Source organism: Falco rusticolus, chromosome 6 (assembly GCF_015220075.1).
Source record: "Falco rusticolus isolate bFalRus1 chromosome 6, bFalRus1.pri, whole genome shotgun sequence".
In the NCBI taxonomy this organism is placed as follows: Eukaryota; Metazoa; Chordata; class Aves; order Falconiformes; family Falconidae; genus Falco; species Falco rusticolus.
The window spans coordinates 56,698,380-56,759,327 of record NC_051192.1 but is presented as its reverse complement, the minus strand read 5'-3'; the positions used below and the strand labels follow the sequence as shown (position 1 = coordinate 56,759,327).

At 46.1% G+C, this 60,948-nt stretch overlaps 2 protein-coding genes across 2 annotated transcripts; both read left to right on the top strand.

Moving 5' to 3' along the window:
- Window positions 1-1,786: 1,786 nt before the first annotated feature.
- On the top strand, window positions 1,787-16,155 carry LOC119150448 (b(0,+)-type amino acid transporter 1-like). Its single transcript, XM_037392991.1, has 6 exons — window positions 1,787-4,334; window positions 5,835-5,968; window positions 8,789-8,918; window positions 10,861-10,985; window positions 11,406-11,493; window positions 13,287-16,155. The coding sequence occupies exons 1-6, from the start codon at window positions 3,522-3,524 to the stop codon at window positions 13,518-13,520; spliced, it is 1,524 nt and encodes a 507-aa protein (XP_037248888.1). The 5' UTR covers window positions 1,787-3,521; the 3' UTR covers window positions 13,521-16,155.
- Window positions 16,156-41,442: 25,287 nt separating this feature from the next.
- RHOB (ras homolog family member B) lies at window positions 41,443-43,856 on the top strand. Its single transcript, XM_037392762.1, has one exon. The coding sequence runs from the start codon at window positions 41,749-41,751 to the stop codon at window positions 42,337-42,339; it is 591 nt and encodes a 196-aa protein (XP_037248659.1). The 5' UTR covers window positions 41,443-41,748; the 3' UTR covers window positions 42,340-43,856.
- Window positions 43,857-60,948: the final 17,092 nt, after the last annotated feature.

Below are 60,948 nucleotides of genomic sequence, written 5' to 3'. Positions count from 1 at the left end.
TGTTAAATACCTCAGCCTTTTCCTCACCTTTGTGGCAATGTTCACACACACACGCTGCTCCTCCCCCCAAAATGAAAGATGCAGATTACCCTTGGCCCTCTTTTTGTTTCTAATTTATTTGGTAGAAAAAAATTTTTGTTATCTTTTATGACGGTGACCAGCCTGAGTTCTAGCTAGGCTTTGGTATCACTAATTTTTCCCCTGCATAACCTCGTGACACCCTTGTAGTCCTCCAGAGTTGCCTACCCCTTTGTCTAAAGTTGGTAAACTCTCCTCTTTGCCCTGAGTTCCAGCCAAAGTTCTCTGTTCAGCCAGGCTGGTTGTAAAGGAATGAAGCTGGGTTAACTAGCATTGATAATATACAGCTGTGGGCCGGCTTCAGGGGCGGTGGGTTGGCTGATGTAGATAAGGTGCAGCTGTGGCTGTTCTGTTAAGGGGTTGTGAGCCAGTGAAGAGAGAGCAGCCAAAGAAGAGAGAGGAGGAAGAAGCAGAGAGAAGGATGAGAGAGAATGCGCATGCCCTGGATGAGGAGAAGGCAGCAGAGGGACTGGTGTGAAGGGTATGTTGGTATGTGATGGTAAAAGATCTTGTTGCAGCTGGCTAGTCTGGAGAGTGCTGTGACAATTGGTGCTCTGTGTGAGGCCCTTCAGATGATGAGACTGAGTGTAATGAGTGGTGACAGCAATAATGGCTGTGCCGGGGGACATCTGAAGTTTTCAACAGTGACAGCGGTGCCCAGTGTAGCAGAGACAGGCGGGGATAGTCTGTGATCTAGATCACGTTGAGATAGGCAGGAGAGCCTGGGGACCTGGATCAGATACCAGTAAAGGTGAGCCGTTGGGATCAAAGAGAAGGAAGGCTGACTGCCATCGAGTTAAGAGGCTGAGGGTAATCGGCAATAGCAGCAGAGTACACAGCCAGATGTGGCAGCAGCCCACAGCGGTGGCGGGTCCAGAGCGTGTCCGGCCAGACAGCGGTGATGGCTGTGCTGGCGGAAGGCGCGGGAGCAGCGCGGTGCCGCGGGCGGCTTCTGCCGTTGCTGCTGCTGCTCGGCCTGGGGGTATTCTTGCTGGCGTTTATGTGCTCGTTGAAGGTGTCTCCACTTGTAGAAGAAATGGGCGACCACAAGGCTGTTAAGAAGTTTTTCAGGACACAGAATGATGTGTTAGCGTTGTATTCTAGATCTGCTGCTGCTGAAAGCTCACTCAGGTTACTGTCTAGTGTGACCCAAGAGGTGAAAGGACAAGGCACGACAAGTTCATCAGAACCCCCCTCTGAAGAAATCAAAATCCCAGATGCTAAGAAAGCAGATAAGAAGAAAGGTGATCAACCTGCAGAAGCTGAAAAGCCCAAGATAAAAGTGAAGAAGGAATTCAGGGACAAGTTGTCCGGACTGTATGAAAAGTTTATTTGTAAAAAGGTTGTGATGATTGTTAGATACCTAAGGTATGAAATGTTAGAAAGAAAAAACAAAAAGGGGGGGGGGGGGGGATTTGTAGAGGAGTCAAAGGACTGTATGAAAAATTTATTTGTAAAAAAGTTGTAACGATTGTTAAAAACACAAGGTATGAAATGTAAAAAAAAAAAGGGGGAATTGTAGTGGAATGGAGCTGGGTTAATTAGCATTGATAATATACAACTGTGGGCTGGCTTCAGGGGTGGTGGGTTGGCTGATGTAGATAAGGTGCAGCTGTGGCTGGGCAGCCAAGGAAGAGAGAGGAGGAAGAAGCAGAGAGAGAGCGTGCCCTGGATGAGGTGAGATGAGAAGGCAGCAGAGGGACCGGCATGAAGAGTATGTCAGTATGTGATGGTAAAAGACCTTGTTGCAGCTGGCTAGTCTGGAGAGTGCTGCGACAGCTGGTCATCTTCCCCGGCAGCTCATCTTTTGGCACACTTTGTTAAAGCTACAGTTTTACAGGAAGTCTGTGGTGAGCTTTACTGAGAAGGTTTGACTTCCCCTACTGTGAGTCCCAGTTACACACACAGACAGACAAAGTTTAAAGTACAATACTAACATTTTTTGGAATGGTAAGCAAGATTATGAACATCAAGACACAGCAAAGACTAGAAAGTAGTAAATAGGAAAACTGCTAGCAGCAATGCAAGATTATGGGGCTCCATACTTACAGTCCTTATGGAAAGCAAGAAGATGCCCCTGGGACAGATAGTAAGGCAGAGGCTTCTGCAGCAGCTTCTGCTGAGGTGTCTGACAAATTTTAGGGGTTTCACACTGAATATTTATACCATAAGGGGAGAGATCTGATAATCATCACAAAACTGTACAGCACCAAACTGCAACCTGATGGTATTATGTGCTTTGTGCACTTTCCCATTGTGTACTTGTCCTCTAGAGTGTAAGACAGCACTAGCTTTCTAGGTCTTAGCAGCTCTTGAGCTGTGCCTTTATAAGAGCAAAAGGTCACAGTCACGCTTTCACAGCAGTACTGTCAAGGTCTGAGCCCTTGTGCAGGCCGGAGCCCAAGTGTCATCCTGTATCAGGAGAACAGATAGTTTTAAAGATTCAAGGTCTGCTGTTTCCATGAAGATGTGATACTTATCACAGAAGAAGTCTGCAAGAGACCATGAAGGACAGTAACTCCCCTTTTACAGTTGCAGTCAGTACAGTTTAGTTTAAAGTTCAAAGGAATCCATATGGAGATTCCCTTCCGTTCAATACTTCATACGTTTCGGTAGCACAAAATACACTGGCATGCACTGTAAAAATACTCGGATTTTTAGCAGAACCCTTCCCACAGTCTGAAATCTTATGTGTTAGATATCTGAGTAGGGGTCAGTGGAATTCCCAAAAGATTATGCTACATTTCTCTTGGATGTGCACTGCAATGTGTATATAATGAGCTGCGCCAAAGTCTTCTGAAGATTGTGGTGTGATGAGAATATGCGTACCTCATGTACGTTGGTAAAAAGGCCCCATAAAAATGTCACTCCAGCCTTTTCACTCTTCTCCTCCTGCACTTTCTGAAATTTGAAAAAGCCAGAATTGCCCCTTACTATTGTGCAGAAAAAAACATCTCTGAACTGTTTTTAGCAGAACATTTCTGTGTCTTTGATGAAGACACTGGAAATGTTCCTCGTTGAGAAAAGCTGTAACATGTAGTGTGACAGGCATGTTTGTTTGGTCACTTTGTAGTGGGGAATGAAAATATGATTGAGCACTAAAGCAGGTGTTTGAGCGTTGACTTCTAAGCAAAGAATAAAGTACAGATTTGCATGGGGATTTTGCTTACTCGACCCTTATTTCAGATGCCATTTAAAGCATGATTTAAAGGAGGAGTAACCAGAGGGACAGTCCAGTAAAGTGCTGAGTGATTCTGAGGTGCCGAATGCTATCCGTTACCATTGCTTGCGATGAGATTTAAAGGTAATCAATGTTGGCAGGATCTGAACCATCATAAATTATGAAGATAAGATGGTTAATAAAAGAATGCAAATGCGGAAGGTAAGTTTGTGTTTCTTGACAGTGTTCAGCATGACTTTTGTAATTATTAACTTCATGCTAAATGCCTGAGATAGTCCTTGTTCAAATGCCTCAGTCTAGCTCCATATTATCTCCTAACAACATTTCCACAATGAGGAAAAGAAAGACAACAGATTCACCTCGTTCATCCACAGATTTGACTGAAGGGAAGGAGAAATTAAGATTGAAGAAAGAGGTTGGCCTCATTAGTGGAGTGTCATTAATTGCAGGTACCATGATAGGCTCGGGGATCTTTATGTCCCCCGAGGAGGTGCTATACCGTATGGGAAGCCCTGCCAGCAGCCTGCTTATCTGGGCAGCATGTGGTCTCCTCGCCATGTTCGGAGCCTTGTCGTACGCTGAGCTTGGAACCATAATTAAAGAGTCTGGAGGTGAATATATTTACATCTTGAGGATTTTTGGTTCTTTTCCTGCTTTCCTTTTTGCCTACACTTCTGTTATCCTAGTGAGACCAGCTGGTTTGGCAGCTGTCTGTCTGAGCTTTGCTGAATATGCTGTTGCACCGTTCTACCCAGGATGCTCATCTCCGCAGGTTGTCATCAAATGTACAGCTGCTGCCTGCATCCTGCTTTTAACTATCATCAACTGTCTCAATGTGAGGCTGGCGACGTCGATTATGAACATTCTTACAGCTGCCAAACTGTTGGCTTTGTTGGTGATTGTGGTAGGCGGATTGGTGCTGCTTGCCAAGGGACAAACTCAGAGTTTTCAAAATGCTTTTCAAAACACGACTGCAGGTATTGGGGCAGTTGGAGTGGCATTTTACCAGGGACTTTGGTCCTATGATGGCTGGAACAACTTGAACTATGTAACTGAGGAACTGAAGAAACCTGAGGTAAGTGAGCTGAGTTTTACTTACTTAATCCTGCTGCTAATATGATTGAATCTGTCTATGAAGGGTTTAAAGCATTGAGGAAAGACTACTGAGCTTTCCTCATGATTTGTTCTGTCTTCTTGGCAAGACACTTAAGGCTATGTCCAGAAAGGGTAAAACCGAGTCCCTACACAAAACTAACAGCCTACTGACAAGAAAGCACTAAAATACCCCTTTGACTGGCAACAAAGCTATTAGGCAGCACTTGGATGCTTTGGGATGAAGCTTTGTCTTAGTGTTCAGAGGATCTCACTATAGATACCTAGATATACGCAGAAAAGCACTCACAACTATAATCCATAAAGGTTTCTTAACGCCACATACTCCCTAAAAGACTTGATCTATAATGTATGTATCAAAAAACCACTTATCTCTCCTCATGGCATGGAGTGGGGACTTCAGAGCAAGCCAAGCCTCACTGGAGAGGGAATCTAGCTCTCTGAATGACCCCTGTCTTTCAACACCTACTTTTTTGGCATTGTTCCTTCCATGCTATAGGCACTGAAGCAGCTCGTGTGCATCTTACATCAGCCCTCTCTGTGCCATATTACCTATTTTCACAGATCAGACACTACAGCAGTGAACAACCCTTTTCTAGAAAGAGCTGTGTGAGTGCAGAGTGTACAGAGTGTGCTTTCTACCAGCCCTCCGCACAAGATTTTACAGATTAAATGAAAGCGCACAGTTAAATGTTAACCTAAATGGCAGCAAAGATCCTAGGGTCATGTGGTACTTGCGGGGGGGGAGGCAACAATGTAAGGAATTGCTATATCTTGTCCTACGGTGGGAATGAGGAATGCAAAAACTGGTATTTCAGGTTTTTAGATATATATGATTGCTATATGATCACTCCACTACTTTTTTTCCAGTGCTTTCAGCTGCATAAGGTAGTGCTTGTTGATTTTATTGGGCCTTAAAATGATCTGTGGTGTTCCAAGACAGCATACTGTCACTAGAAAGAAATATGTAATTCCTTCCTAGAGCAAATCTCCTTTGTGCTGCCCTGTTTTGATTTAATCTGTAGAGGAGTTAAATGTGATGCAACACACGTGGGTACTTCATCCATGTCAGTGCGATGTTCATGGGAAAATGCAGCACGCCAGGAGACAGAACATGCTAGTAACAAATCAATATTAAAGTAATCAAGAAGTATGCAACAGACATCTTGGGCAGCTATGAACCAAAATCTTTTAAAATAAATTTGGGTGGGTTTTTATGGTTTGAGACTGTTGTTTTTTTTTCAGGACTAACTTTTGAAATGTACAACCTTACTGTTTGCATGACATCTTTGGGACACTGGTACAAAAACTGCCATGTGAATCTGGATTGAAGTCTTGTTCTGTAGAAAAGCTTAATGAGCAAAGGAGTTTGAGAGATGTGGGTGGTGGCAAGGACAAAACAAGAAAAGCCCCGTGCAGGCATAAATGTGCTGCATCTAACATTCCTGTCATCCCTTTCCAGGTGACCCTTCCCAGAGCTGTGATGCTTGCCATTCCTTTGGTTACATGCCTGTATTTGCTGGTAAACGTGAGTTACTTAGCAGCCATGACTCCATCTGAACTGCTGTCTTCAGGAGCTGTGGCTGTCACTTGGGGGTGAGTTCTGCACGTGGCAACACAGCTGTTGCAGCCCAGTAAAATATGGGTTCTCCCCTGAGTTTCAGGGGATCTGCTATTCCCAGTGAGAATGGCAGGACTGCATTGGTCAGGCCAGGAAGACATGTCAGGCTGTGTCGCAGGGAAGTGTGCTGCCAGTCCCCTCTCTGTCACCTTCAGGACACTGTACAACCTGCCCCCACCGAAGGCCAAGGCTAAGAAGCCCCGTTCAGCCCATGGGGTCCAAAGTTCACCTAGGCTGCCAAGACGGGGTGCTCTGCAGCACATCTCTTCCCATTCACTCTCGAAACCTGTGGCTCCCTTCCAAATCATGTTTTTCCCCATGGAAAGTGGCCATAAAGAGGTAGTGAAGTGCGCACCAGGAGCATCTCAGGACAGAAACTGAGGATGCAGCAAGGGTGTATATCCAGACCTGGGGGCTGGGAGATGCCCCACATTTTAGATATTTCCAGAAACGTGGAAAGGACAATACGCCACTCACTAATGCAGAGGCAGTGGTTTGGGAGTGAGACAGGAGCCAACTGAGTGAATCCTGTCCACTCAGCACCTGGAATTAGATCAGACCAGAGTCTTTTGGTTCAGTTTCTCCATCTGTGGGGAAATGGAAAATGACGCTGATCTCTACACCACCTTTGAGAAGGAGTTGGGTGCCTTTGGTAATTGTATCTTCAAATTGGCATTTGTTTTTTCAGAGTTGCAAAGAAACTATTTGTACCTGTCGTCAGCCTGAAATGTTTGTGATATTAAACAACCTCTCCGCAAGACAAGGATTTTAGGAAGAGAAGGGAGAGACTGTCATAAGAGATGTAGGCATCATCAACTCCTAACCAGATGATCTTCCACCAGAGCATCCAGCCTTAGTCTAAATATTTCCAAAGACACAGAATCTGTGATAGCCCTAAATGAGTCATATGGCAGAAATGATGACACAATATATCCAGATTATGTTGCTGCTTATCCTCTTCCTAGAAAGTCATCAGTGACTTTGCTTCTGTGTGCATTTCACAAAATCTCCAGTTTGAAGGTCTGACTGAGCTCTTGCTGGATGCATTCTGTAACAGCTTTAATGTCATTATAAATAGGAGCTTTTAAAGGTCTAGTGCTTTGTTTGAGCAGGTTACAAAGCCTCACTAAGCTGCAGTGTCATGAACTTTCTCTGCACTTCCTTTCCCATCATTCCTGATTAACAAGTTATTTGTGAGCTTCCTCCTTTTTAACACATCTCCTTTTCCTGCCTGATTAATCTTTTCACCCTGAGAGTGCAATTCAGGAAGAAACATTGAACTAGCAGCCAGAAAGCTGGGCACTCAAAAGCCTGGAGGATAGGTGGATGGCCACAGGTTGAGGAGGGTGTAACGGCTGTGGTTCATGAGCAAGAGATGTAGCTATTCAGGTCAGTAAGTAAGGGTGGGAGGAATATAAAAAAGCCACAGAGGAAGACATATCACATTTAAATGTTTACTCCCCATATAAGAAAACTGCCAGAGAGAAACATTGTTCAGTGGTGAGAGGTACAGCCACAAAGGAGCTCATGAAACTCTCCCCAGCGTTTTGCTGATGTCTGTGATTTACCAACTGCAGATCTCAGTTTGCTTGGTAGAAGTGACTCACAGTAGTGCCCATAGTTCATTTTCAGGGTCCAAACAGCAAAGCACCAAACTCATAAAAGCAAAAATACACAATTGCTACAGATTTTACTATTACTTTTGTGATATATGTTGTTTTCCCTTGAGACCTTATGGTTGTGGAGTCACATGATTATAGGAGATACCCAGATTCCATCATTTTGAAAAAGGGAAAACATTTTTGTTCTGGTTATTGTAATTAGCTTAATAACTCAATGCCTGAAGGACCATAACCCAGGTATTAAGCTTCTAAACTACATTTTTTTTAAGTTGTTGTGATAGATAAGCTCCTGCCATGACTTTAGAAAGCCCAACTCTTGATTTTTGAATGTTTGGGATAGGTGATACTAAAAAAGAGTTCTTAGGGCATAAAGACATACAATTTAGATGGAAATATAAAGTGTTCTAAAAAACTTCTGAGTTTGGAATTTTTGCCAATTAGATTAATAGTGTATTTGTGTGTATATGTATACGTGTATGTGACAGTTATCCCCAAACACCAGCATTTATTACTCAATTAATAATCTTCATGCTGCTTCATTCCAGAAGACAAGCTTCACTTTCAGGTGCGAAGATTATCACATCTTGCAAATATTTACCTCAAACTCTATTTGTAACTCTGCTACTTCTTCTGTTATGGAGAAAGCAAACCATAAATGTCTGAATATGTTGTAGAACCAAACTCCTGGAATTTAAACAATTGCTTTGGCTTAAGCCTTAGTCACAGAGTAGCAGAAATGAGTGATTATGGGATTAAAGGGTTAAATTCTTATGCATATTAGGGAAGAGGTTATAGTGCAGGATATTTCTTCAGGTCTGGTGGAAACAGTTTTTCTGTGCTTTCCAAGTTAATATTATTTGCTGTAATAGCAGTATCCCCAGGATTCGTGCCATAGCATCTGTACACAAAAAATGGGGTCTTGCCTGTTGTGACAGATTTGTACACTATTGCAGTGTCAACAGATGTAGATATATATACACTGGGCAGGAAGAAAAGCTGCCTTCTCTGGATCAGTGACTAAATATGGGAACTGGAAGAAGGCTTTAAATCATTAGAAAGGCTTTGGAAAAAATTTCAGTGAGAATAATGGAGGGAAGAAACCTGTCTGGTTCTATGATGAGTATTTGATACATCTGTGAGCTGGATGTTATGGTGTGAACTCTTTCACCTCAGGGACAAAGTCCTGGGCAATTGGGCATGGCTCATCTCCCTGTCGGTGGCACTGTCTACATTTGGTTCATCGAATGGCACGTTCTTTAGTGGAGGCCGCGTGTGCTACATTGCTGCAAGGGAAGGCCATATGGTAAGGACAAAAAAATGGGGTCTGGCTTGTAGCATGATAGCTCTTTAGGGGGTTGTTTCTTGTTCAAAGAATTTCTTCCCCATCTTTTTTGAATGTAATGTGTATGTTGCCTCCTGGATTTCTTCTTCAGCCATGTAATTTCGGAAAGAGACATAATTACCTCTAACCTGAAGTTTAAGAACTGCTTTGAAATGAACAACTGAAATAACGCTTGCTGTATTGGAGCACCTGGCACAGGCTCTGTGGTGACCTAGCTAATACACCTGCCAGGGAGGGGAAACCTGGCCATGCTTGCATGCTGTAAGGCATCCTTGCTCACTCTGGGAAGGTAGCCCAGCACTGGCACACTGCCTTTGCAAGCAATACAGACTACGCAAGCTGGTCTCAGGGGTGTTCCGTCCTTCCCGTGGTGTAGTCCAGTTCAGATGTAGCATCGGATGTCTCTGCTCTTCAAGCTTCATAGCAATTACAAGGTGATGCCGAGCCTTCCACCTTCCCTAGCTGGGGTTTTTAATTAGTTTTGTCAGGTGGAGACAAATCTGGTAGCCCAGCAGAGGTCAGGCTGCTGCAGCTCCATACTCCCTGGTCCAGCCGGTAAATTCATCATATATTCCCAATAGGCGCACACATACAAACACAAGTATACAACATATATATACACACATACATACATGTATATTTGTATATATACATATACAGATAGCAGGGCACACAGATTTACATATAGACACGCTTAGTGCTCACACAAACACTAGCACATCCCACACCAAGGGCCTCATCTTGTTCCCGTCTTTGGCTGATCAGGGCTCTGTTAGTGGGAAATATAGATATATACAGATGTACAGTGTGGGTCCCTCCAGCAGCTGGGCTCAGACATTGTCTGCTCAGTATCTGCCCCTGAATCCCAGTCTCCCCAGTTGCTGGCACCTGGCCATACAAGCTCCTGAGGCTGCTGCTGCATTCCACCTGCTGGTATGGACCCCCTCACTCACAGGCACGCTTCTCCTTCTTAGTGCTTGAGCTGAGTTACATTTGTCCTCTGTTTTGAGCAGGCATGTTGTGTTCCTCTTGGACCTTTCTCCTTCTTTGGTCCTTCCTCCCCACGCCATCTGGCATTTCTGCTCTCAGGTGTGAAGGATATCGCTCCACTCCTTGTACATAGGAGGGAATCTTTGATGTATATGAGTTGCCAGGCTGGTGGAGATGACTGGGTTGGTGGTTACTGGTTCCACAGTTTCTGTTACTGATGACGGTGTCTGCTTTATCGTGGTCAACTCTGTGCTAAGCAGTTCACAGATGGCCTGAATTTGACCATATCGGATGAGTTGAACGTTTAATGCCATTTCTTAGACACTCAGCTCTAGAAGAAGTTCTTGCATGATATCTTGGTTGGAAATTAGGGGGGTGGGGGGAGGGAAAAAGAGAAGCCTTTCTCATTAAACTTTCCCAATGAACCAAGCAATAAAGAGGCTAATGATTCTCTCTGTGTTCTGGAACAAATCCTGTTTTTCTTTGTGGTTAGTTGCATAATTGTTTCAGGAGTACTCCTCGTCTCATTTTCCAGGCATCCCAAAAGAAGTAAAGTCCCAGAGGGACATGACAGAGAGCAGAATAGTGGGACCATGCACAAGGTCCTGATGATCACCAGGAAAGCTCTGATTTGACTTGGCCTTAGTCTGTCACACTAGTAGTTTGAAAACCTCATCTTGCCTGCCCAAACTGAGCATATTTGATATAAAATCAATTAGAAACAATAAAAATATTCTTGAGGGGGAGTTTCCATGTTTACACTCCTCAGAGCTGAACTGCTTTTATGTTATGTTTATTTGATGATCAAGAGTGGCTCTGGCTGCAGGCAGAGCTCCCACCAGCAGCTGAGGGGAATGAGTAAGTACGTTTGGGTGTGTGACATGATGGTATATTGTTTTGCTTTGGCTTTCAGCCAGACATTCTGTCTATGGCTCATGTGCGATGCCTCACGCCCTCCCCTGCTCTGCTGTTTACATCTGCTGTGTCTTTAATAATGGTAGTATCAGGAAGCTTCACCAGTATCGTGAACTTTTTCAGGTATGTATGTGTTACGTTTCTGTTTGCATCCCCTGTGCTCCTGGTTTTTTTATATTGTGGGGGTTTTTATGAGCTGGGGCTATTGCTTCCTAACCAATATTGTGGAGAGGAGGAAGGGAAGAAAGAAAAGAGCTTAGGAACCAGCATCTTTGCAATGCATGAATGCTTCTGTCACTACATACTTAACTGGATGTGATTCATCCTCATATTGAAATGAATCTATAATATTCAGATCATTCTGAAGTTCTCATTGTTTGTGCTGGAAAGGAAATGAACAGAAGAACTACTAAATTTATATCAATATTCTCCTTTTTAATTGGAAAGATGAACATCTGGGATCTGCAAGTCAGGCCTGACATTCCTGGATGATCTCACCCCAAATGTAATGCTGTCTTTTTTTTCTTTTTTTCTCTCTTCTAGTTTTATAGCATGGTTTTTCTATGGCATGACTATTTCTGGCCTCCTGTATTTAAAAATCAAGAAACCAGAACTGCCAAGATCTTACAAGGTGAAGTAATAACATAAAACCCTCAAACCCTTTTCCTACATTGCCCAAATGACTACAAGCATTATGAGGAAAGAGCGAGCACTGGGCTGGTTGCTTACAGATTTAGTGTGTTGGTTGTTTTTTAATTTCATGTTTTATCTCAGCAAAATCAACAAGGGGCAAGATAGTGTGAATATACAGGCATAAGTCAAGGCTGAATTCTGTCTTGATAAGCTAATAATGCTCTGCCCCCTGAGTGTGGAAAATATATCTACCATATCCTCTTTTTTTCCAAGAGATTTAAGAGGAAAATGAAGGATGATTCTGATAAAAAATGTAATCACCTGTTTATGGTCTCAGAGTTTGGTTACACTCCTCAGAGGGCAGCGCAGGTGTAAGAACCTTGCAGAGGACAAAATACTCAGCCAGAATGGCCCAAGTCTTTTGAGACGGCCAGGAGACAGGTTTGTTTCCAGTAAAACAGCTAATTGGAAAGAAATCAGGGGTTACCTGTTCTTTCCCTGGTGCCATGAGTTGAGCTGCAGCGCTTCCTCAGTAACAGAGGGAAATATTTTTACAGAAAAGAATGCGTGAACAGGAACAGCCTCGTTTTCATAGGGTTCCTCCAGGATATAGATGACAGGCTGACACTGCCAGGCTGTGCGAAACAATATCAAGTGTCCTATGGGGCTCAACATGAAGAAGAACAGTGTTCTATTAAGTTTTGCAGTCACTGGCTTCTGTGGCTCTGTCCTGAAATTAGGATGCTGGATGAGGATGTTCACCCAACTTGTGGCAGAATGGGCTTCAAGGAAAAGTTCTGTTTCTACAACAGTGTTTCATATATTGTATAACACTCCCATGTCCTTCAGGCCTGTGGATGGCATGTGAGGGTGTCAGCCTGCTGCAGCCTTTGGCTTGATGGCCTAACTCTTTCCTTAACTAGATGCAACTCACATCTAAAGGTTCCAGGTCAACTGACAGTCTGTGGCTGATGTCCTGCAGAATCAGTATGCGCATTGCAGGATTGTATTTAAGGGAAAGGTTGCCCTTGGTTTGAAAATAATTTTTATTAGCATTTTGCCAGAAGTGTTAGAACATGGTGTGGGGGGAGCAGAGCAGAGTAGAGCATCCCACTAAGACAGATGAAGCCAATGGCAGGTCTTCTCCCTGCCCCCACAGGTAACCATGAACAACATTTCCTTCGGTCTGTATCAGTGCCCTTGTGTTGGACAAGGGTTACAAAAGCAAAAAAAAGGAAAATCCCAGCTTGAATGTTCAGTTTTTCACCTTGTGAAATCATTTTCTCTTGTGCATTCACTAGCCTTTGAGGGAGGACGGCCTCAAATTTAAATTTAAATGTTTCCTGACCAGACTTACAGAAATACCCTCTGAAGTTGCCTGTCCACCTATTTGTCAACACATGAATAAACCTTTTTTGCCCAAGGGTGCTAAGGTTCAGTTATGTGATTTGTATGCGTTGCTGTGTGTTTGGTCTACAGCTCAGCTTTCGGATGCAAGGTAGTAGGGAGAGCAAGAACAGACCTGGCACTAAGAACAGTAGTTTGCAATTTCATGTCTAGGAGGGCAGGGAAGACCAGGGGTTAGGGTGTGTGGTGATGGTGTAGCTCTTGAAGGGATGTTCAGCCTTGGAGTGGGGGTGGGCTGAGAAACAGGATGCCTGGATTAATTGAGATCTCTAGGTAACACCTCAGGTTGCAGCATGTTTTCATCTGCAAAAGTTTCAGGGATGTCCAGACCCACAGTGGCCCATGATTACGTGATTCTTGACACCAGATTTTTTTCTTTCACAGGTCCCGATTCTCATCCCTGTAATCGTGCTGATAGCAGCTGTGTACCTGGTGTTAGCTCCCATCATTGATCAACCCCAGATTGAGATCCTCTACATTGTCCTGTTCATTTTCAGTGGCATCATTCTTTATTTCCCACTGGTTCGCTATAAGCGCCACTCTCACTTTTTACAAAGAGTCACTTTACATCTCCAGTTGTTCCTGGAAGTTGCTCCAACCACTAAGGATGCAAACTGAGATAACATCCTCCTGGCATATGGCTGCCTGCCCCTCATGGTTTATCCCAACACCTTGGTTTTCAAGGCTTAGAAAATATTCTGTAAGGGAGAATGAGTAGAAAGAAATCATCAGTAAAATGCCTAGCTGAGAGGGACTAGAGCCATGACTCCTCACATTTCCTTAAAATTTTGGGGACATGTTTTTCCCATTTTCAGCTCTGCCTTGGTAGATTACATACAGGTTCCAAACGAATACATGTTTTTGAATTTTCCATCCCAAGAAGAGGTGTTCACCAAACCCTTAGCTCTTCTATTTCAAGGCAACAGGCAAAAAAAGACTGAAAATGAAATATTATTCCTATAGCAGGCTGTGACCCTAAGCCATTCCTGGTAATGCCTTTAATTATTTCCACCTAGTTCTGCCCACTGTGACCACAGAGCTTCTCCAATAAATGAAGCATGGATACACTGTGTTCACAACAAAAAAACCTTTTTCACTCAGGTATTTGCTTTGGGAGCTTGCTTTTCCCTTGCTCCTTCAGTTCCAGGTGCACAGTCCAACAGTCCTTTCTCTGTCTCAGAAGTCATCCTGTATCTCTTGTAGAAAAACCTCTGATGAAGATGAGAAGTGCTTTGAAGCTCTGTAGTTTACTCAGTTGAGAAGGCACTTGTCATCAGGGATCCATCCAGTCATAGTGCAAACACAGGCAACATCACTCAAGTAGCAACAGTCACTCGATAACCTTCCTGTAATTCCCCCAAAGACAAATAATTTGTCTTTGTCACTTGTGACAAAGTGAGCAAAAAAAACCCAAACTACAGCAAATGAGCCAGAAAGATACTCTCATTGCAAATTAAAGAAACCACATACTAGGCTACGTTTGGAGAAGTGTGGCCAGCAGATCAAAGAAATGCTCTGTCCCTTTGGACTCAACACTGGAGAAGACACACCTGAAATGCTGCACCCAGCATTGGGTCCTGCTGTTCAAGAGGGAGTTGTGAAGACAAAGAGCCAGGCTCTTCTTGGTAGTGGTGGTGGTGGGCAACAGCCACAAGTTGTTGCTTGAGGTATTCAGGCCGGACTTCAGGAAAATTTCTTCACCATGAGGATGGTGTGCAGGAAGGTGGTGAGATCTCAGTTCTTGTACATTTCCCACCACAGCCATTTCCACCAGTTTCCAAGATTCTAAAGGCACAACACAAAAAAGTCAGGGGCTGTGCTCTCACCCACACCTAACACCCCTAACACACTGCAGTGGCTGTTTTCCCGTTACCCTGAGGCTGAATGCTTTTTCTTTTCTTCTAGGGGAGAAAGAGACAGTACACACTTTTCTTTCCACTTGTACAGATTGTTCCTGAATAGGACCTGTCCTGCCATAGGCTAAAAAGGTCTAGGTGTTAGTCCCTAAAATGTCTTGTTTTATCTCAAAGTACCGAGAATGTTACCCAGGTTAACTTTGTCAGCTTGGTCTTCTGCAGACCTGTACCTAACACCACATTCCTGGAACAGGGTGACTTGATCCTCCAGGCCTCTTCCAGCCCATCTCAGAGCTGTGTATCTGATAACAATCTCACTCTGCCACATCACCCACCCCTTCTGTTCCTCTGAGTGCTGATACCAGCAGCTACACAGATGCAACAGTAGTTTTTTCCAAGTGTTAGGTATCTAATGGGATTGGCCAGTTGCTGCTCATCTTCTAAATCCTTAGCTTAAACAGTGTTTAGGGGGATTTCCTTCCACTGCTTCTTACTGGAGTTGTCAACAAAGGCCAATGAAGGAACAGTTTTCCCTCCTGAATCCCATGACAATGCAAAATTCTTGGAATGCCACCTTGTCTTCCCTCCCTGATAGAGAGTGTGTACTTAAATGACTGATGAGCTCAGGAGCTCTAGGTTAACTTCCCACTACTGCCCTAGGCTCTTCATCTGATGTCAGGCAAGCTTCTCAAAGGAGCTATATCCCAGCTACTTATCTAAAAATTAGGATAATACTATTTCTATGATTATATATATTTTTTTAACAGTTGCTGTTTCCTACACATATTTATGGAACCAGCCACATGGGACTGTGCTCTTTTGAAGATCTACAGTCCATATCAAAAAAGTGGGAACTTAAAGGCTTAAAGACATGCACAATATTTGTGGCTTGAACCACCTATCCTTCTGTACCTAAATATAATCAGGGTTGATACTGTCTGCACGTAATTCTTGTGGAACAGGAGTTATTGCTGCTGTTTGACATTATGGGTATAGTATAGATGATGAGAAGATGAAGGGATTAAGTGGCTTGCACATGAAATGTGTGGAAAATGTGACTGTTTCTCCCAAGGTCTCATCAAGCATCTTACCATGTAACCCATCCTTTCTTTCTGTGCAGCTGTGACATATGAACAATGATAATGAACACAAAAAGACTTAACACTTTGAATAAGTAGCCTTTATATGGTATTGGTTGGTGTATGGATAAAGGGGAGCTGAAAAGCTGCAAGTATTATATTTTGCACCAATCTCATTTTCTATAGATATTATTGTAACAAGATGTTCTTTTTATGTTGCCTAGAGTTTGCAAGCACAGGTGTTTATAGTACCAAAACAAGATGCTGATAGCTCAGAGAATGGCAAGATAATTACAATAAAATGGACATTAAAATGAAGTGAGTTGATGTGGTGGTTTGCTTTCCATCCAAGAAAAACAATTCGATAGAAATTTTTACTGCATGAACATAAACAGTCAGCATCAGACTTATCTCTCATTGGATGGAAGGTTTAACTACACGTGTGGGTGCTTGGATGTGCATACTCTCATTTTTCAAAATGATTGCTTATCTTTTTCAAACCCAGCATATGCAAATCAGAATCTCTCTTTCCTTCATTAGACATTTGAAATAGAAGTTTCAGGAAGAGGCAGCACATCCTTACTTTTCATTACTACAGCACAGCAACAAACATGACAGCGGGCAGAGCATTAAAGTTGCCATGGCGTGTACAGGTTGTACTGTAAGCTCATGTTGGTCCTGTCTGTCTCTGAAGCTCCAGAGCCCTGTGACATGTGCTTAGCCCCTTCCTTCATGGGCTCTGAGAAAAACTGGACTACCAGCATTGCCATCAAGGTAGTCATAAGATCTATACTTCACCTCAAGACCCTGAGTATAATTGAATCCCATGCTTCAGCTGGCAACCTGCAACCACCAGTCTGGAGTTTTACTTTGGTGCACAAAGTGGGGGTTTTCCTGACTTCTTCAGAAGCATCAGAGATGGGCTACACCTGGGGGCAGTCAAGGATGGTCCAGTGTGTGAGAAGCTACAGAAAATCCTCCTTTGGTTATTTTCTGATAAGCCTTACTCATATGCCCAAGTTTAAGTGATTATCATAATTTGTGGCTGAGGAGAAATTTCCCCTTGGGTGAGACAGCACAGAATCCATAATGATTTTAATTTTCCTCTGTTGCAGAAATACAGTTCACCTGATTGGATTGGCTGAATTTATCGTATCAGTTTCTGCCAGTGCAGAGGGTTTGGTGTTCAGTCTCTCCTGCTTTCCTGGGACATAGGGAGTAATCAAGGCCTTACTGGACCCTCTCAGCAATGCTAAGGGGATTGTAGAGCTTCCAGTTTCAGAGATGAGATAAATATATCCTACTCTTGGAATCATAGACCATTAAAGTGTACGTTGGAATTGACCTCTGGAGGTCTGTAGTCCGACGTCCTGTTTGGAGCAGGACTGTTCCCCATCTTAGATTAGGTCACCTGTGACTCTGTCTCACCATGTCTTGGAAAACACCGAGGATGGAGAGCTCACCATCTCTCTGCGCTGCCCTTCTGATAAGAAAATTTTCCTGAAGACCAGTCTGAACCTCTCAAGCCACAGCTTGTGGCTGTTGCCCTTCACTGTACTATCTGCTACCGCCAAAGAGGTTGGCTCCATCATGTTTGTAACTCTCCTTTATGGAGCAGTCTCTTTTTGCCAGACTCAACAAGCCCAACTCCCTCAGCTTTTTCATGTAGGTGAAGTGCTCTAGGCCTCTAACCACCCTGGGAGCTCTCTGATGGACCCTCCCCAGTTCCTGTGCTTCCCTTTTGGACTTGGCAGGGGTCAGAGAACTGGATGCCACATTCCAAGTGCACCCTCACAGGTGTTGAGTCTGTAGGGACACTGATGTCCCTTGATCCGCTGACTGTACTGCTAATGTAGGGCCAGTACGTGTAACCCCAGCTCCTTTCAGCCAGTCAGTTCCCAGCCTGTGCTGATGCACACAGATGCATCCAGATGCAGGACTAATGCTTCCCATTGCTGAACTGCAGGATGCATCTGCCAGCCCAGTCCTCGGGTTTCTCTGGGTGCCTTTGGATCGAAGCTCCACCATTTGGCATGTCAGCTTCTCCCCCTAATTTATTACCACCTGCAAATTTGCTGAAAGCACATTTTATCACATCATCCAGGTTGCCCATGAAGACACTGAACAACATTGGCTCCAGGTTTAACTGTTGTGGTACTTGTTACCAGATGGTGACCAGATATCAAGTCACTGATGTAGCTGTAGCTTCTATGTAAAGGTGCACACTTCTAAGAGTTTCAGCTGACTCAGTGGAAGGCCACGTCAAACCCTCATTTTATACAGCTGGTGCTAGTATTAGCAACTTTGGATAGGCTGTGATAAATCTACCTGTCAGGATGACTCAGTCTAGCAGTTTAGAGGGATCTATATCTTGCACTTTATTGACTAGTTAGTCAAGTATCATCAGGGTCTTTGTGTATGTGACTCATTTCTCACAAAGGAATGATTTTTGCTAAAACACTATGTAGTCTCAGAGTCATACAATAATGGGGTGGTCTTAGGTTTGTGAATTAGCAGTGAGGCTAGGAGGGTAGTGAAATAGCCCATCTGTTTTTAGAATCAAGCTACCATGTCAGATTTGTCCTCAGAGGCAGCGAACCCTATGGCTTGAGTGTCTGGCAGATAAATGATCATCTCTTTCTTCTAAAGGTTGGTCATTAATTCTTATTGTTTAATTTCATGGACTATGCCCTGGTTTTCATGCGGTGATATGACAGCCAACGGGGGAGCTGGGAAAAGGGAAAATGAGAAGTAGATTGAAAGCAAATTCCTGTATGTGTGAGTCTTGGCTTGTGTGCCTGAATTACCTATGTGAAATCCAGACACGGACAACACCTGAGCAGCAAAGACACATGCCCAGAAATTCAAAAGTGCCAGAATAAAAGTTGTTTGTTCAACATTAATCTCTTTCCTTTCTGTTTGTACATTTTGGGCTTATCTTTTAGTTTGTAATCTATTTTTTCCACAGCACATCTGTGTCATTAATGGACAAAAGAGAGCAACAGTTTAGTATTTTGCCTTTTCCCATTGCTCAGCCTGTGGTTTCCGTAATTCATGAACAGGTCACAATTCCTCTGAAGAGGCAGCTCCAGAACAAACACATATTTTCAGCAGAAGGTATGAGCCCTGGCACAAGGGGCAGCACCACAGCCTCACTGCTCGAAGTTCCTGAATTAGGCATTCAGAGCTGCCCCGGGGATCTCTCAGAATATTGGTCCTGCTGTCCTCCTTCCTTTGATGTGACCATACTCCTGGACTCTGCATGCTTAGCTTTCCACTCGCATCTCACCCTGTGTAAAAGGAGGCTAATGAGACTTTAGCCTTGATGAGCTGTGTGAAGCTTAGTTCATTCAAGTTCGTAAGTAAAAGGAAATCATCTGACTGAATAGGAAGCAGAAGGTCAAGAGATGCCAATAGTCTTTCTCTACCTAGGCCAAGCACCCCTTTTACCTCTAACCTATATTAAGTGTGTACAGACTGCAGAAAATATGCAGGGTTTTTTTCTGGCTGAAGGGCCACTCCTGTAAGTCATACCAGCTAAGCCACCGCTTCGGTGTCCTTGGGTGGATGCAAGTCCAGCAGGGCCATGTGGGCACCTTGTAGGCAAGAGCCATGTCTCATGCACAGCAAGAAAGTGCAAAGGAGGTTGGATGTGAAGCTTGTATTTGAACGTGCCCAGGTGATGCTGCAAAATATCCCAAGGATTGGGGTCTCTGGAATCCCTGATGCCCACAGAGAGGCAGACAGCTGTGCCCCTTGAATTGAGCTGAAAAGTTTATACTGAATCCTGCTGGGGGTTTGTATTCAGCTCCCCACGCACCAGGCACGAGCATGACTGTGGGTGAAGAAGCATATGGTGATTTTTCATCCCCTTGGTGCTGCCTGAACGCAAAGCCACTGTGGGGTCAGAGATGGTCCTTAAAAATCCCCTGCAGTCTTCACCAACTTCCTAATGGGTTATCTCACCCCAGTCTCCCTCAGCAGCAAGACTTCCTGCCTCTCCTGCCCCGAGGGCTGTGCTGCCAACCTGCCCAGCAACCCCCTGCCTGTTTTTCCGCTCTCATTTAATTACTTTGTTCAAAAAACACCATTCCTTAGATGTGCAGTGCAAAAGGTCCCTGGCAACACTTAAAGTACTATTCTCAGGAGACCTGACTGTGGTACAGGTGAGGCTGACAGGGAAGGTGGTGGGCAGGGTGGGCATTGAAACCTCAGCTCAAACCTCAGCTTCCTTAGCTCAGACATGTGGGTGAGCAGTCCCCCATGCTGTTGTCCCCAAGGCATGGGTGAGTATCCCACTAACAACAGGCGGCTATTGGAGCTGAGGGCATCAGTCGAGCAGCTCCAGGCCATGGAGGGGATTTTGCAGAGGATCTGGGTAGGATTTTTCAGAGGAGATAGGTAGGAATTCGGAGAGGAAATAGGTAGAATTTTGCGGAGGAAATAGGATTTTGCCGTGAAAATAGGATTTTGCAGAGGAAATAGGATTCTGCAGAGGATCTGGGTAGGATTTTTCAGAGGAGATAGGTAGGAATTCGGGGAGGAAATAGGTAGAATTTTGCGGAGGAAATAGGATTTTGCAGAGGAAACAGGATTTTGCAGAGGAGCGGGGCGCCGGCAGGTGGCGGTGGCAGCCCCCGGATGAAGGGCTCAGCTCGCAGGCCGAGGTGGCTCCGCGGTGCACCGGCAGGCAGCCCCCGTGCAGCCCCCGTGCAGCCCCCGTGCAGCCCCCGTGCAGCCCCCTGCTCCCCCAGGGCCCGCTCTCTGCTACCCCCGCACGGGGCGATCCGCTGAAACAGCAGAAAAACTCATTTTGAGTGCAAGTGAATGAGATCAATCAGCTTTGCTCCTGGTCATACAAAGGCCAGCTCTTGCACAAGGGAAAAGGAGGATCCTGTAGCTGGAAGTGGGAGGGGGAACAGGTCCTGCCCTCCTCAGCAGGTCCTCCTGGTCCCTGCACCTGTGAGCCCCTCGCTGTGCCCCAGGCACGCGTGGTCCTGCACCCACCAGAGCCGCCCGGTGAGCATCATCAGGGAGACCTCTCCAGGGCTGCAACTAGTGCCCGGCAGCAAACTCTCCCTGCCCCGGGGCGGGAGATTCTCCTAAGGGCCATTGCTTTTTTGCTTAAAGCAGTGCCGGTTAGAAAGGATGACAGTTTATCAGGCTCAAATCAGCACAAGTCCTATGAAGTCAGGCAGATTCATGAGAACTGAATTATTCATGGCTGTATTTGAAACATAACCATTCCCCTGCCATGCTGGAAATCCAGATGAAATGCTTTTGTGCTGGAGCTGGATAAGCCCAGAGGTAGTTTTGTAGCACACTTTAAAAACCCGTCTCTTTGTCTTGTCGTGAGATCAAAGCTGTTTGGAAAGCAGGAGGTGCCTCCCGGAGCGTGCAGGACCTTGCCCAGCTGAGCGCAAGGCTTGCTGGAAACCCACAGGGTAAAACTCAAGACTTGAGTTGTGTAACTGAGCACAAAGTGAATCTGACTTTCATTTCACTGTCCAAGATGAGTGCAAACTGAGTGCACATGGCCTAATGGCCAAGGGTCAATTAGATGTAGTTTTTCCATTGCTCAGTGCTTTGGTGGAAGAAAGTTAGCATTATTTTATGATAGGTTGGTCCATAACACAGAAGCTGTAGCTGTGAATCAGGACCTCCATTTTGCTGGGTACTGTACATATGCAGAAACCCTCTCAAAAATGAAACCTTTTGCCAGAGACCATCTCAGCATGACTGCACCATATAAAGTCTGAACTATGCAGAAGAAAAACGCTTGTGTTTTCAGTGGATGCAGTATATGTCCTGGAGCCCCAACTACTATGCAGTTCAACACACTTCAGATCACACATACAAAGCGTGACCCATGGAAATGCTTTGTGGGACAGTGTTTCCTCCAGGAGCATTTTCTTAGAAGAGGTGGGACGGGCAAACAAACTCAGTTTTCCCTTTCCAGCGTTCCCTCAGGTAGGACAGCAGGGAAGTGTATTCCTCCTGGGGCAGAAGAAAAACAGTTATTGGTCCACCAGCTCAGCTTGTCCACAAGGACATATCACCCTCCTCTGCCTCTCCTGTAGTGTATACCTGGATCCATGCTCATGACATGTCAGCAGCCACAGAGATGTCTTGTATTGGAACAGCTTCAAGCAGAAATAGAGGTATGTAACCCATGTCATAAAGCTTGCAAAGCAAAGATTACATGTAAGAATGATAGACCTTTCTTTTTAAGAGGACATAGTAAATAAAATGCAGAAAGGGAAAAAACTTTGGCTGCCTGCTCTGAAAATGTCCCAGGCAGCTGTAGCGAGCCAGCCATGGAAGGCATTAGCTATAGCTAATTAATTTGCTAAAAGCACTTTGGATATTATCAGGTTACTTCAACCTGGTAATGATGCTGTTCCTTTGTTACTACTCCAAGCAGTGAATTCTCCAGGGTTATGATGCATTATCTGGCTTTACTCAAGCCACTGCCCTGGGAGCTATGTTGCCCCCAGGATGCTGAGCATCCTTTCCGTGGGAGGATCCAAGCCGTCCAGAACACTATCTCAGCATTCTGTGTGGGTGCCTTTGGCTTAGACTTGGGTTCTGTCCTGACATTTATTGAAAAAAAACCACAGGGATTTTGCCTGGTGCTGAATGCATGTCCCAGAGAAATGGTCAGGAGAAGAAGGGAGAAATGAGAACAGACTAGAGGGGCAAACCTGGACAGCATTTTGGAGTTACTGGGAGAGGCAGACCAAGAGATGGAACAGTCAGAAGTCTGTTGCAACAGGGACAGCTCCACAGCCTACAATGTCATCAGCTGGGGAGGCCTCGGATTTGGAGCTACCAAATAGAAGGAGAAAATATATTTGGTGGAAACCAAGGTGAAGGAGTGGAGGAAAGGGGGAAGATTAACTCGGTGTGCAAATGAGATGTAGCTTTTTTGCATCTTTGTATTATGAATCAAAGAAAACAGACACTTTCCCACCCAGCATTGCGTTGCTTAGTAGGATTAGTTACGTGCTTGGCAAGCAGTAGCTAGAGATGGTACTTGAGGCTGAAGCCCCTGCATGAAAAGCCAGGCACTGTGATGGGAGTTGTGCCCCAAAGTGCCTGCCTGCAGTCCCCAAAGCAATGATACAGGGAGCAGACTGTCCTGGACTGGTGCTGGAGTGATCTGCTGCTTCAGGGGTGGAAATCTCACTTCTTCTCTCCGCTATGAAACTAAAGAGGCCCCCTGGGGATGTCCACATGGACCTTCTGGCCTATCCTCTCCCTCCAATCCTATAGCCCTGTTTTTTTGCTACTGAGCTCCCCAGGTGGATGGTGGAGGCTGTCAGGGACAGGTGCTGAGAGTGGGGGGTCTGCTTAGGTGACCTGAACCATTCTGTCATTTATTGTTGGGAGGATGTCACTGTCCCTCAAGTGCTCCTGCTGAGCCACAGAGAATCCTGTGCTTGGCACTGCAGCGCACACACAAGCTCAGTCAGTGTTTCTCTGCGGATCAGTGGGAACACTGTGCATCCCTTGGTTTCCTGCAGGAGCCTGGCCTGATGGTTTGTGTTGTACCCTGTGACACCTGGTCTGGTTCCTGCGGCACAGCCATGCACTGTGTTAGCCTTGGCTGGGAAGTTTAAGGGTGGAACAGGCGCAGCCACTAGTAATGCAAGAAAATCAAACCTGATATAAAACCTGCATCATTTTACTCACAAAACCTTCAAATCACCCCTCTGTTGCAGCAGTGCCATTTTGGGGGCAGATGTAGCCAAACTGCCCCTCACTTACTGCTGAACTTCTCCCAAAGGCCAGTGCAGCTCTGAGGGACACACATGTCTCTCTGAACTCCTTCCCCCAAGTGAGTTTCAGCCCATGGTCCTATCCCAGACTTTAGTCTATGAAAATGCAGCCAGATCCAGATCCCTGACTCTGACAGGCTGCGTAGGTTGGGGGGAGCTTTAGAACAGTCTGATGTATCGCCAGAGACAACGGAGAGCAAATGGGATCCAGATGTGTCCTCCAGCACAAAGCTTTTCTTTCGGAAGGAATTTTCCCAGTTCTTTCCCCAGATTCTGCTGTCAGGGTTTCTCTCATGATGTATGGCTGCCTGGCTTCCATCCAGGTCCCAGCCATCAGCATCGGCTTCCCAAGGGGGGAAGTTATGGCCAAAATAGTCTGCTCCCCTCTACTGCCGCAGCTTGCTGCCTGTCATCCCTCATGCCCAAGGAGTGGAGGGCTGATCCTCTTGAGCTGCCCCAGACCCCCCACCAGCCCCTCACCCCACTTCATAAAGCCAACCAAATCCTGGGCTACATCAAAAGAAGCGTGACCAGCAGGTCGAGGGAGATGATTCTCCTGATCTGTTCCTCTCTCATGAGACCCCACCTGGAGTGCTGCATTCAGCTCTGGGGCCCCTGACATAAGAAGGACATGGACCTGTTGGAGCAAGTCCATAGGAGGGCCATGAAGGTGATTAGAGGGGCTGGAGCACCTCTCCTATGAAGGCAGGCTGAGAGAGTTGGGGTTGTTCAGCCTGGAGAAGAGAAGGCTCCAGGGAGACTTTATCGTGGTCTTTCAATACTTAGAGGGGGCTTATAAGAAAGACGGGGACAGACTTTTTAGCAGGACCTGCAGCAGTAGGACAAGGGGAAATGGTTTTAAACTAAAAGAGGGTAGATTCAGATTAGATATAAGGAAGACATTTTTTACAGTGAGGGTGGTGAGGTACTGGAACATGTTGCCAAGAGAGGTTGTAGATACCCTATCCCTGGAAACGTTAAAAGGCTAGGTTGGTTGGGGCTCTGAGCAGCGTGATCCAGTTGATGTCCCTGCTCATTGCAGGGGAGTTGGACTAGAATGACCTTTAAAGGTCCCTTCCAATCCAAACTGTTCTATGATTCTGTGATTCTATGATTCTATGATTCTATGATTCTTCCACATAGCCTGTCATGAAGACAACAGTTGGACCCTGTAGTCCTGCTGTATTGACCTGAAATGATGCTTCAAAGCACACAGAGGGTGGAGAGTGGCGCCACGAATTGAGCCTGGGCTCCTTACAGCCTCCCTGCCCTGTGCCAGAAATGATGATGAAACATTTATTGATTGCAATGAAGTATTGCTGCACTGAGAAAGCTAAGGCAGGAATTCACATGGCTCAGTGTTTCAAACCCTTTGCCTCAATATTTTTCCAACTACCATAATGTATTTTTTTTCCTCCCAGGCAGACATTTGGCAGCAGAGTTAAGTGAATCCTAAGGGCTGTTATAACTTAGACCCATCTTTGGGAGCCCAGTGATGCATGAGAAAGAGCTCTGTCTTTATAAACTCCTAAAAGCACATATGACTACTGCATCCTGCTTTTCCACTGAGACCTTCAGACATCTTCCAGCAGGATTACTGGGTGTGTTGCAGGCAAACTAATATCAGTGCTGTGTCATCTTGCCTTTTTATTTTGTGAATTCAGATCTTCATAATTAGTGCAATAGAGAAATGCAGCAGACAATTCAACTGGGGGGAGAAATCTGCCTGGGACTCTGAGGTTGAGGAATTTAAATCAAACTCTCTTTCAATAAGTGCAACCCATTAAAAACCTCTTGATTGTCTATTTGAATATTTCAATTTAAAATGCTACTTAGAAAGAGTAAATAAAATATGCTTCGGTTCTGCAAATCAGATTTATCCTTGGTTAAAGTCCATTGAGAGATACCCCTAGGGTGAATTTGCTCTACATCACATTTTTGCCCTGGGGTGTTTTCATAGCAGTCTGAGTCATCCAAAGCTCCCAAGCTGAATTAATTTCTGAATCTCATAGTTGATATCCCACAGACAAAGCCATGTCTGTGATGCAGAAAAGCACTGATTAATACTGAGCAGGAAGAAGCCAGGCACTGCCGTGTGCTTCTGCCCATTTCCCTACAGCTCGTTGGAGTCAGCTTGGCTTTCTGCAAGTCCCGTGTGATGCGGGTCGGCATGGGGGGAAGGCAGAGACTCAGCAGATGGATGGGGAAGCTGCATGCGTTGGTGTGAGGGTCCTTTCACCATCCCAGCAGCTGGCAGCTGTTGCTCTTGAGCACACCTCCAGAGGAAGCAGCCAGGACTTCTGCTGCGGCTATGCCCGCTGTAAGCCCGGCCAGCACTCCTTTTTCATGCTGCAGCAGGTCACCAGCTTCATCCCTCCCTGAGGTTTGTCCCCAGCCTCTCCAGCCCATCCTGGCCCTGCAGGGAAGGTCCTCCCACAGGACATTTTTGCTTTTGTCTGCTGGAGAAGCACTGAGCTCTGTTAGGAGGGAGGAGACCCTGGCTTACAGGGCAGCTGGCGATGCCTCGTACCAGAGCCCCATATGGCAACAAGCGATGGTCCATAGCCAGTGAGCTCTGCCATGGGATTTCTCACATCCTCTGCATGCTGGTGAGGCATGGATGAGCTGCATCCACCACTGGTGATGCCTCAGGCAGCTGGATTTTTTCAGCATTTTTGACTCCTCCACTTTTCCTCTGAGCATTTGGATGCTTTTTGGGCACCAGACAGAGGCACTGCCCCTGTCCATGGAGTAGAAGTCCTGGTGGAGGTGTGGCAGAGTCCTCTGTGAGCTCTGAACTCCAGTCCCTGGATCCTCCTGCAATTTCAGCTGGGTTTGGAAGTGTTTCAGCTGTGATGAGAAGTGCAAGCCTGGCAGTGCCAGGGCTTTGCAGTCACTGAGCAGGTCCCTGTGTAGCTGCCCATGGCAGGGCCCTGTGACGGGCGGTGGGGTGGTTATCCTGCTGCCCTTCGGCAGACAGGCAGATGGTGCCATCAAGTTGATTAACACCACCAAACCCAGTTTTCTAAGAGCCTTTTGATTTTCCAGAAGGCTAACGAATTTTCTCCTTCTGTACCAGCACTGAGCCTGTAGCAATCTGCTATATAGCAGGAGGGAAATCAGCTTTCAGCATGATTTAGGGAGGGCTGTGTTGCATCCAGACACATACCAATGTGATCTTTCTTGAGTGTTGTTACATACTGCCTTAATAATTAATTAGAGATAAATAACATTTATGTTCAACACTAATTTGTAGCCGAGTTAGGACAGTAGACTGAGTGCCAGATCAGGTCCTGCATGGGGCAGATGGCTTCCTGATGAGTCACACTGAGTAAGGGTTGACCCTGGGCTCTTCCTCTCCCCAGGGGTCTTTGAGAATGGGCGTGTGACCACATAGAGAAGCAATTCTGGTGCTGGCACTGTATTAACCTCTTTTCTTGACAGACTGAGAATTTGGGAAGATCTCTGGTTAGCAGTGATCAGGTTAACAGTTTACCAGCCGTGATGGTTTGCTCTTGTCTTAAAGCATTTGGGTTGTGGCTAGACAGCAGCAAGGGACCTCAGGAGGCCCTGCCACTGCCAGGAGCTCCCCGCTTTCCTCTGGGGTGGCTCAGCCCCTCGTGTTAGGCACTGTACAAGCACATAACAAAAAGATGGTGCTGACTTCACAATCTCATCTCTTGATCCATATGTGTGTAAAAGCCTGATAGGTGTTACCATGAGACTTTTCTGTACCTGTCTAACTATAAAGCCAAGTCTGTCTTGTAATGGGAACACAGCTGTCTGGGGAGCAGCAGAGGGAGGTAACAGGCTTGGTTTTGGGATGTTGGATGCGGCTCATTCCTGAGCCCTCAGCTTTCTCTCTGTGGCCCCTGCTCAAGGCTGAAACATTTGCTTAGCAAAGGGGACCATGGAGATGCTCTGACAACTGCAACAGGGGCTTACCGAGTTCTGTGGACCTTTAGATCCAGCTGTTGGGGAAGAAGCCAGTGTGCTCTTTCCAACAAGACTGTGATGAAGAGAAGCAAAAGTCTGAGCTGCCTTCATTGTATTTCAGAGCACCATCATCTGTTGGCAATTTACTACTAATGCAGCATATACTGTGTTTACAGCAGGTCACTGGAAATGTACTTCAACCCATTCATTGTTTTAAATAGCAAAGCACTGTTTTAGTGCAACATAAATTTACATTTACCATCCTGCAGAAAACTGTGGACAAGGAGCCTTCCAAAAGATGCATTTTTATTAGCTCTCTCTTCTACATTTAGCTGCTGATAAATATTTATTTAGACTTATGCTGCCAAAGGCTTTAAACACAGCCACATTTCACTTCCTTCCACGGATAAGTGGTGGCAAAGAGCTGTCATTGATGGGCAGAGACTGCGGGCCAGGCAACAGTGGGCAAACCCAAAAGTGTCTTCCCATAGTGGCTGCAGAGCCTGACTAAAGCCTCACCATAGGCACACAGAGGTCAGAGGCCGGGTGCAGGGAGGAACCCAGATAACCCAGTGGGGGACACGAAACCCCGATGCGGCCCCTCCCAGAGCTGTCCCAGGGAAGCCTCAGCCCAGGGTCCAGGGGGACACCCAGCACCCTAAACCAAAGGGAGAAGCTCTTACGGACTGAGGGTAATAAGTTACTGCCTCAAGGGTATGGGATACATTATGGGATGCAGAGGAGGAGCATCTTGGGATTGCACAGGACTATGTGATGTTTAGGGGAGGAACCAAGGGTGGGGAAAGGGAGGGATCTGTGTGGTTTGGGAAAGAACATAGGTGGGAAAACAGAATAAACAGATAAAAGGCTCCAATGACATGGAAAGAGTTGCCTGGTTGGTATGTCTGTCTGGCCATGCCCTGCACCTGGTCAGCAGGGCCTGTCTTCTCATTAAACTCCATTCAGATGTTTTCTGGTGGACTCTCTACTTTGTGTGCACATGAGTGTTTGGGGTTCTGGGTGAATCACTGGTGAATGTAAAGCTGGACTAGCTGGTGAGTAGGGTAAGGGGCTTTGGGAGCCAGGTATCGAAGCAACTGTAAACCTGGGCTAGATGCTGGAGGTGCCAAATGTCTGTGCATTAGCTACTGGAGAGCCCAGAAGGTCCTGGCCAGCTACTGGGGAGATCATGGGGTCTGGAAGTCAGCTAAGAGACCTGTTTGAGCAAGAGCCAACTGGAGATAAGAGGATCTAAGGGCTGGCCAGCTACTGTGTAGACTGAGTGTCTCTGGCCAGTGGCCAGAGGGATCCACGTTGTATACATGTCTATAGAAGTATATATATCTTTTTTACTAATGGGTTTTCATCCTGATCATCCAGAGAGCAGAACACGATGAGGCCCTTGGTGCTGTTTGTGTTTGTGTGTGCTGAACGTTTCTGTGTTGCTGGCCACACACATACATGGATATGTGTTGAAGATGAGTGTTTATGCTCATATGCCTACTGGGAATACATGCTTAGCCACACTGCCAGTTGGACCTAGGGGCCAGGAGCTGCAGAAGCCTTGCCTCTACCATGCCACTGGATTTGGCCATCTGGGACAGTGACCTGTTCACTTGGACTAGCAATTGGGTTTGAACCACGAACAGCATCTGCAAAGACTATCTTATTGCCCAAGCAAAAGGATTGAAAGGGAGAAGATCGCTCTTTTTAATGCCTTCAGGCTTGCAAAGTCCCTCTCAATCAAAGCTGGATGATGACAGGCAGCTAAATCCTCTGCTCCCAGCATCTAGGCACATCCACTTTGCAACACGTCTTGGTTCAGACACACCTGAGCTGACAAAGTCGCTCCCAATGGCATTGAACTGCTCAGAAACCAGCCACTGGTGTGATTCATGAATTGGATGTTCCTTTGCCAGTCTGTCTCCTTAACAGGCAGGGCCCAAGGCATGTGCTGAGACAAGTCCCCCCCTCCAAACCGTCTCACCCTGACACAGGAAGTAGCTGGCATAAAGCACGTGTTCAGGAACTGAGCATATTGAAATGTGAACACATCACCCAAGCGTGGAGGTGCTTTCAATGATGGACAAGTTCACTAGCAGAGATGAAGCTGAGCAAAAGGGCTTTAAAGGCCTTAGGGACACCTAAAATTTAATTTTGGCAAAAAAAAAGTTGTAGTCCTTCTGCCTTTTCATATGCTACTCTGAGCTGTTGTGGAGGAATATCATGATCCAGCCCCATGTTTCCACCAAAACTTAACAAAGTAGAGGCTCTTGTATGAGTCTGTCATTCTCTGAGTGATTGCAGAGATACACTCTAAGCTGATGAATTATTTAAAACAGATGCAGTACATTTCAGGAAATTAATTTGATTAAGTGGCAAGATATTATGAAGAAAACTGAGACAAAAGCCTAAGAGAATCTATTTTCATAAAATAGAGCATGCTTCCTGTCTGATGATAATTTTAAGTAAACAGACGAATTAGTACGTAGACTGATTGTCCACTAGGAAGACATATTTACACAGGAAACTAATACAAAATGGAGAATGGTCTTGCTAAGCAAGACATATTGCCCTCTCTCCACTCTATCTGTGAAACAGGCAACGAAAAGGAAATAACATATGGGGCTTTCTTTAGTTTCAAACTTCTCTTTCCCAAGCCCTGTACTGTGTGCTGTGGGGGTATGATTTTGCTAAAGCACTACTGATACATCACTTTGTAGATGTTACTGAAGCTTACAGCTTCTGCCTAAATCTCTGTACAAAACACATTCTAGATTGTTGTGGTTTTCGTGGCTTATCACAAAATGTAAAGCTTTGTAGGGAGAAATAAGATTTTATATCTGATGGGATCTGGAAGAGGTATTTGAAGACATGACTGTCCAGTTGTCTGATTTTTTCTCAACAAAGTCAGCTTGTCTTCAAACCTTTTCTTGACAACATTCTTAGGCATGCTACTACACCACTGTTGTATGAAATACATAAACTGTCTTTGCACTGAAAATGGAAAATTGCTCTCACATATTGCCTTATTATTGTTATATACTGATTTTCATCCTTTCTCTGTATTTATACTGAAAGACATTAATATGATATATTTACATATTTACTTCATTGAAACCACAAAGAAGCTCTTATTTAGTTGCAGTGCATATCATCATATTCACCTAATCTAGTATACATTCCCCTGGTGTTTCAATTGCACATCTGTCTTAAACTGTTGTGGTGGGGAGTAAACACTGTATTTCATCTTAGAAATGGTGCTGTTGAATGATACATGAATATTCAGTTAATTTCCATCTTCTCTTCCACAGTACTACTTTCCTTTACTTTTTATTTTCCTTAATAAAAACTCATATTTCATATTTAAATTCACATTTTTTAAAAAAAAGGTCAATAAATACGTCTGTGATTTTCCTTTCCTTTCTTCTCCCTCTCCCTCTCCCTCTCCTTCTTCCTCTTCTCCCCTCCCCTCCCCTCCTCTCCTCTCCCCTCCAACACTGGAAAAAAGACTTGCATTAGATAGCACTTCTGGCTCAAGTCTAGCCTGCGGATTGACTGCTGGCAGTTTGCTTCTATATGGATTCCTCACTATTGATTTTTGTTCCAGGTCTAAGATATGGGCATGTATCACTTTCCCAGCATCAGTCTCATACAGACTTTCTAGCTCTCCCATGGCTAACAGCTGAGTTCTTCGCATGCATCAGTACAACCGCCATCCCAGGCACCCCTCGGGGTAGGAAGCCTAACATCTTCTAGAGGGTGTATCTGCGTTGCAGGCTGCAGAGGCTCCTGAAGACACATGTAAAGGATGAACTAGTGCTCGTCAAGCTCTGTGCTGCTATGGCGGGACTGCTCCCCTGCTTCCCTCCAGTTGCTTTGTAGCGCAGACATGCACAGCCTCTTCTGTACCTTCATACAGACCATAGCTTGTGGTAGAATAGAGAGGCAACCCCAGATATGTATGTCTTAGGCTAATATACTGACTACTGAGCTATATCCCCTTCTTTCTGAATTGTAGGCCAATGCTAAAATAAAAAAAAAGGAAACTATCCAGTCTGCGGATTTCTCTGGGAAGCCAGATGCCCTAAAATATGGATGACTGCCCAACAGATTTCTTGAACAGCTGCATACTACTCTGTTCTTGCAAAAGTGCTTTGAGACAGATAAAGAGGAAGAGTATTTGGATTTTTTTGACAAAAGTGGCAAAAAGAGAATTTATACACCTTTAGTGAAAGGATGACGAAAAACCTCCCACGGATTTCTCTTTTCCAATCGCAGAGGAGCATGCAGTGGAAGCAGGTTGCCAACTTTTTGTTTCACATAGAAACAATAGAAAGTTTAATGTTAAGAAATAGGAACTAAGATCAGTATAACAACAGTTTAGTCCAGAGATACATATGGTGAATACTGGGAGTGAAACCAGTTACCCTTATCTTGAACAAAGCACCCTTCTGGAGAAAAATACTTGTTTATTTAGGTTGAAAACACACACTGGTCAATATACTGACCAGTGTCCTACTAAGCAACAGGCAGTGTAAGCTCAGATTCACCAAAGTGGTCTGAACTTTTCAAGTAGTGGGAGAAGTAAGTGCTTACTGCTCAGATGCTCAGCATCTTTGCAAAAGTGCCCCTCTCCAACTCAATGCCCCACATCAGAGGCACCTGAGACACCTGCGTTCCTTAACTGATCTGCAGTCTAATCTTCTCCACCCACACATACACATATAGAATGGAAATAACAATTTGAACTTATATACATAAATACAGTTCTTTGAAGTGCACTAATGTATGTTACTGCCTGAATCAGGAGAGCACTTATGCACAGCATACACTCACATACAAGTTGCATGGGAAGAAGAGTTTTAAAGTTTTGGTATGATATCAGATTGTATCTAGGGGATTATTGTAGACAAAGAGGAGAAGAAATTGAAGTTAGGAATGGTCCAGGAGGCAAAAGGGGAAGGGCATGGAAAACAAGTCAAGAAAAAGAAAGGTCCAAGCAGTAGACGGTTCACAGTTGCTTTAGGCAGCAGTTTTAAGTTTCTCAGTTTTGAAAACGGAAATAACACCTACTTATAACCAAGAGGTGGGCTGGTAATTCACATTGAAAAGTGCTCAGAGATCCTTGGGAGGAAGGTATTTTTGGAAATGTGAAGGGTCATCCTTGAAGCATTTGTTATTATACCGTAGTGTGATTGTGGACTTCAAAACTGCTACTAAAAAGTAGTGCAGAAGGAAAACAGCAACCCACTCAAGAATGAATACTTGGCCAGCCCCAGTATTTCTACCCATGATACCACCAATAGACAAATACTGATGGGAAGAATGGGTAAGAAAAAAATCTTAAGTGCATATTTTTCTAGGTCTCTCTTCTGGACAAGATAGTTTGCTAAGTGTACAGCTTCAGGTGGCGTAAACAGTTCAGATATTTGTGTTTATTCTCATTTTGTTTCCCCCTGGGAAGCTGTAACCAAGCTTCCAGAGTGATGAAACCAACACTGAGGAACTCAGCAAAAGAAAAGTGATAGACTTACTTCTTCTCCTAGTTTGTGACAGTTATGACCAATTAACCCCATACCTTTACCTCAGGATCAGAAGGGATTCACCTTAAAATGTTTCTCTGTCCGCTTACTGTGTTACAGCATGTGCCTTCAAATCCTGCAGTCACAGCCTCCTTTCAGACTTGTGCTGTTAATCTCAGTCCGTAACTCAGTTCCTCGGGCTGCCAGCAATCGGTGTTCACAGAAGGGAGGAGTCTGGAGATGTACCCAAAGCCTTTCCATTTTGGTCCATCTCTGTGCTTTTCTGAGATTTTTTGCTTAGGTTGACAGCATGTCTCAGTCTCTTTCCAGATTGTTCATGACTTACAAAGCTGAAAGCATGGTTGTTGGCACTCCTTTCGCTTAATGTCTTCTGCCTGCGAGTGCTAAAGAAAGACAGAAAGAATTAAGATACATTCAGACCATAAGGACAAAGAGGTTTAGAAACTGAAGTCTGGTCTTTTTACTTATCTACTTTTAAGGTAGCAATTCTATCAAGAACTGGGTTATTCTACCCCAGATCCAGGATGTTTAACCCCGGTTTATTTACCTGTGCCTGAAGAAGAGGCGGAGATAGCACTGCATTCATTGTACACTATGCTATACATTGCATTTCTGATGCATTTATGGAACCAGGCCCAGGCCAGCTCTATGAATGAAATCTAGAGGAAGTCAGACCTGTTCTGCCAGTCAGGAACCCACTGCTGTTAGCATTGCAGACTATTGGATATGGATGTGGTGACACCCTTCCCCGAGGACATCCTTTGAGGAAGCACTGGGAAGGCAGTGCATACTAGGAAACCTTGTCAGCACAGCTGCTTGCCACTAAGCCTTGCTACCAGGAAGCTGGGAGTAGATTCACTCAACGACATGTTCTTGTGCTTGCCCCAGTAGTGACAGTGCTGGTGTAGTTCCTGTCCCAGTCCATGTATATCTCCCCTCATCAAAAAACCTCTGTGGAGAACTGTAGCTTGGCCATTCCCATTTCTCAAGACCAGTAGTCAGCTCAAAACTGGAATTGCGCTTTTCAGTCTGTTTTGGAGGTGGAGAAGGAAACAAATCCAGCTTTTCCAGTATGACAGTTTGCAGATACCAGGGATTTTTTTTATCCTATAACATAAAAACAGGCCTTATAGCACCCATACAATGGCAACAAAGACATCTACTTACCTTGCCACCTGATGAAATCCAGCAACAAAACCATGTTCAGTCCTCTTACAAAATTTGGCAGTGCCTGTAGTGCCTCTTTCTCCTCCTTTTCTCATTTAATGCACATTGACTAATAATCTCCAGGGCTGTATCAACACCTTCTTTTATCTTGGCAGAACACTCCAGGTAAGCATATGCCCCAATGCTGGCAGCTAAAGCTTTTTTTCTGTAGTGTTAATTGGCTTGTTCCCTGGAGTAGTTAGTTTCTTTTTAATGCCCTCACCACCCTGTAGTTCAGTCTTGGTAGCCACCAGAATAATAGGTACTGTGGGCAGAACACTTTGATTTCTGGAACCCCAAAATAGAGCATGTGTTGCTGGGAGTCAGGTCCACAGAGGACCATATTAAAATAACATCGGTGTCCTTGTAGAACACTGAGCAGAGATTTCAGTAATTGACTTTATTCTTCCCTGCCACATCAAAGAGAATTAGTTCCGTCTCTTTCCCATCTACCTCTGTGTCAGTGATGTAAGTGTCAAACAGAGCTGGCTCATAGGGCTTGGGAAGCTGTGACACAGAGCAAAGAGGAGGCATGTCTTACAACAGCGATCATATCCAGCTATAGTTAGATTTTTTCTAAGAGCAGCCATTCCTTAAAAACCAAGATAAAGTACAAAACGGATTACCATAATGGATTATGTGCATGCTGATGGGTTTTTTTTGTTGTTTTGTTTTTTGTTTTTTATTTTGTTTTGTTTTGGTTTTTTTAGTTTTTGTGTAGGGTAGAAGGAAAAGACAGAAAACCCATTAGTTTAGAACTCTTCCCCTTACCTCCTTTTTTGTCTCAGTACCCCTGGGTTACCTTTGCTTCCTATTTTTTTCCCCTTTTAATTTCTCTGATATCAGAAACTTCTGAAATTGTGAGTACCTTGCTCTTGACTATTATCATACATCAAAAAATGAAGGTATAAACCAAGTCTGTATGTAACCAAGACTCCTGCAGTGCCCTATATTTCTGTTTTATCATCTCAGACGTTTTTTATGGTTGGTGTTCAGTCCATAACAGATTTCATTTTCTAGATTGAGTGACTTAATTTTGTGAGTGAGGTGGAGTATAAAGCACTGTACTGAACAACTATCCAAATCAGTTTTATTGACTACATTTTTTCCTGCCATTGTCTGCTAGTGGAATTCTATCAATGGCAATAGCTATCCTGTGTAAGCCCATGCATGCTGCTTTTGCTCCTAGATCTCTTGTCATGTAGTAGTTCAGAGTGTTCTCTTTGTATATTCATGGTTAATTTATACAAGATAAAAGTTTGTTAGAGTTACAGGATAGTAATTTTCAACATCAACTGTCTTTCTTGATGTTCAGTATTAGATTGGTTTCTTCTAATATTGTTGCCACCTCAGCTTCCTTAGGTCACTGGTTCCCCTGCAGAGAGAACTTGCCACCACTGTTCAAAGACCATCATGATGACCACAATATTTAAAGGAATAGGTCAATGTTTCTTAATATAGCCAACCAATCTGCAAAGAGAACCTGATGACATCATTGTTTTTTAAAGAAACCTACTTTACCGGCAATGAAGTGGAAGTTACACAATTCATTAACAAATCACAGCATGTTTACTTTAGAAATTTCCTCATTCCTATTGCAAAAGAGTCAACCTGAGTGAGCATTTCAGTGTTGAGTGTGCCAGACTACTAGTGGGGGTGTGTGTGTGTGTGCGCACTGACAGTACTGGAGTGTAGAACACTGGAGTGTAGGCAGTAGACCTGCCAGACAGACCCTCAAGATACTCCTTTCCAGATCTTTTGAGGCATTGTAGAGAAATTAATTGCAGAATCAAAGAATGGATGAGGTGTGTCCCTGCCCTGCTCAGAGCAGGATCAACCACAGCAGGCTGCTTAGGACTGTGTCCAGCTGGGTTTTGAATATCTCCAAGGACGGAGACCCCACATCTATCCGGGAAGCTTTTTTCAGTGTTTGGTCATCCTCAAAGTAGTGAAATGAAGTCTAGCAACCAGAGAGTCTAAAGAGAAAGAATTGTCCAGCGGTAAGGATACTATTTTGAATTCCAGAGATGAAGACTGAATTCCCTGCTATCTTGTGGCTATTGGAGAAGTTATTTCTATTCTCTGTCTCAGTTTTCCTGGCAGACAAAGACTGCAAGGTGTCTGCAACCACTAAAAACTGACAACAAAGGGAACCAGGGGTAGATTAATTTAGTCTGGCTGCAGAGAGAACTGTTTCCAAAGGCATTATTGGTGATGCAGATATGTAACGGCTGGTTAGTATAGTTCTGTGGTCAGCCCATTTATTCCATACAGCTACAGAAGTGTTCTTCAGCTGGGATGAGGGGATTTAGGTCTAAATATTTTAGCCTAAGGATAAGGAACTTGGTTTTGTTTAATTTGAAGTCAGCTGGAGACCTGAGGCCACTTTAGTTTTCTGTGGTGGTCTAATTTACTCTGCCATACCATATTCCCTGAGTCTATTCAAGTATGAATCCTATAGTCTTGCCATAGTAACTTAACAAAATTAAAGTCATCAGCTTCTGACTTGCCCCACTTATTCCCTGGAAAAGCAATGCCAGTGGGGGTCCCATACAGCTCTTTAGGGTCATGAAAGCATTTCTTGTTTGGAACAATGTGCTTTCATGTGCACTTAGCCTAGACCTATGTATGAAAATAAGTCTTTTTCACCTTCTCTTTTTGTGCCTTGGCATTCTGGTTTCTAGGTAGATCGGTCTGGCCTTTCTGCTGAGACCACTGGTCACAAGGGGTTTTGAGAGTTAAATTCTGTTTTTCTTCAGGGATGCTGGAAAGCAATGGACCTGCTGTGACACACAACAAGTGGTCTGGTTCCTATACATGCCAAAACCTCTTAGCAGCTTAGAGAGACAGATACCTACCATCTCTGCCTGACCTACATCTACCCAGAGCTTTTCTGTACTAGCCTGTAAACTGCTCATATTTAGCTAGCTCTTGCTTTCCTTACCTTGCTGAGCAGCTTTGCCTGCATTAGGAATGCAGGATGCTTGTTGCTAGCATTACAGTACAAGGCAGTGTGCAGGACTCAGTATGCCATTACTGGCACATACGGCTCCCTCAGCATGTTATGCCATAGCAGGCAATGTACTTTACTTGCCTACTTATTGACAAAAAAGCGAAAGATTACCTTCCCCACTGAGCTTTCACACTTTTGGTACAGATTTATGCTTGAATACAAATTATCTGAGTTACAGACATGCCCTTTAGAAAATCTGTTTAACAGAAAGAGCAGAGAGGGAATATAATCCAGAAACAATCTCCAATAATTGACTGGCATTGTCTTCTCAGCAACAAAAAATGCCACTTGGATTAATAATTAGATTAATAAATAAATCAAGTAAAAAACAAAAGGCTGTTTTAATCTTAAAACCACTAGCACAAGCAATGAGACCAAAGAAGTGCTGTCTTCTTTCTCCTACTTCATACTTTGCTCATCAGTCATACAGATGTGTGTGGTGCAGCAGAACTAATGCTCTGCTTAGAAAGTACACATTTAAGGATTACTGGAAGTGAAGTTTCAGCTTGCTTAAAGAAGTATATTTTAGCATATCATGCAAATTTGGTCAGAAGACATAAAAGTTAACAGCATAAAGTTCAAATTCAGCCCTAAAATATGTAAACTGGCTACATTCCCTGGTGCCATTCAGACCACAACCATGCTTGAATACAGAATTGGTCCTATACAAAATTCCCTAAGGAAAGGAAAAAGCCATCTCATTCCAGAGCCTCTTTTCGTTATTTTTCTTTCCAGGTTTTCCACCTCTGCTCTCAGGTACCACCCCAAGAAGAAAGCCTAAGTACTTCCACAGATTATTATCCACTGTGCTGATTTACAGTACCATGGCCATGCTTATTTCTGCTGCACTCGCAGCACTGCCATGCTGGTCAGATTCCCATTTTTCTTGATGCATCGATCCAAGCAGCAAAAGAAAAGGATTCCTATGTACAACTCTACCCCAGTTTCCACTGTTCTTGATACTGGCTTGTTTCATGCTTTCATGTATGGGCTGAAGAAAGAATGCTTCAGAAAAGAGAAGTATATATAACTGAAAAAATTATATAAATTAAGGGCCTTCTTGCTTTCGCTTAGACAGCTCAGGGCAGGTGCCACAGAGTGTACTGATATTTATGGACTAAGCCCACTGCAGGAGAAAGGTGGCATTAGCAAATTTATATTAAGTATGAAACCCAGGCCACTGATCAAGTCCCAGGTATTACACATTTAAGTATAAATGTGTGATAGCCACAGTGACTTAGATGGTCCCTATAGAGTCTATTGCTTAGAGTGTACCCTAGAACAGTGAAATGAGTGCAATCTCACCCTGAGTCACATGGCTGGGTCTCCCGATGCAAAGCCTTTTGGAAGAAAAATCTAAAATAAAGCATTTGAAACCCTAGGTCAAGGAATTACGCTGACTTTACTGCAGTCTTTCTTGCAAGGAGAGACGAAATATCAGCCTTTTGCCTTCAGCATAACTGTGTGGAAGACTACAGAAGCAACACCTCACTAAAAACTAAAGCAGTTACGGCTCAGACCCTAACTGGGTGCTGGAACTGTACCTGTGCTGTTCTGTTACAGGAAAGGTCTCAGCTGGGCCTCTGTAGAGCATTTCCTTAGCTAGCTTGGAAGCTGGGACCAGCAGACACTTTGGATGAGGCCACCCTGCTTTGAAGTCTGAAAGAGCTGAAGAGTATGACTGTGGGCCACTTCGTTAGCTTTCTTTACATCGAGGCATATGGATAATTGCCACCAGCGCGCTGGGTGAACAACAGAGCCGTGTGCTCTGAAATGAATATGCTGCCCATTTCCTCACCTTTCATGGCACAGCACAGATGAGATGATGGACAAAACTGCTTGTTCGGATGATTTATTTCGTTGGGTTTTTTTCTATTTAGTAAGTGTTTTGCTTATGAAAAGACAAACCCACCTACCCAGCCAACCACTCTTCGTGCCAGCCAGAAGTCACGGAAAAAACGCATTAGAAAGCGTATTTAAGCAGCACCTCTCACCACCCGCTCGCTGAGCGCGGCAGCCTTCCCGCGGCCGCCCCCGGGTGCAGTTGGCTAGCGCGGCCGCACGGTGGCGCCCAGCCCCAGCAGAGCCGCACCGCACCGCACCGCACCGCACCGCACCGCACCGCTCCGCACCGCACCGCACCGCACCACTCCGCACCGCATCGCACCGTACCACACCGCTCCGCACCGCATCGCACCGCACCGCGCCGCACCGCAGCGGAGCGCAGCAGCTCTCCGTGCTTTTGGCTGCGCTTGCAGAGAGAACAGCTACGGGCTGCCAGTGCTCCATCGCCAGGGGGCCGTGCCGGCGCGGGGATGACTTCCGCGCACACAACTATTTTCATTTCGTGGAGTTTAAAAGCCTTGAGCGGTGACAGCAAACGCAAAGGGGAGATGGAAAACAGAAACTTAAAGGCCGCACCGATGCCTGTGACTACACTTTATTTCTGGGGTTTTTTTTTCAAACATCAGTGTGAATTTATTATGTTTGCATAACATGCTGTACAAACTATGTAAGAGCAAGGTACGAATGCGTCCATTGCCATCCAGGGACGTGCTCTTTTGACAGGGAGAAATGGGAATAACAAAAATCTCACAGAAGATGCATTGTATTTCAGTGTCTAGGATTTAAGTGAACCATAAGTGAACCACTTGCCCTATTGACACACAGTTCTGTAACAGTCTGCTGCAAACAACGCATCAGGCAATTGGATATACTCAGTGATGCGTTTGGCCTTCAAATGGATTTTTTAAAATACAATTTCTAGTAACAACCATATTGCTCCAATCACTCTTTTTTGTTCTATTCCCTAATGCCAGTGCTGGCTAGCAAAAGAGGACGCTTCGGATCCAACCCTGAGAGGCAGTAGCCACAGGACATCATGTAGGTGGAAATGCTTGCAGGGAAAAAGCTTGAGGCAACACCCAGTGAAACAGTGATAGCTGCGACAGGGACAGAGGGAATCACTACCAGCAATTTCACAGTGTGAGACTTTACAATGCACAGCTTTATTAACACACCCAGTGTGAGCCATCTGTTTATATTAAAGTACTTCCACCCTGTCCCCCAATCTGAAACCTGTCTTTTGCACTTGTTTATTTTCCACATTAATTTTTTCATTACTGTGACTTCCAATATCTCCGCAAATTGAGTTCAAAAGGGCATCTCAGTTCAAGTCTGCTACTTCTCCCAGGTTGTAATTCCTCTGTTTCCTTTTGGTCAAAAGCTGGGAGGAGAGAGACCCAAACACGATGAATTTTTCCTTTAAGGAAGGGAAGCGGTTGAGTGCTGTTACATTTTTCCAGTAATGTCTAGTGAAGGCTTTTACTTAACCACCTGCAATAACCTTAGTTCCACTTTGGGCTTTAAAGCCAGCACCTGGGACACAGCCGTTTCCCCTCTCTCTCGCTCCCGGTTGCTCTCCTAGCTTTTTCAGACCGGACACCCCGAACGCCGGGGCCGGTGGTTGTGAGGCGGCGGGGCCGAGCAGGCCGGGCCGTGAGGCGAGCGGAGCCGGGCCGGGGGGCGAGCGGAGCCGGGCCGGGGGGCGAATGGGGCCGGGCCGCGGCGCGAGTGGGGCCGGGCCGTGAGGCGGCCTCCGCGCGGGGCTGACGGCGCTCGGCAGGCAGCGGTGCCGCACCTCGGGACGAGCCCGGGACAGATTCCCCGGCCGCGCCGGCCGACAAGGCCCCCTCCGGTTTGTGCCGCCACCCCGGCACTGAGTGGCGGCTTTGCGGCAGGGCGGGTCGGGTCCCTGTCGTGGCCCCGGTTGCGCCGCTGCCCGCCCCACCGCTCTGGATGACCGGGCCCCGCCGCCCCCAAGCGCGTCTCCTGCCACCCCACAGCCACCGGCCCCGATGCCCCTAGCCCGACCCGGTCGCCGCCAACCAAGCCCGGCGCTGCGCCGCCCCGCCGCCGCCACCGCCGCTGCCGCGGGCCGGGGGTCGCTCGCGCCCTGCTGCGCCCTGCTCCCCCCGCCTGCCCGCGCCCCGCCTCCCGCCCGCAGCGCTCCGCCAATCGCGACGCTCTCCGCCGGGGATGACCTCACTCTCTGCCTTCCCATTGGCCGGCTATATTAAGAAAGTCGCGAGCGCCTTTAAATAGAGGCGCCGGCCCGCAGCTTGCGGCAGTGGCAGCGCGGTGCCGGTGGGTCGGTGGTGTGCGGTGGCAGCAGCGGCGCTTCCTCCGCGACGGGCCGAGTCGGGCGGGAGCGGCGGCGCTTGCCTGCGGCCGTAGCGCTCCCCCGGGGCAGGGGACGGAGGCGCGGTGTCCGTGCGGGGAGAGAAGAGGGCGCGCCCGCCTGCCTGCGCGGGCTCGGCTCGCCACGGTGCCCTGTGAGAAGCGAGAGGAAGGGGGAGGCGGCGGCCGCGGGGAGGAGGGCGCTGCCATCGTCCTGCTGCACGGCAAGGCCAGCTTGGCGAGCCTGGCCATGGCCGCCATCCGCAAGAAGCTGGTGGTGGTGGGGGACGGTGCCTGTGGCAAGACTTGCCTTCTCATAGTCTTCAGCAAAGATGAGTTCCCTGAGGTCTACGTGCCCACCGTCTTCGAGAACTACGTGGCTGATATCGAGGTGGATGGCAAACAGGTGGAGCTGGCACTGTGGGACACGGCTGGCCAGGAGGATTATGACCGTCTGCGCCCCCTTTCCTACCCAGACACCGACGTGATTCTCATGTGCTTCTCTGTGGACAGCCCAGACTCACTGGAGAACATCCCAGAGAAGTGGGTGCCCGAAGTCAAGCACTTCTGCCCCAACGTCCCCATCATCCTGGTGGCCAACAAGAAGGACCTGCGCAATGATGAGCATGTGCGCAATGAGCTGGCCCGCATGAAGCAGGAGCCGGTGCGCACCGAGGATGGCCGTGCCATGGCCATTCGTATCCAGGCCTACGACTACCTGGAGTGCTCGGCCAAGACCAAGGAGGGTGTCCGGGAGGTCTTTGAGACGGCCACCCGGGCAGCCTTGCAGAAGCGCTACGGCACCCAAAACGGCTGCATCAACTGCTGCAAAGTCCTATAGGGTGTGGCTGGAGTGCGGCGCTGGGCACAGCGTCTGGGTCACCTGTTGGCAGGCAGAGAGGAGCTGGGTTATGCACACACAAAGCATCTGCCTGTCCCCTCTCCTGGGGGCTGGCGATGAATCAGGGTGGGGGCTAAGGGAGGGAGCATGCTCGCTTAGCCTTGGCTGAAAAGGGTTGTGCTGGCTCAGCTGTGGGGTCAGAGGGAGGGGGAATTGCATGCCCGGAGTCTTGGGAATGAAGTGGGGAGAAGCCTTCTCCTACCACTGGCCCCTGTGAGTTAATTGCAGATTCTCAACAACAAAAAGCTGCTGAGACTGGACTGAGCAAACACCGCACCCGGCTCTTCCCCTACCACCTGCTGCTGCCAGCTCCCAGCTGGCCTCCTCTCTTTTGCAAGAGGAGAACGGTGGAGCTGAGATGCTCCAGGGGACTGACTTCTGCCTCCTGCCTGCATGTGCCTCCCCCCGGGCAAGCTGGGGAAGGGGGCTGGCTGCATCTCCTGGGCTGCCTGCACATCCTCGCCTCTCCTGCAGATGTTTCGGCCTGAGCCTGACCTGCAGTGGAAGTTAGTGCCCTGAAGACTGAGACTGGGAGGGGAGGGTCATTCCAAGCAAAGCCTGTATATATCTTTACCTTTTCTGTCTTGTGCAAACTGGGGTAGTGCCGGGGGTGCTTATTTAAAGTGAGGTGGGGAGGGGGTGCTGAGCTGGGACTTGTGTTGTGCAAAGGAATTTGCCCTGAGTGACCAATGTCTGCTGATAACACAAGCCTTGAACTGACTCCAGCTGCAGAAGTCACCAGGCTGGGAAGTAAAGCAGAATTGCTCTGTCCTCCTTGCTGGACATCCTCCTCCTGATGGACAAGGCAGGATGAGCAAGGAGGAGGGCGTTGATATTGCCATATTATGATCTTGGTGCCTGCTCCTTCCTTTATTGTTGTCTTCTGCAAGTATGTTGATTTGGGTTTATTTAAAAGTTTATTTTCAAAAAGAAATTACTTTGCACAACTTGGTGGATTTTTGTGTTTTTTTAAATTAAATACTCGGCGCACTTGTCATCTGCGTACAACACTGTAGCATTGGAAACAATCTTACTCACTAACCTCATCTGGGTCTTGTTTTTAAATTGATTTCAACACAAGACAAAAAAAACCCCAAACCACTGTATCTTTTTGCCTTGGAAAAAAAATATGGTTGAAAGCACTGTTCCTTATGCAGTGAGTACATCAGACTTCAGTATTAAAGGGTAGTTTAAAGAATGGAGGTTTATTTAAAACTTATTTTCACAGGGTAGCCAACCCAAGTGAAAATAATTTTGTGTTTCTCTGGTTCAGAGAACAAACGTATCCATTTCTATTTGTTTACTTTTCTCCCTCTTCCCTCAACAGTGGTACTGAGACTGTTTTTGTTTTTAATAAACTGACATGGCAAAACCTGAGATGTATATGATGTTTACATAAAGTTATGAACTGTGTATGCAGTTTTTTATGTAAAGTATTAAAAGATTCTATGCTGACACTTGTGAGAGCGGTGTTGTGATTTACAGAGACTGTCCTCAGCTTGCAGCAATACACCTGGATGGTATTGAACTAGACCAGCGTTTGCCCTCTGCCTGCAGATGCTTTTATTTGTATTTTCTCTGCTGGCTGAAATATCTGTCTGGCAGCTTTCAGAGGGTGGTGGTTTTATTTTCCTTTGGGGGGAGCTGCTTTGTTACTTTTTCTGTACAGATGGCATGTGGAAGTGTACTTGAAATTCAAGGTGGTGACTAATCCATCCTTGTTGCTGCTAAGCTCAAGAATTCTCTGTGCCTTGTGTGTGGTGAGCTTGGGTTCAGCTTCTGCTGCTCCTTTACCCTCTGCCCCTGCTGCCTGTTGGTGGCTGGGGTGAGGTCTGGGCTTGTGTAGCAGCAAAAGGTGGAAAATGAAAAGCAGCAGAAGCAGTAGGGCTTATTTTCCAAGCGAAATATTTAGATAAAAGCAGATTTTATGGTGACCTCCCCTTTCCTTGGGGTGAATACCTGTTTGGTGCAGTAGGACGTGTAGACAGGCTTTGCTCGCTGTTGAAGCAGTCTCCAAAGCGGCCTAGCTAGATTTCCTAATTGCTGCCCTCATTAATTCCCATAGCAATCTAAAAAGCCTAGGCCTCTCCATGTCAGGGATACCCAGCAGGGCACCATGCCTGCCTCTTTCTTCCCTTGCCGTCTTTCTTCTTCGAGGCTGGCTCGCTGCCCGGGCAGGTGTGGGAGGTGCTGTGGGTGCTGCCTGCAGCAGCAGCTCCTGACAGAAATGGCTTGGTGCAAAGTGCATTATATCATTTTTGTTCAACAACAAGGCCTAGGCCCAAAGTGCTGAGGTCTCCCTTTCTATTATTTTCTTTTTTTTCTTCTTTTTTTTTTTCTGAAAAACTCCCTTAGGTGCCTATAAGGGAAATCTCAGGACAGTTTTATATTTTCATAAATCCTCTTGACTCTTTTTGCAGTAGTGTGAGAAAGGAGTTGAGCCTTTTCTTTCTCTGGCCTATGAATATCTGCTAGGGTACACTGGATTGTTCAGAAATGTTAACAAATACCAAGGCAAGCACAACACATGTAGTGGCTTTTGCTCACTCGTTCACAGAGGGCTTTGCCAGCTGCCGATTGAAAGCAGTGGAGCTTTTTTGACAGACAGCAATAGCAGGCTCCTTGTTTGACAACTGGAAAATCTATCAGAAATAGTGTGGAAACAGCCAGGTTTGCATTTTGAAGACTTCAGCTAGAGTACGTGCTCAGTCCACTCTGTGAATTTATTTTGCAGTTTCTATGGTCCTTACTAAAAGATAGAGGCATTTTAACTTGGACAATTTAGCCAGGATTTCTTGAATGGTACCTAAGTATCTGTCTCCAAGGATGTCAATGCTCCTGGTATTCCAAGGGTGAGTTTCCTATCTTCAGTCTGAGAACCCTAAAATAACTTTTTTGGTCCTAAAACATTATTTGAAAAAAATTTCTCAGTTTTGGATGTCTAAAGGGCCATAGCCAAAGACCTCATTCTTGCAGAGGCACTCAAAAGCCCAGTTGCAGTAGCACGGTTCTGTGCAGTATCAGCCAGTGATGTTAAAATCAGGATTGGAAACTTTTTCCTTAAACTGATTGCAATAGCTGCAGAACTTATAAATTCTGTTAAGACTGCAGCAATAACTGATCTTCTCAAAACTCCAAAGGAGAAAGCATTAGTATTTGTATTTTAAACACTGGGAAATGAGTTAGCATTGCATCCCTGTATAATTAACTATACCAATATTTTCCACTGAGGTGCTTACAAGGTAATTACATTCATTATTTCCAATTGGACCTTTGCCCAAGTCACGGCTACAGCATCTAGCCCAGGAGGGAAAAGCTGCAAGAAAACACATTTCAGTTTTAACTGAGCGTGACCTTTCCCTGCTACTTGTGAAGCTGTGAGTAAGCCGACAGAGTGAGATCACCGTGTGGGAGTCCACTCGATGGGGTCAGATGGTGGGATCAGAGCCATACTCATTTTGCTTTGTGCAGTGTTGCCATGCTTGCTCATTCACATCAGCTGCTTTGGTGGAGGGGGACAAGAGGTGTGGCTCGTCTTGCTCTCCTTGACTCAGCCACCTTGACACATCAGGCTGATGCCCCCAGGGCCACACCAGCTGCTGTGTGAGGATGTTGCGCTCACCAACTCCACCCCATAGCTGCAACTACCCAAGTGCAATGCAGAGGGTCTGCCCACTGCTGGGGCCAGCCAGGTGCCTGGGCTTGGAGCAGGCCACCCGACAACCCACATGGTGATTTTGAATTGGTTTCATGTGGACCTCCCCTTGCTTGTCTTCATCTGGACCCCTAGCTCGTGTTCATCTGGTCCCTGTCTGTCTTCTGTAACCCCTTGACACTGAGCAAGTTAGTCACAGCATCAAAGGAAAGTCAACAACCAGCTCATCTCACAGTCCCCGTGCACACTGCTGGGCACACAGAGACTTTCCCGGCTGTGTCCACATGCCTGCGCAGATGTCCTCAGCTGAGGAAAGGCAGCACCTTCCCTTACTCTGTTCAGCCAAGTTGAGCCTCTGCAAAAGGTGTTTCTTCTGGTGGGAGCCAGTACTCCACATGTGTGGGGTTTGCTCAGTAATGGTACTGGGGAATCCTTAGCAGCAAATCCTGGAAATGTAGAAAAGCCTCACTGAAAAGCTCATTCATCTCCATCATTCTCTGTTCAAGTGAGGTGGCCACTTGTGCACTCCCACCCTGAGACTGGGTTGGAGCCTCTGACAGCATAAGGGTGTCTCGCCTGGGCAGCCTGAAGATGAAGCCACCCAGGGGAGGTCAGTACCTCCTCCCTTTCTGGACATACAGCAACAGCAGCTGCGAGTAGTCCTTGCATGACCATATAGAGACTGTCTGTTTAGAAAGCGCGCTCTGTAGGGTGGGCCAAACAAAGGATAAGTCATCTTTGGCAGGAGAAAGAAGTTTGGTAGTTTTGGCAAAACGTTTTTTAATGCACTTGTTATACGTTGGAATTAAACTACAAGGTTTTGCTAGGTTTTTTAGCTCTTATGCACTCCACATAGTGCAGTGGGGTTGCATGAGTGCAAGCGGGTCCAGAATCTGAAGCAATGTCCTCTTACATGGCTTTCTGTTTTTGCAGCAATTACTTAATTTAGCTCCATCTGCCTTACACTGTGTTGGACAGGTTGCAAGTCTTTTTCAGCAATTCTATAAAAACCTGACGTGAACTCTCTGCAGTAAGAGAAAGGAAAAAAGGGACTTTGAGGAAGTCCACAAGTATTTACTAGAATCAGTGTTGCTAACTGTGATTCACTCACAGATCTTATTCCTTGACTGCAGAAAGTAAAAAATATCCAGTTTGATCCTTCAGATTTTAGTTGACTGTAGCACTAGTGAATCAAGTTCTTTTGGTTTTGCTGGTACTGTAACAATACCTATTGATAAATAGAAATTGCATTAATAAACCATTGAACTAACTTTTTGTGCAGGCATCTCTGAAAAACTGTTTGCAGATCTGGCTAACCCAGTGTGTGCATGGAGATACAGATGTTCCAGGTCAGTGATTCAAGCCTTCCTTACAGGCAGCCAGCAGGCATGGTGGGGTGGAGGAAGCTGATAAGCATCATCTACTGTAAGGAAGCTTTCAAGGAAAGGTTTAGATCTATCGCTGGAGTCTCTCTGAAACCTTGTGGAGTTCCTTGTGGAGATCTTTAGATGTGGAGTTCAAGGGAGGGAAGGATTTCAGCTCACTTCAGCAGTCTCAAAGTTATCTCATCTAAGCTAATTGTTCAAGGTCCCTTTCCTGCCAGTAGACAGAAGCAGGCAGCTCCAGAGGACCTCTCTCCACTGCCTGGGAACAGATGCCCTCACTGCATGGAAGGGCTAGTAGGTGAAGCCGTGCGGGATGGGCTTTGCTGAGACTGCCACCTGCTCACCTCCCACCATGGCAGGTCTATTCCCACCACCAGCATTCACCCCCTCCAGTTTTACCTCAGTGAAAGAGAGGTGTCTGGGCTACATACGCTGTTTCAACACCCTGGTCAGTCAGCAGGAAGACCAGGGCATGGTCCCACATGCAGCTGGGTGCATCCAGCTGCAGCTGCTGGGAAGCAGCAGTTTCTATGCCGTGCTGGTGAGCTGAGCTGGATCAGTGCAGGGCTTATCCGGCACTGGTGCTGGCATCAGGCCAGGCCAGGCAGGGAGGCATCATCTAAGGAGGGAGTCTGAGCAACTTGCTACAGCTGCGTAACCAACTCCAGAGAGGACAGATCAGGGTGACGTAGTTTGTGAGGGTGGTTATAGTCTCAGCATCATCCAGCCTGAGATCTGGAGGGCGTGTGCATATACCTGTATGAACTGTATGAGAGATCCTGGAACAGCTTGCCCAGAAAAGCTGCAGATGCCCAAACATTGGTGGTGTTCAAGGTCAGGCTGGACAGGGCTTGGAGCAACCAGATCTAGTGAAAGATGTCCCTGCCCACTGGAACTGCTCTATGGTTCTGTGTCTTTAAGAACTTGATTTGAGTAGCCTAATGTAACAATGGACATTTTTTTCGATTCCACTAGAGGAAGAGAATGAGTTGCACTTCCCCTTTCCCCTCTACCTACCCCCTTGAATTTTCCAAGTTGGTGTTGAGAGCAAGGACTTTTCTTCAAGTTTGCTCCCAGTGCCATCGGCAAGCCACAGTCTGTGATAAGTAGCAGTGAGATGGACTGAAGTTTCATGGCCAGACCCTCATGCCTGCACAGAAGGACAGACATCTCTCCAGCACTTCAGAGGTTCCATGAAGCGAGAGGCTTTGCGGTTACCTGTAAAGGGTGCCTAATTGTATTATCCATCCGTAGTTAAGCATCAAGTACCATTTGGTGTAGCAATAACTATGGGCATATCTGCTTTTCTTACGTGATTGAAATACCAAACTCGTGCTAGAAGGTGGGGTGTAAAAGTGGGGCCTAAAACCAGATACGCTGAATGGCAGCAGCAGAGCAAGAATATTCAATTGGTGCCTACAGCACGTACTAAATGTATGTGTGTATTTTTCCCCTGACTTGCTAGTCTGCGTGATTTTTGTGTGTGTGCTAAATCTTGCTTCCAAGTAAAGGGGACCAGTGGGTGGGATTTTGTGCCAAGTGCTTCATTCCGTTGCTTTTAGGTCATTCATTCTCTTCTGCATTCAAAGCTTGATGTGGCAGCGCTGGAGATAGGAATTTGGAAACAAAGTGGATTTCCTGGTGGTGCTAATTTGCATGATAATGTCCCCTTCCCTCCCAGCTCCCGGGAAGGGGAGGATGGTGGCAGTTCAGGGAGCCTTCGAGGGCGTAAGGGGGGGGAGGCTCTGGCAGGGGTCTGCCCTAGAAAAGCCTTTTCTCCTGCTCCTAAGCTTTTGTGCAGTGGGGTGTTGTTTATACAACGAGGTTTGATCCTACAGTCCTTGCCCTGTGGGGCTTTTCCCTCTGACCGAAGCAGGACAAGCCAGGCTCACACAATCAGGTCCTGCTTTGCAGGATTCTCTGGGGTTCTAGACAGCAGCAGCCTGACCCTTCCTACTGACAGCCGATTTTCTCCTCCCATGAAAACAGAGTGAGTTTTAGACTAGGGCTTTTCATAAGGTATGTGCATAGATAGCTAGACATAGTCATACTATCTGTGTAAAAATCAAAAAAGATGAAAATCCAGCCTTCTGCATTCAACATTCTGATAGGAGTAAATGGGTGCTTTATATTTTCAGCCTCATCAGCCTGGAAGATACTGAGGAACATCACTGCCTCGTGTGCAAGGGTAACAACATCAGTGACAGAAAGATGAAATTGTTATTTTTCTTTAATTCTGAGGAGAAAATAATCTGTATGTTTCGGGCTTAAACCAAGTGTGTGCTCATGAGCATCTGAAAGAAACTCCAAATTTCAGGCTACTCTAAAAGTACTAATGATTCATTTTCATTTTCTCTGACAGTCAGGTGGGAGGGACACTAAAGCTGCCAGCATCTAGAGGACCAAGGAGACTGAACGGGAGAGAGCTTATGTCAAAACAGCCTTGTACCAACCTGGCTTCCCACGGTGAGGCTAGGGCAGGAAGGTGTGAGTTGCTCCCTTGTTTGCTCTTCATTGAAGCGTTCCCAAACTAGGTGCCCTTCAGCTAGGGACAGCAATGAGCTCAGTCCTTCCCGATGGTAATAGGACATTTGCATTGATGGTGATTGCTGCATTTCACTCAAGACACTCCTAAGGATTAACTAGAATGAGATGCTGGCATGACAAAGACACACATATACTAGTGAAACAGTAAAAAAGGAAGTAAATTGTAGGAATTACCTTGCAGCTAGGAATTTAGCAAAGGTGTGCCTAATTCCTGGGCTCCTGGCTAACAGCCCACCTCGCCTGGTTCCCACACACCAGTGGCCTCTCCTCTTGGGTGGGCTCACTGATTTAACAGTGTCATGTAAAATTCAGATTCTCAGCCTGTATTTAGCTGGGAAGATTTCAGACTGGAGGAAGCGTTTTGGCGCCTGAAGGCTTCTCTGTCTTTTCCAGCTGTACCACTGGATTTAATAAAAAGCCATTCCTTCTCTGCACATTCTTCATCTAAGAGTGTTCTTAATTCTTCATCATGCCAGGGAAGCTGCTAAGGATGACAGGATGCTTAACCTGACATGGCTATTGCAGTGGTACTATATATTCTGAGACATTGGTTTCAGCCACTTCTCTTACTCCCCTTAGCATAAGCATGTACTTGAAACACAAACTTCTGAAATTTTACATGTCACATACTAAACAAAAGAATAAACTGGACATATTTCTTCCATGTGATCATGAGAAACTGGTGTGCGCAGTCATTTAAAGGAGTCAAAGCTGGGCCTTTGAACTTGGTGTAGGTATCTGGCAGGTTTAGGGACCCCCATTCCTCTGCACAGCCCTGCAGAAATGCCCGCTAAAAGTTGCTTTCCTAGCTTACCCCCTAACTGACCGCTGCCTACACGCTGCTGAAGGCTTTGCAAGTGCTGTGGGGACCAAGGGTAGCTGCCATGGTCTTGCCTCTGGGCAGCTGATGGTGGGTGCATTTGGTGCCAGCCCCCCGCCTGCCCTGGGGGTATGCTGTTGTGCAGGGGTGGGGGGCTGGTCCACAGGCACCTCGCAAGGAGGCAGGGTTCCCCTATACTATATAAGCAGGCAAGGTGTAAATAATGTATCGATTCAGTCTGCTGGTGATGCTAAGCTTGTGAACTCTTCCTTAAACTTTGGGATTATTATTGGTTTCTCCCAGGAGGTCAGTTTATCAGCATAATCATCCCAGTATCAGCATAATTGTAGGACTGTTGTTGCACTGGTAGAACTCCCTGAGTGATCTGGAGCAACACTGCCCTTTTGCAGGTTAGCCCCCTCCGGGTAGGGGTGTCCATGCAGCAAACCATGCCAGCCGGACGAGGACACAAGAGTGGAAACACCAGCACACTCCGCTGCTGGGAGCAGCAGCTGGCTGGCCGGGAGTGACTATTAAACTGGGGAAGCAGCTCAAGCTGCAGTGGCTGAAATTTCACTGCAAAAGTTTCTTGTTTCTTATTTTGCTTCTTTGATCCGTTGAAAAAGGATCAAGTTTCAGGGGAAAACCAGCCAGGACAAGCCACAGAGGGCTAGAATTACCGGCATGGAACAAGATAGGTTTCAGGCTGCAGCCAGTCCTTACTCAGCTAAAGCTTGAACCCGAGACTGATAGAAAGCCACATCGGCTGCTTTTATTGTTAGAGATACAGATGTTTACAATTAAAAGCAATTGTTTATTAGGCATTCCCAGATGGCTATTTCATAAAGTAGTCACATACCGGTCTCAGTACTCGCAGCTCTTCTACTGTCAGACCATTTTAATTTTGTACATGAATGGTTTTAATAAACCCAAGAAAAATATGCATTCTCACATGTTAATTTTGCAGAGCAATCCAGCGGCCATGCTTCAAAAATTAACAACAACAACAAAAAAAGCAACCCAGAAAGCACTCATTTGGCAGATTGGTGGATGAAACGAAGGGGGTAGGCAGCAGCAGTGGGGCTGGGCTGTGGGGCTGGTGGATTGGCTACGACTCACCTCCAGGCATCACTGCTGTGCAGCTTTGAGGAGCCCTGCGTGCTCCGTGAAATAAAGCTATGGCTGTATCCAGCCTTCAGTCACCAGCTTCTCAAACCTACTATCAACAAACTGAAGCAAATTCAAGTAAAGGTTGCAAAAAGATTGCTTTCATTTCCAGAAACATTTATTGGACAATGTATTAATTTCAGCCTTCACAAAATTATGAGAACATTGTCCATAGAGCCAATGTGTGCCATTGTTGTTGTTGGACAGATACAGCCTAATCACATTTTAAGTCTTTGTCCACCCAGGGCAAAGCCCTGGTGAATTTGAGACAGTAACACATATTTCTGGGCAAGGGAACTTGTTGCACATAGGGTTATTGAGGTGTCTCAGCAACATTGTATATAACACAGATGGGTGGTATTCTTCTGGACAAAAGTAGGTCTGCAAGATCAGATGCAAATAGCTATGTTAATGGAATTTCACCCATAATATCAGCAGGATTTAAATTTTCCAGAATTTGTGACTTTCATAACTGTTCTGCAGAGTTCCCTGACATCTCTCTTGAAGCTCTTCAGACTTTTTTATATTGTAAACAACTCTGATTAGACAACTCCTGTTGTGCTTGAAAATGATGCTATAAACATAAGTAATAGCTTTGAAGTAAAAAAACCCCCAAAACCAACAACCAAAAAACAACCCACAAAAAACAGCAGTTCTCAAGAAACCATTAGATGTTTTGGGCAAAAATCTCCCAGTGCAAAAGGCATCATGCCAGCGCTCAGCTGCACTGTCTGAGCTACTGCAGTGCTCTGGGACTGATTCCCAGCAAGTTGAGTCCCTTGGCTAAGGGTTGTAGATCCTAGAAAGTAGCAGTCCTGCTTTTTGTAATGATGCTTCATTTGCTGAGGGGTTTGTTAACCCCTTCCCTATGACCCAAACTCTTTCACCAAGATGGTGGGTTGCATTGCTGGGGAGCAGAACATTAAATGGCAGAGCCCAGCCCAAGGTGAGACCCACAGTTGTTTTTCTTTTCCTTTGCTGGATGTCTTATTTGCCACCAAGCAGAGGTTTGATAAACCAGAAGCTGCCTGTGAATTCAGAAGAAATTCATGCCAGTGTTTCACCTGAACTAATGTCGATGTTAGCCCACCCTTGGACCAGGTCACCTCCTGAGATCCTTCCAACCTGAATTACGCTGGTTCTGTACATCAAGGGTTAGCTGTCAGTCATAAAATTGGGAGGGCATCAAGCTCATCTTTCACCTATTACTCCCTGGGTAGATCTATGTTCAGATCTCTCTTCTCTTTGAGGGACAGCTGTGATGCCATGGTGACTGTCCTACTCACCATACTACAGCTTATGCTTGTAGTCACCAAGCCTGCATGATCAAAAGTGACCTCTTTCCATCTTGCTAAACTCTGAGGGCATTATTTAAATTGACGGATAATGAGTTGTGCAGGTGAATCAAGGACCAGAGTATTCAGTCCTCACCCTTGTGGGACATGAGTAAATTGAGGTGTTAGTGCAGAGGAGAGGACCTTCACCCACCTTGCTCTGTCCACTGACCAGAGCTTTTCCAGACCCACATCTGTGCCATGCACTGGGAGGGCGTTTCCTTACTGACCATTGGAATTTGAGGCTGGGATCGCTCAACGGCATGTGCTCTTGCACCTGTACAGCTCTACTAGGGGCCTTGTGTACTTGCAAGTTGCAACAGGCAGTGTTTGCGGGACAGCTGAAGCAGGCCTGTGGATGGAACCTCTTCCACAGCCCATGTAGCTGACAGTGCCCTGCCAGTAGTCAGGGACTCATTGAGCTGCTCAGCCCTTCGCAGCTGGGAGCAGCATGCTGAATCCTGGGGTAAGCAGAGCCCAGGTGACTCCCCATTGCCAATATGTAAATACACTGTTGATTGCTGACAGACTGAGACATGCTGCATGATGCTTTTGTCTTCTGTCTTTCGGATGGCAGCTGTACACCCAGCGAAGTCTCACTTGATTGCTGCTTTGCCACATAATACTGTTTTCCTCGCATTTTGCTAGCACAATGTGCAGTGCTGACAGCATTCCAGCTGTCACGTGTATCTGGACAGGGATCATGTGCTTGATCTGTGGCTCCTGCCCTTGCCCTGCAGCCTTGATAGGACAGGACCACATGGGATATCAGCCATGCAGCAGACACGGAGGTCAGGAGTCCCCTCTAGCCCTCCCACCATGTGACTGGGCACACACCAGCTCAACAGCACCTTCCTGCCCAGCCGCAGCTGACCCTGGTGTCCCAGGTGCTGCCCCTTTTCATGGGCATTTGCAGCCAGTGCTGCACCTGAGAGCCCTGGTCCTGGCTGTAGAACCTGGCTGGATCCCATCTGGGGTATCTGTGTGCTCTCTCTACCCTGGGGCATGCTAATCCCTTGTGATTTTTCCATATTATCAAAATCCCTCTGGAAGCCAGTCAGATTTAATTTGTTTCCTGCCCTGGCCTCTACTTCTGGCATCAGAAAGCTGCTGTGAGCATCACCTCCTTGCACTTGAAATCTGATCTCCAGCCTATTTGTTGCTAATAGATGCTCATTTATTAATATGCCAAGATTAATGGACCTTTTCCCTGGTATAGGAAAACCATATTGCTAAATTACTGAATACACGTGTTTCCTGTCTGTACAAATTGAGGACCTGTTGGATCCAATCTTGAATGGGAAACATTTAAGACTGTGCTGAGAAGATTGTCTTTGCCACTGCGATTCACGTCTTGCTTGTGCATTTCCCACTTATTCCTGTCTGACCCTGACTGTTGTTCCTCATCCCACTCTTCATAAAGGGCTCCGATGTTTTTAAAAAGAAGGCAAATGTCCTTTGTATTGGCAAGCATCTGAGTTTTGGTCCTTTCCTAAATACTCTTGGAAGAACTCAAGCCTGATGGATGGTTCCACCTTTACAGATGGAAAATTTTCAGCTGGACTTCTCCAACGGAGATGTTTCAGTCCCTGTTTTTCTCTTGAGCATCTCTAGGGAGATTCATTGTCCCTGTGCTGCAGCAGCATGTATGCAATGTTTCCCAGCGTATGTACAAGCAGGCAAGGACTGCTAATTTTGAGTGTTGCCTCCAACTTTTCTTTTGGCTTCATGTGGAACCATCTTACCTGTGTTTGAAGAAGCTTTTGTCACAGGGAACAGTACAGACACAAATATAGCACACTCCCCTGCTGCTGGGGAAGGCAGCCAGGCTCAGACATGGTTTTGGGGGACAACCGAGGTAGCTGCAGCACAGGCAGCTGCAGACTGTCTCCCTCCCAGATACAGGGGCACATGCAGGTGAGGATGCAGCGTCGGTGAGCATAGCTCCAAGGATACTCTGAGCAGCAATGTGTCAATCTGAGGGTGCACCACACTCCTGAGCCCCCTTCACTGCCTGCCCCCGGATGAATGCCTCTTGCCGGCTTCAAACGAGAAGCGCGGAAGGTGAGAAGGAGCTGAGTCACTGCTGATTCTCACACTCAGCCCACTTTTGTGTCCAAAAGAAGTGATTTTATTTTCCATAGCTGTCAGTCATGGAAAGCAGCTTTGTTTTTCTGTTTCAAATGAGGAAGGAAAACCGGCGGTGAAAGCCTGCAACTGCCTGTTAGTGGTTAGGACTGATGGAACTAGACTGCGCTTGCAGAACATTTATTCCTCCTACACCTTCAGTAACTCAACTTTGTACTGCAAGATCAACAAATTGCTTTTACAAAACTGTGCCATCAAGCCTGAGGTGTGTGTCCGCTCCCCGCTTAGTCTGTAGTCACTAGCTTAATGAAGGGATGCTTTCTAGGTGAGTTCATGGATTAAATATATGTAGGGTACTGCTCACTTTTCAAGTGTGCTTAACAGTTTAATCAGCTCTGGAAGCAGTTTATATAAGCTTCTTTTTTTTCTTCTTTTATTTTCTTTTTTTTTAATTATACTTCTTTTAGCAGAGGAAAATACTCAGCTCCTCCAAAGCCAGCAGTATTCCTCCTGGGCTGGAGAGGATTATCAGCCAAGCACTGCAGTGAGCAGCCGGTGCAGAGGGGATGGGGGGAGTCCCCTCATTCACATCAAACATGTGGCATGCCTGCCAAACTCCCACACTGCCTGATAACTGAGTAAGAAATGTCACCTTTATCTGCATCTCTGCACAGCTCTTATCTGGCCACTGACATTAACTGCACTGTGCTTGCCCTTCACCTGTGTCATTTTTGGACAGCCGGGGAAACTCGCAGCTCTCCCTGTTCATGTTTTTTCCCTTTTAGATAAGAAGTAAATGAGGCCGAGGAGGTCCCAGGGACACCTGACTCTCTTCCCTCTCCTCATGTTCATTTATAGCTAACTCACAAAGGAATTTTTTCCCCTTCTCAGTATTTCTTTTTCTCATTTTGATGACCAAGTGTCTGCTGTTTACCCAGAAAATGTGAGGCAAAGGAGATACAAATGAACAGCCTGAAAGGTGTTAGTCTTGTGTCTGTCTGTCTTATACTTACATATATTCTTGTCCCAACTGCTTTTCTTCCTTTCAGGCTCTTTAATTGTATTTCCCTTGGTGTTTCTTACCACACACAAGATGTACAGAGCCACCCTAGTAACCTCAGCTGGCAGCTAAATATTTAACAGTCCGACAGCATCTTCTTTAGTCATTGAGCTTGTATTTCTTGGGATTACCCAAACTTGGGGTTTCTATACAGCCCATTCAATCCTGCAGCTGGTTTCGGGGTCTCTAGGGCTGTCACCAAGTCGTGGGCTCTGGCACAGCAGCTTGCACTGGGCTGTCAGCAGGAGTTTGACACTTCAGAAGGGGTTTTCTGGTGAAAACCTTTCCCTCAGGAGAAATAAGCTGGGCATGAGATGCCCCCTCAGTATATTAGTGCCTTGAGGCTGGAGGGCTATTGTTCCTTGTAAATGTTTCTCATTACTGGCTTGGTTCTGCCCAGTACCTTCAGCCACCCTGAACATCTACTCTGCTCTGCATCCTCCTCGGCAGGCCTGGATCACACACACTTCTGGGATTAGCTTCATGTGAAAACTGTTTGGAACAAGGAGGCGATTTAAAAATCCCCTGAAATAGCACTATCAGCACAGCTCAGAGTGCAAAGGTGCTATACAACAGTTAGCTCGTCTCCCTCCCATATGGGGCTAGCTACAGCACATTTATGCCTGCCTCACTGCTTCTGCAATACAGGGTTTGTATTTCTTTTGGAGTGCCAATTTTTGTGTGCAGACAAGGCGGAGGGCCTGACTCTGAAACACTTGTGGTGCCGAGTTAATTACGCACAATGGAGAAAGCATTTCCTCCTCCTCCACTTTCAGTCCTTTCTGCACCCCTTGGTTTTGTCACAAGAGTTTAACGAGCGCGGTGGCAGCTGCTGCTGAGCTCCTGGCTAGTGGTGCAGATCAGGGGTTGCCAGCAAGGGCTGCCTGCCTTCAGGCACAGGCACCGGGGCAGCAGTTGCTGCGGCAAAGAAGAGCCACCACCGTGGGCTGCCTCCCTGCCCTGGGCTCCAGCCCAAGATAGACAAGAGGGTTTAGCTGGGGAGCAGAGGATGGTCAGAACCAGCAGCAGCAACACTCCAGGCTCATCCTCACTCCTCTACTCCCTGATGCTGTAGGGTTTCCCCGCAGGTCCCTCTCCCTGTTCTCCCCCTTTCCCCGGCATGGACAGGTCAAATCTTGTTTTTTCCTTTTTCCTACAAGCAAAATTCAGCAGTGCCAACATCTGCTGAGATACTCTGTTACAAACGACTGGCCTGAAGCTGTGTTGAAGCAACAATTAAACTTGCTTGGTAGGCATTGTAAGGCAGCTAAGACCCTGCAATTTGCCATTGCTTGATATTTTTAATAAGCTCCTGTCAGACAGGAAAAGTGTGGCCTATTAGTGTGTTGCTGCATGGTGTCAGGAGCCCTCTGCTCTGCTCCTGGCCTTGCTGCTGATTCCCTTGGGCAAAACACTTCATCCCTTCAGGCCCCCTGTGCCCTTGTAGAGTTATTACTATTTCCATGAGTTTGACTGACATTTAAGAAAAACGGCGCCTTATTTTTTGGAAAGCCCAATGTAAAACATAGTTGAAAACACTCATGAGTTAATGCATTTTTCACAATCAAGCCAACCTCCTGAACAAGCTGATATATTCAAGTTGGAAGAGATTATCCTGACTTTGTTTTGCTGGTGTCTAAACCACCATGGCCACAGCAATGCTACTGCCTCTGCATGGATCTCTGTTTCTTCTCTGCAGCCACAGCAGCACAGTGACATTATTAAAGGCATTGCAAAAGCCAGCCAGGCTTGTCGCTGCCGGACAAGGAGCTGCACTTTTCTGCAAGAAACATTAGGACTCAGGAAGCTTGCATGGAGATATTTATAGTGTGGCTCCTTCCTGGGAGGGAGACAGAGTTATTTCTGAATATCAGAGAGCAGAAATAAGCCAGCTCTGAAGGTGAAAAGGTATGAACTTCTATTTGGGGAATATCGCATGACTGGAGTCTGATGAGAAGGAAACAAGCAGTGGGTAGAGCCAGTGCAGTCTCTTCTGCCCTGGCTTGCAATGTCTTTGGGACCTCAGGGCCAGATTCTACCCCCTTTGTTCAGTGCCAAAACCTGACCTGAATATAGGGAAGGTAGAATCTAGCCATTCATTTTGGATTTCACACCATCTTTGTACATCTAACTAGATGCACGTTAGTCCCTGAACGTTCCTTGGAAGGGAATCAGAGAGGTTTTAGGAGCAAAATGACAGATCTGAAACTTGTGGTCAGAAAGAATATCCAGGATTGTGGTGGAGTTTCACCCTGCATTTGTGACAGTGGCTGAAATTATGTATTTAATACTTACTGCCTTATATTAGCTGTGCTGTTATGACTTGGACCAAAGTAGCCCTTTAAGCAAGGGCTGCTAGCCATTTTCACAATTCTGGGTTTTAATCATTGCCAGCTTGTAAATTCCTCCTTCAGAGGCTGAACCTGCTGGAAAGATTTCCAAGGAGCTGACAGAAGTGTTTTATAGAAGCAGCCCCTCTTTTCTCCTGAGGAATTACAACCCTATAAGTCTTCATTTTACTTGACATTCCAATTTGCAGCTTCGGTGCCGCAAGAAATGCCTTGGTTTTCAGTTTAGTGATGCAACTTGTGATACGGCAAGTGTAACAGAAAAATGAAGATCTGTAAAGGCCTAGTTAAGCTTTCCTTTGCTAATGTACATAGCCAGTCAGACAGGAAGAAAAACCTCTCTTCAGTTGAGATATTTAGATATCTACTTAATGCCAAATGTGAAAACCATGGAAACGCAACTGTTGTGTCTGACTGCGAGTATTGCCGTGAGCCTTGAGCAGTATGCTCGCAGAGCCTGATGGTGGCCAGCCCAGACCACCTGCAACTTCAGCCTGGGCACAGAAGAGGACAGTGTCCCCTGGCCGAGTTGGCTCGTGCCCTTGACCAGGTGGCCGTGGTCTGCAGGGGCTGGTGCAGCAGCAGTGTCTCTGCTCCATGACTGTCCAACACAGCTCAGCCTCTTCCGCAGCACTCGCCTAATTCTCTATCAACCCCATTCCCATATACCCTGTGTCATCTTTGCCTACTGTAGTGACTCCCTTGCAGGCTCAGCAAGGACTGGCAGGCTTGTCATTGCTCTGACACGTTCCCCTACCCCTGCTAAACACGCTCTGTGACGGGGCAATGCTGCTCCAATGTCCAGTTGCTTGGGTGACACACATATCAAAAATACGGATGCTCAGTTAGGTTGGATTGATCATAACAGAGGGGGAAAGGAAAGTGTAGGAAGCCTTATCTATCCTCGGAAAGGATGTGCTTTGCTGCCTGGTTTTATGTTCTCTTCCTGTAGGGATAAGTACCCTGTTTACCAGCTGGAAGACCTGGGGTTTGCCAGGATACAGGTGGAAAGACCGAAGCTTTACACTCATATTAGAGCACTTTTTGTTCTTTTGTCTAGAGGAACTTCCTCAAACCCAGGTGGCTGTGCTAAGAAAGTTGCAGTCACACAACCATGGTTGCAAATGAATTAATGGCTGCCTTCCTGGCCTGACGGATTCATTTTATTTTCACCTCCCCTCCTCTTCAGTCCTCAGAATTTTTTACAGGAAATGACATCTAAACTAAAAAGGAGATAAGTTCAATTGTGGGGGAAAATGAGCTCCTATAGGCAAGATTTTTCCAAGAAGCCCAAGAGCTGGCCATCTGGGGGCTTCCCTTCCCATTGCTGGCACAGGGATGATTTGTTATCTTGAGGTAACAAGGGGCAGGGTTTGATTTTATCCACAAACCCCTCATCCCTCCTGCAATAGCCTTGGGCTGCTGTAAACCACCTGGAAGGCACGGACGTCCTACTGTGCTTCTGTATTATTTTCTCCTCAGCCACTGGTAAATCAAAGTCCCGTAAGGGCTGGCTTTCTAATCAAAGAAGGGGTGCCCGGGAGGCAGTTGTGCCATGAATGCAGATTCATCTTTTAACTTGCTCATGTAACATGGAGAACTGGATGCATGGAAACGTCCCTTTTCCTTCATCTCTTGAATTCCTTATTTCAAACTTCCGGAAGGCTTTTAAGGAATTCCCTGCTTTCAGCAGTGGGCCTCTGTGATTGTGTATAGGGATAGAACAATTTTCTCTTGGTGCTGGCTTTGCTTATTGTTTCAGGGCTGTCCAACACGGGAACAGCACCAGTGCAGCTGGCCCTTGCAAAAATGATCCCTCTTAGCACAGGTGCTTTTCTTACCAGGCAAAGGGAGCTGTAATGCTGCTCTGGCTGGTAAGTTCTGTGTTGGATCAGGGAAAGTGCTGTAATGCTGCAGCTCTCCCTAACCCTGCCATCCGTGCTCACACCTCCCAAGCCTTTAAGTGGCAGAGATACCTGCTACCCAGCCGTGACCTTCATTTCCCCAGACCATCCTTATTTTGTGCTATGCAGAACACACAGCAGGAGTAGCCTTAGCAATTAAATGCCAAATGAGCCAAGAGTGGGCAATCATAAAGACACATGTGCTGGGGACCTTGTCTTAAAGGTACACCTTGTATTTTCC

Excerpts from the sequence above, each read along its gene's own strand:
- LOC119150448 (XM_037392991.1), top strand. The coding sequence starts at position 3,522 with ATGCCTGAGATAGTCCTTGTTCAAATGCCTCAGTCTAGCTCCATATTA. Across the intron at positions 10,986-11,405 it reads AGTATCGTGAACTTTTTCAG|TTTTATAGCATGGTTTTTCT; the intron begins GTATGTATGTGT and ends TCTCTCTTCTAG. Across the intron at positions 11,494-13,286 it reads AACTGCCAAGATCTTACAAG|GTCCCGATTCTCATCCCTGT; the intron begins GTGAAGTAATAA and ends TTTCTTTCACAG.
- RHOB (XM_037392762.1), top strand. The coding sequence starts at position 41,749 with ATGGCCGCCATCCGCAAGAAGCTGGTGGTGGTGGGGGACGGTGCCTGT.